At 36.5% G+C, this 72,089-nt stretch overlaps 3 pseudogenes; 2 read left to right on the forward strand and 1 right to left on the reverse strand.

Moving 5' to 3' along the window:
• Positions 1-21,426: 21,426 nt before the first annotated feature.
• LOC132425571 (syntenin-1-like) lies at positions 21,427-22,541 on the forward strand (annotated as a pseudogene).
• Positions 22,542-44,234: 21,693 nt separating this feature from the next.
• LOC132426319 (nucleolar protein 10 pseudogene) lies at positions 44,235-45,232 on the forward strand (annotated as a pseudogene).
• Positions 45,233-45,652: 420 nt separating this feature from the next.
• Positions 45,653-46,535, reverse strand: LOC132425572 (small ribosomal subunit protein uS2B-like; annotated as a pseudogene).
• Positions 46,536-72,089: the final 25,554 nt, after the last annotated feature.

Consider the following 72,089-nt stretch of genomic DNA (forward strand, 5'->3'; position numbering starts at 1 on the left):
CTGTAGTTTGTTTTTTTGAATCTTTTCCCTTTTTACTCCTCTCTTTTTTCTCTCTTAATCAGATTTGCCAGCAATCTATCTTATTAATCTTTTTAATAAACGTGATTTTGAATTTGTTAATATTCTCTATTTATTCTTTATTTGTTTCTGCCCTTGGCTTTATTTCCTACGTTCTTCTTTGAGTTCAGTTTCTTGTTCTATTTCTAGCTTCTTGGGCTGAATATTAGCTTATTAATCCTTCTTAACTCCTGATAAAAGCATTTAAAGCTATCAGTATTCCTCCAAGTATGGCTTTAGCAGTTTCCAACAAATGCTGATATATATACACACATATATATATATAAACTATTGTTATATAATATATATAATATATTAATACACAATATAAAATATATAACTATTACATATCTATACAAATATACAATTATCTATGTATTATTTTTTCATTACTAAATTGTAACTCTTTATATTTCCTTTATAATTTTCTAGTTTTGCCAAAGACTGTTTAGCAATGTTATTTAATTGAAAAACATATGGGTTTTTCTTAGCTGCTCTTTCTTATTTATTTCTAATTTCACTTCATTTTGGTAGAAGAAAAAAGTACTAATCCTTTGGAATTTATTCTCTTATGACCTAATACATAATCTATTTTTTAATGTTCTTTGTGTTACGGAAAAGATCTGTATTTAATGTCCGTTGAATAAAGCAGGAATGATAGACAGATAGATATATATACTAGCTCAAGATTTTTCATTGTATTCTTCAAATCTTCATTATCCATGTTTATTTTTGGTCTACTTGTTCTATCAGTTTCTAAGAAAATTATTCTAGAAACAAAAAACTAAGATTGTTGATTTATATTTGTCTTCCTGCTATTTAGTTGTAGCTTTTATATATTTGGAGTCCACTGAATTAGATGGGCATATGTTTATGACAGATATATCATCTTGTCCTGTTTTATTTTTACCGAAATAATACCCTTATCATATCTTTTTATATTAAAATCTGTTTTATCGGGTGTTGATATTGCTTCCCCAGGTGTGTGTTTTGGTTTTTTTTTAGTCTTATTTACCAGGTATATATCTCTCCATCCTTTTATTTTCACTCTGTTTGGTGTTTTTAAGTAGATCTCTTACAAGGAATACATTAGTTGGATTCTGTTTCTGAATACAATCTGAAAGTCTCAATTAACATATTTTATTTTGCTTAATATGAGGCAAATTTTCCAATCACAGTTTCATCTGTAAACCCTTAGGGAGAAATGAATTCCAGCTCTGCAGTGTGGAAAGGGAAGTAGGAAAGGAGCAAGAGCCTAGACAATCTACATGTTTCCATCACCTCAGCAGGGATTTTTCCCTCCCTGGTTATTAATTCATCAGAATCAATGTCAGCAGTCTGGGGTGTTGCTGCCAATTTCCAGTAACAAAGAGAAAGCAACAATTATCCAGAGTTAACAGGGGGAGAATCAAAAGCAAAATTTTATAAAGATTTTCCTTAATTTTTTTCTCACCACCACCCTCAGTGGCCTGTGCCAATTTGCAGCCATTTACTATTAACCATCTAAATGCATACTGATTTAGGAATTATGATTTGACTGTTGGATCTAAAAAGATTTTACCTAGCCCCAGGTCACAAATACTTTCCCATGTTCTCTTCTAGAAATTTTATAGAAAAAAATTTTTACATTTAGATCAATGATTAATCCTTTTTTTTTTTTTTTTTTTTGCGGTACAGGGGTCTCTCACTGCTGTGGCCTCTCCTGTTGTGGAGCACAGGCTCCGGATGCGCAGGCTCAGCAGCCATGGCTCACGGGCCCCGCCGCTCCGCGGCATGTGGGATCTTCCCGGACCTGGGCACGAACCCGTGTCCCCTGCATCGGCAGGTGGACTCTCAAGCACTGTGCCACCAGGGAAGCCCTCAATGATTAATCTTGAGTGAATTTTTTTGTGTTATAAGGTATGGATCAAAGTTCATATTTTTGCATATGGATAACCAATTGTCCTAGCACCATTCATTGAAAAGGTTATTCTTTCCTCTTGTCACCTCTGCCAAAAATAATTTGACAAAAAGAAAATCAATTGACCATATACGTATAGGTCTTTTCCTGAACTTCCTTTTCGGTTCTATTGACGTATTTATCGATCTCCCATGTCAATAGCACACTGTCTTAATTAATGTTACCTTATAATTAATTTTGAAATTAGGTTTTAAGTCTAAAAGCTTGTTATTTTTCAAAATAATTGTGAATTTTATAGATCAAATTCATTTGTATGAATTTTACAATCAGTATGTGATTTTCTACAAAAAGATGCTCAGATTTTTTTTGATAGTGGGTGGAGATTATAATTAATCTATAGATTCAGTGAAGGGGAAATTAATATCTTAATAATACTGAGCTTTCTATTCCTGAACACAGTACATCTCTCCATTTATTTGGGTTTTTTTAAACTCTGTCACAGTAAAGTTTTTGTGGTTTTCAGTTACAGGTCTTGCATATTTTTTGACAAGTTTATCCCCAAGAATTTCATAATTTGATGAAAATGGCATCTTAAATTTCAATTTCAGATTGCTTGATGTTAGTTTATGGAAAAACAATTGATTTCTTTATGTTGACCTTGTAATATACAACCTTGTTAAACTCACTATCGTTTTTATAAATTTCTTACTATTTTCTACATATACAATCAGATTGTAAGTATAGTTTTACTTGTTTATTTCTAATCTAAATACTTTTATATATATATTTTTTGTTGCCTATTACTTCTGAATAGAATCGTCAGCACAATGTTGAACAGAAATCATAAGAGTGGACATTTTTGCCTTGTTCCTTATGTTTGGGGTAAAGTATTCAGTCTTTCTTCGTTAAGGTCAAGGAAGTCCCTTCTATTTTTTATTTGCTGACAGGTTTGTCAAACGCTTTTTTCTGCATCTAATGAGGGGATTATGTATATATTACTCTGCGGACATGTGAATTATAGTGATTAATTCTTAAATATTAAACAAAACCTGTATTCCTGTAATAACTTCCATTTGATCATGTTTTATTTTTCTTATAAACCATTGGTATAGATTTGCTAAAAAGTTACGAAAATTTTCACCTCTTTTTGTGAGGTTGGTGAGTCCATGCTTTTCTATTCTTGCATTGTCTTAGAAATCAGAAAAATACTGAGTTCATGGAATGAGTTTTGTGTAGTATTCTCTCTTCCTAACTTTCCTGGAAGAATTTATGTATAATTGTTATTATTTCTTTCTTAAATATTTGGTCAAATTCATCAGTGAAACAATTCAGGCCCCGAGTTTCCTTTGTGGAAAAGTTTTTAACTACAAAGCCAACATCTTTAATAAATGTAGGGCTATTCTGTTTAACCATTCCTTCCTGGTGGGGTGGGTGGAGGGATAAATTAGGAGTTTGGGATTAACATATACACACTACTATATATAAATTAGATAATCAACAACAACCTACTGTATAGCACAGGGAAATCTACTCAGCATTCTGTAATAACCTATGTGGGAAAAGAATCTGAAAAAGAATAGATATATGTATATGTATAACTGAATCACTTTTCTATACACCTGAAACTAACACAACATTGTAAATCAACTATACTCCAATATTCAATATAAAATAAATTAAAAAAAATTAAAGAAACCATTTCTTCCTGATGAGCCTTGCTAGTTCATGCCTGTCAATGAATTTCACCTAGATTATCAAATTTATTGTCATTAAGTTGTTCATAATGTTTCTTTATTATCATTTAAACATCTATTAAGTCTGTAGTTACATCCTCTAATATTCCTGATGTTGGTCATTTGTGCCTTCTTTCCTTTTTCTCCCAATCAGTCTGGCTAGACATTGATCAATTTTGCTCATCTTCTCAAAGAATCAGCTTTTTGTTTCATTGATTTTTTTCTGTTTTCATGTGTGTGTTTTATGTTATTGATTTCTGTTCTTAACTTTTTACTTACTCTTCTGCTTACTTTGAATTTAATGTGCTCTTCTTTTTCTAATATTTAAAGGTAGAAGCTGAAGTCATTGATTTCAAATATTCCTTCTCTTCTAATACAGGCACTTAGTTCTATGAATTTCTCTCTAAGCAGTGCTTTATCTGAATCTCACAAGTTTGACTACTTTGGCAAAGATGTATTCTCATTTTCATTTAGATAAAAATATTTTCTAGTTCCTACTTCAATTTCTTCTATGACTAATGGCTTGGTTAGAAGTCTTTTAGTCTCCAAATATTTGGAGACTTTGTAAATATCCTTTTAATTGATTTCTAGTTTAACCATTGTTGTTGCTTTAAGCCACTGAGTTTGGGGGTTATGTGTTGTGCAGTAATTTGGTAATTGATAAAGAACGCATGAATATCTAGGTAAATGGGATACTGTATCCCATTGGTAAAGTTAGGATTTTGTAAAGAAAACAGGAAGAGATTTAATACAATAAATTACATGCATGCAAAAGCATTAGAAAAGCTAGAAAAACAAAGGTCAGGAAAGGCATCACTGACTTTCAGGAAATCTGGAAGTTGTAGACAATGGCAAAGAGAATGATCAGACCTATCAACTGCCTGTAGCACTGACACAGGTGATTCACAGAACACCTGAAGCCACTGAAAAAACGTCACATCTATCTTTTGCTCGCTGGCCTACTGCTGCCGGAGTGAAATGGCTCTGATTCTCTTTCACCTTACAGTTATTGTGTGGTGGCTCTCAACGGTGAAACCTAAACTAGTATCGGATCTTGGGAAAAGTAGGTTCCAGGCTTTGCAGATTCTGGAGAGACAAAATGATAAGATAATTCTTAATTATCTTTTGGCTAAATACTAAACTAGGGTAAAGATTCTCCATATCTTTCTTGTCTTGTTGGAAGGTTTCCTCCTGAGCCACTCAAGTAGTGACCATAACTGCTGGGAGTGGAACTAAAGTTGATGGACTAGGTACAAATTCCAGTGCTGTTTTTTCAAGTCCCTTGGGATGCATCAGAGAATCTGCCCTAATTGAGTTCCCTTAGTGGTGTGTGTATACATGCAAACTGCACACCATGCAGGGACACATGGTGTTCCATAATTCAAAAAACAATGATTTCAACACTTACAAAGTACTTTCATACATGTCATCTCATTTTATCCTTATAACACTTCTCAAATTTGACAAGAAAACAGAGATGCAACGAAATGAAGTTGAATTTAAAAAGTCATGTGATTATCAGAAGGACAGATTTATATCAGATCTGATGCTAATCCAGTGCTCATGTTATTTTCAGCTTTCTCATCTCCAATGGATGAGGGCAGGATTACATAACAAAAGGTCAACTCCTAATATTATATAATTGCATGATTTCTGGCAGTGAGGTGTCTGGGAGATACTGCTGAATGTGTAGTGATTGCAAATTGGAGTAAAATGTGTAGTTAGGTTACATGGAAGAAGTTTGGTAACCAGTGTTACCTAATTTCACATTAAAGGTTTTATTATGTACAATGGTATATCAGAAATATTCCACCACTCCTATAGTAGGTAATAATTTAGTCATTATATTGATTTCAATGAAGTCTCTTTTCTTTCTCCTCATCTTTACAGTATTAGTATTGAGTTATATGTCTCATATTGATGAAGTATATGATTCTACTGCTTTTGTCTTGAAAATTTTAAATGTTAGCAGATTATAGCTTTCACTGTATTTTTCTTTAGAGATGATTAGCACAGCTGACTACTCCTTTAAAGTGAATTTAAGCAATACTTTACATCTGATGAAGAAAAAAAAAATCAAGGGAAGCACCCTGAATTTAAGAAAGTTTAAAATAGTTCTGTTGTTTTGGGGGGACTAAATTCATTTCTGAAGCTATTATCTTTAAAAAGTCTTTAATTATCTTAAACTATTAAGAAAAGAATCGCACCATAAGTAACAACCTAAATGGGAAAACAATTTGAAAAAGAATAGATACTTGTATATGTATAACTTGCTGTACACCTGAAACTAACAACACAACATTGTTAATCAACTATACTCCAATATAAAATAAAAATTGAAAAAAATAAAAAGAATTCTTTCCAAAAAAAGAAAAAGATTGAGTTAGGCTGAAAATGTCTTTTGAGGGTTCTTTTTTTAAATTAAATACTATACATCTACTGTATTGTCGATGAAAATGAAATTTGATTCATGCAATAAATAAATTGATACCTGTAAATGAGTCTGAGCTTAAATAATGAAAGACATAAGCAGAATGACAATCTCTATAATAGATTTTTAACATATACATACACTTTTTTTATTGAAGTACAGTTGATTTACAATATTGTGTTAGTTTCAGGTGTACAGCACAGTAATTCATATATATATATTCATATATATATTCTTTTTCAGATTCTTTTCCCTTATAGGTTATTACAAAATGTTGAGTGTACTTCCCTGTGCTATACAGTAGGTCCTTGTTGGTTATCTATTTTATATGTAGTAATGTGTATATGTTAATCCCAACCTCCTAATTTATCCCTCCTACCCTTTCCCCTTTGGTAACCAAAAGTTTGTTTTCTATGTCTGTGAGTCTCTCTTCTGTAAATAAGTTCTATTTGTACCTTATGTGGCACATATATGTATGTATATATGTATAATAGAATATTACTCAGTCATAAAAAAGAATGAAATAATGTCATTTGCAGCAAATGGATGAACCTGGAGATAATCATACTAAGTTAAGTAAGCCAGACAGAGAAAGACAAATATCATATGATATTGCTTATATGTGGAATCTATACATACATATTTTAAAGCTTTTGCTATTCAAAAATTTTTAAGATTTAAAGAATATAAAAGGATAGCTTTTATAAGACAAAACTCTGTTTTCAATAGATTCTTATTACAAATCTAAGATGAGAATAATGGTGAACAGTTGTTGAAGACTTTTTATCCTTTCCTGCACAGTTAGGTTTGTGGCGCAAGCTACTTTCGGCAAAGTTTTTGGCCTTGAACCTTGGATCTGTGCCCTCAAATATGTAATGGCAGATAATGATCAAATTAGTGTGCATAAATCTAGACTTTAGAGATGATGCCAACTTCTGTCATATTCTGGTAGAGATTTTTAGTTGCATTTAGCTTCAAGCTGCAGTGAGGTGATCTTCCAGGAGCCACATATCCTTTGTAAAGGATGCCAGCCCAAGTCCTGAGGACTGTTTAATCACAAAGATCTGCATTTAATTCACAACATAAAAAGAAGCGTCCTCTAAGTATTTTCCAGAATTCTTAATCTCAAAGTCAGTGCTATATAATATCTGTATTAGGATGAGAAAAAGGAGACTTCATAGGAGAACTTCTCAAAGAATATGCATCCAATGCTATGGAACAAACAATTATTATGGAATTTTTGCTGGTTTGTTTTGTTTTATTTCATTTTAATTTTCTGATGAAAGCATTTGGAACACCCAAGGATATTACACGTGTGCATTCACATAAAAAATATTGCACATAATTTCAGGGGTTCATAGACCTGCTTTGAAACCTAAGGTTGGTCCAGGGATTTTAGGTAAGGATTCTTCCTACTTGAGGCATTTTCAAATATACCTATCAGAACTGCACATGAACAGTTTTGGCTCCCCATAATTTCCATTTGGTGTAAGGTCATTAACCTATATTGAGAGATTCTGTTTATTTCTGTAAGAATGCAGAAAATTGTGGAAAATTTCATGAAAAGGAGCCATTCCCTATGCCCATCTCCCATTTGAGTGGGTGGCATGCTTTTCCTTTTGAAAACCAATGTGGGCGGCCCAAAGAGATACCTGTAAAATGAGGAACCTACATTGTGTTTTCTGGTGTGATATCTATTTAGCCATCAGACTTCCTGTTCTTTGTGTTACCAAAGCATGGGTAAAAAAAACATGAGAGGTGAAGGTTTGCTGGGAAGCCTGAGAGAAGTAAGAGAGAAAAACAGTGTCATATCAATGTCTCTGTTCTGAGAACTCACAAGTGTCTCTGTTCTGAGAACTCACCAGGAGACTAGGTAACCCATGGAACCACGGTTGAACATTAGACTATAGGAGTGTGGGTCAAAGGCATGTACTTTTCAGAGGAATGAAGTATGAGGCTGCCAGGAGGATGAAAATATGTGGCTTAATTTTAGAAGGGGCCACCAATGCCCAGGTGAGCTGTACGGGAGTGAGCCATTCACCTATAGGGCGAACATGTCAACATCAAACCCACAGCCAATGAGCAAGTTGAGGAGTTTGCACTAATTAAAGGGAGGACTGTAGTTTTGTCATGGGTGGTTATCCAAGGAAACTGCCTCCCTTCCCCTTCCCTCCACTTAGCTCTAACATTTCTAGAAAGGTACACATTAGGGGGAGTGTAGGGTTGAGATTTGGGAACCGGAATATCCTCCCCACACATACACACACTTCTAAACCTCCAAACCACTAAAGTGGAACCTCCTAGGCATGGGGTGAGTAGGAAAACAATAGTGATTGTTTAATAATAGAAAGTTATTGAAGATAAATTGTACAAATGGATTGAGCTGAGGTCATGAGAGAGGACTACAAGGTGAATGTGTTCCCTGGAGATGTTCAGTGATCAACCTGTCAACTGTGGATGGACTGACTACTCCACACAGCACACTCAGTGCTGGTGGTTAAAAAAATAAAGCCATTTTGTATTTATGTATTAGCCTTGATGCTATTCAAATGCTTAGTTTGTTGCCTGGGACATAAAAGGTACACAATAAACAATATTTTCTTCTTTCCCAAACTTGTTCCATTTTTCTAGGAGATTTAACAAATCAAAGTTTCAGGTGCAATTTTACAAATGCCATATGTTCATTAAAATAATAGATATCAGGGCTTCCCTGGTGGCAGAGTGGTTAAGAATCCACCTGGTAGTGCAGGGGACACGGGTTCAAGCTCTGGTCCGGGAAGATCCCACATGCCGAGGAGCAACTAAGCCCCTGCGCCACAACTACTGAGCCTGCGCTCTGGAGCCCGCGAGCCACAACAACTGAAGCCTGCGCTCCTAGAGCCCGTGCCCTGCAACAAGAGAAGCCATGGCAACTAGAAGCCCGCGCACCACAATGAAGAGTAGATGCCACTCACTGCAGCTAGAGAAAGCCTAAGTGTAACAAAGACCCGATGCAGCCAAAAAAAAAAAAAAAAGATCAAATTTTTTGAGGAACCCATGCTTTTTCCATAATGACTACACTAATTTATATTCCTAGCAACAGTGCACAAGGGTTCCCTTTTCTCAATAACCTCACCAAGATTTACAATGGAATATTATTCAGTTATAAAAAAGAATGAAACTTTGCCATTTGTGACCACATGGATGGACCTGGAGGGCATAATGCTAAGTGAAATAAGTCAGACAGAGTATACTGTGTATTTTCACTTACATGTGGGATCTAAAAAATAAAACAAATGAACAATTATAACAAAACAGAAACAGACTCATAGATACGGAGAACCAACTAGTGGTTACCAGAAGGAAGGATGAGAGAGGCAAAACAGTGAAGGGAATTGAGAGGTACAAACTACTATGTATAAAATAAATAAGTTACAAGAAACTAATGTATAGCATAGGGAATATCTTCAATATTTTATAATAACTTTGTATGGGGTATAATCTATAAAAATATCAAATTACTGTGTTGTACACCTGAAACTAATATAATCTTGTAGGTCAACTATACTTAAGTAAAAAAATAGGTATCAAAAGTCTTCAGCATTTTTATGTGTATGTGTGGAGTCAATAAATTCTTTTCAACAAATAGATATTGCCAGTCAAGTATGTACACATGGCTCCATTTGATAATCTTTAGGAAACTGGATTATAATCAGAAGTAGCCTTAAACTCTAGGGGAGCTGCTTATAGTTCAGAAAATTTTAAGATTGTGAAAAAAAATTCTTGCTGTCTGCCACTATTATAATGCATTTGGGCTAAGTTCAGTAAGTTTAGATTTAAGAACTATTTATGTGTCCAAATACCAACCATTAACAATAGAAGAGTACTAATTTTTTGACACCCTACTAAATGCCAACATCTTTATAAAAATTATAATTCTTACAACAACACAAAAGGTAGGTTTTCAGTTGGAAAAACAATAAAAAGAAGCAAAAACCCTGAGACATAGGGAAGTTATTTTTAAAAAATCTCTGTGATTGGGCAAGTTATTGGAAGTGTAGCTGTTCTAGTAGTGATAGTAGTCTTATGGTGGTGATAATATGTGGCTTGTCCAAGATAAGGAAGGTGCTAAGCTACTAAATGTTCAAGGTTAGACACTCCCTTGTCTGTCTTCAGAGCTCTCGATTTTTCACATCACACTGCTTCTCACAGAAATTGAAACGTTCAGTTGGTTCTCTTTCCTTCACATCATTCTCAAGCTTCTGCAACTACGTCTGAGCTTCACAAGTGGCCACAAACACAATCTTATTTAATTCCAAGTTCTACCTGTGTCTCAAAACACCATTTTAAAAATAAAAAACAAGTTGTTTTTCACCTACAAAATGTGAAAAGTAATGGCTTTGACCTGTAGCTCAAGGTCCTGACTTGTTTAAAATTCATCCCAAAGGGCTTGCTGATGTGAATCAAATGTCCCAACTCCCAGGTATACATTCTCTAGCAGCCTCAGACTACTTACAAAGGCAAAGAAGGTTTAGTAAAATATTTTTCTCCAGCCTAGACTGATCTCAGAAGAACATTTTTAAAAAATAGTCATTAATCCTTTGGTGAACTGAGGCATAGCTGAGCCAGGGGAATAAAAGTTGTCAGCATTTGATGATCTGAGGGAAGCTTAAGTGTAGAAAACTATTTCTAGTTTGCAATATTAGAAAGCACTCGGTCATTTAAAAAGTATTCCAATCTCTTCTTCAAGCAACTTTAGACTCTGAAGTGCATCATAGATATATTCGTTTCTAGCTTACATAAATACCAGTAAGAACGTAGTACAGTGTAAAATATTGCCAGATATTGACAAATCCTTTGTAGAGGGACCAAAAAAAAAAATCTCATTTGTAAATGAATAATTATAGACCCAGTTAGACTCTTCTGGGAAAAAAAAAAAATTATACCTAAAGAAGGGTGCCTATTCTTGAACATGTCAAATTCCAATGTTATTTCATAATCACATAGGTAATAAATGTAGTAAATGAAATAGTCCTCTGTGTTTGGGAATTAAAGCTCTCCTAGTGTGTTTGAAATTCTTACAACAAAAAGTAGATATTATATATTTGCTTACCAAGTAAGGAAAGTCTTACTCCAGGCAGTGGAATATTTTGCTCGTGATGGCATATTCTCTCATGTATGCATTTTTTAATAAAGAAATTTTATAGAAACCTAAAGTTTATAGAAGCCTAAAAATTATTATAGTTAATATAAATTCATTCCTAGGTAAGATATTTAAACAAAATGTTGAAAGTGGAGTTTTGAGGCAAAATACAAAGAGACAATTAAATAGGCCTATTAGTTGCTTTATTGTAAATAACTGACATGGCTATTGCTAACAGATTTTTAGGCTTGTTATTTCACCTTTAGTATTATTATGGTGGACCCCTCTTTCAAGCATAGATTTTTTTAGGTTGAGTGGACACCGGGCACTTGTGAGTACAGTGTTAAGTACAGAAACCACTTTACCTAATTTGGACAACCTGGGAAATGAAAAACAGAAAAAATACTCTTCTTTTGTGAGTCTTCATGTAAATCTCTGAATTTTGGATTATTATCGTAAGATGAAATATTTGAGTGGTCAAACTGCCAAGGGATTAAAAAGGATTAAGTGTGAGGTGACTAGAAACTAGAACATACTCCCAGCAGAAGCCAAGAAAAAAATAAAAACAGTAATAAAACAGTGCTTTTACTATTAAAAATGAACCAGAGTGTTCTTTCATGGGTTCATTATATTATGCGGCCTGACATTGTCATCAGGTTGATCAATAATCAAATGTTCAACATATTTCTTAACTATAATCCTACCACCTGGATATTAATGAGAAATGAACAAAGTAAATTATTGAGGTGGAGGACTAATGAAAGCATAAGGAATGACATGCTGGTAGGTGACACAGCTCCCCAGAAATATTTCAGAGTCTGTTCTGAACCAATAAAATTACAGTGACAATAATTCTGATCATTACCTGTATTATGTATCCATTTTCTTTATCTTTTAATCTTCCAATTTTCACTTCTCTAGAGACAAAGTACAAGAATCTCAAGTAATAATCTGACAAGCAAAGATTGCAACACAGGAGGTGAACCGTAAATATTAGTAGAGGGTGATGATGATAGGGAACGTAAAGAAAATTTTTAGTGCAATAATGATCAGCACAGGTTTTTTTTGTTTTAGTAGTTAAAGTAAGACCTATTTAGCCAAGAGTTTGATGATTCCACATGTACCCAAGTTTCACATAAATATTCTGTGAAAATGGGGTTATTCTAAAGACAGACTAGGCTGTGGTCAATACTTTTTTTTTTTTTTTTTTTTTTTTGCGGTTCGCGGGCCTCTCACTGTTGTGACCTCTCCCGTTGTGGAGCACAGGCTCCGGACGCGCAGGTGCAGCGGCCATGGCTCACGGGCCCAGCCGCTCCGCGGCATGTGGGATCTTCCCGGACCGGGGTATGAACCCGTGTGCCCTGCATCGGCAGGCGGACTCTCAACCACTGCGCCACCAGGGAAGCCCAGTCAATACTTTTTACATGACCATTTCAACCCAGAACATGTGTTGTAATGCCCAGGTGGTGTTTACTGAGCAGAGCACTGTGCAGTTCATTCATACACCCTTTCAATTAATGTTTGTCGAGAGCCTAGGTGCCAGGTACTGGCATACAAAGTAAACAAAATCCCTTTTTCATGGAGTTTATAATATAATGGAGGTAGACAAACAAAACAAATTGTAATCAACAGTTCAGATGGTAATAAGTGCAATCCAAAGAAAAATAAAGCAAGATAAGGGGTTAGAGATTGGTGATGGTGGTAAGGGAGAGCTATTTTATATAGGGTGGTCATGGTAGATTTCTCTGGCAAGATGACATTTGATAAGAAACCAAAGGAAGTGACAAAGTGAGCCAGTGGATATTTAGGGTGGAACATTACAGACAGAGAGAAGAGGAAATGCAAAGATCCTGAGATAAAGCATACTTGGCCTGTTGGAGAAGCAGTGAGGAGTTCAGCGTGGCAGGAGTGGAGTTGGTGAGGGTCAGAATAGGAATGGAAGGCGAGTTCCCAGCGGTGGGGCGGGTGGGCAGATCCAGGAGGAACATGCAGGCCTTTGCAGGGACCTTGGCTTTTACTGTACGTGAAATGATAAACATTGGATGGTTTTGCACAGGACAGTGACGAGATCTACTATTTCTTAAAAGGATTACTATAGTTGCTGTGTTGAGAAGAAACTATAGTTATACAAAGATGAAAGTAAAAAGACCACTGAGGAGACTTGCAAGAGTCTAGGTAAGGGAAAATGGTGATTTGTTCCTGGTGGGTAGTTGTAGCAGTGGAGATGGTGAGAAGTGGTAAAATTTTGAATAAATTTTGAAGGGTGAGTTGATAGGGATATACTGATAGATGAAATGTGGGATATGAGAGACAGAGGAAGTTAAGGATGAGTCTGAGTCTGAGATTTTTTGCCTAAAACCTGGAAGGAAGAAGTAGTCTTTCACCGAAATAGAAAAGGAGGATGGGGCTTGAGGGGTAGAACTGGGGATCAAAGAGTTCAGATTTGAGATTATCAGATTTAAGATGCTTATTAAGTATCCAAGAAGAAATGTTGAGTAGACAGTGAGATACAGAGCAGGAATTAAATAGCAATAATGTAGATGACATTGTCAGATGTTTGCTATTTGGGAAGTCAAAAGAAAAAGTACACAGTAAATAACTCAGAAATATTACAATTAAAATATATAATAAAATTAAATATATATGTATTAAAATAATTCCCCTAATTCATGATATCTTCAAAATATTAAAATAAATATTAACTTTTAAGATTTCTCTATGGAAAGAACTCTGTGACTTGTACGAGAAACCTGTATCAAAAATGTTAAAATCAACCTCCAAAAATTATGGAGGTTAAGAATCTCTACTTAAGAAAATAAAAATGAAAAATTTTTGATCCTGAAACTATCAGCTCACTAGCATTTCTAACTCCTTATTTAAAAGAAAAAAAAACACCTTACATAAATGAATATGCTGCTTTGTAAGTTAGTAGTGCATAAACCAAATTAAACCTTCAAGTCAGAAATTGTTCCCCCTATTGGGAACATGTATAGTATTTTACCTGAAAATTTCCAGAAAGTCAGATAGTCAGCTCTACAAAATTCAACTGAGGGCAATTAAAGGTAAATATGTTTCTTTTAAACTTGAAAGAACCTGATGTTAGAACTACATTGAATGTCTCTCCAAAGTTCTACTGAGTAATATTTGTAGAAAAGGGATACCAATTCTTTCCTTAAAGGAAACATCGTAAAATAATTATGGAGATATCCCAGATTTCTTTGCTACTGAAAAGGAAGAGAAATTTAAGAAAGAAATATCAAGTTGCTGGCCCTCTGTACAAATAATCAAGTATGTCAGAAAGGGCCAAGAAGATGGAAACATGACCTTTTTTAAATGAAGGGTTCTTTTTGGAGATAGGGTTAGAAAATAGATTTAAATAGATTGAGGATGGAGGTTTAAAAAAACTTTAACATGTAGAATGAATTACCTGAATTGCCTGTTAACGTTATGAGCAAGCCCTTCTCCCATAGCAACCACTGAAATCAGTGCAGAGAGAAATGAGCCGTCTCTGGTTCCTGATATGAATCTTTTCCCTAAATAGTCCAATGCAATTGCTAATACTTGTTTAGCTGCAGACCAAACATAAGTAATTGTCTGTGTGTCTTTCATTCATGCTTGCATATATATGTTTATCTTAGAATTGCCTATAATGTATCTTCAGGAAAAGATTTCGAAAGCAAGTTAGCACTAACTAGGAACAAGACTATACTTATGGATAAAATATGTAACTCATCCTCTGCCCAAAGAAGCAAGCATCCCAACATGTTATACACAATGACTTATTTTAGGGCTCACTTTACACAGATATCACTGTGCTCCTGCAATGTAAACGTAGACATCTTTTGAATCAGATGGACATAAATTTAACATTATTTTGAGTAACCCAATGAAATTTCATTGTTTCCTAAAGATGACGAATATGCCATTATTTACCACACAGGAATAGACATATACTTGTATATCTAGTGAATGAATATATTTCACAAATTCTTTTGAGACCCACAGGACAATGCTCTTAGAAAAATCTTGGAAAGTTACAATTATGAAAGAAATGCCTATATCCTTTCCATCTCATCTTTATCAGGAGTTAATCTAAGCAGAGCTGTATAAGATTTCAACTGGAATCAAGAATGCTGTATGGTTTCCTCTAATTATATCATTACTTTGCCTAGATAGTTGAGAAATTTTTGCTAACTCATAGCACACTCTGAATTCACTTTCCTGATCTCCACTTTAAGCAGCATCAGGAGAGTCATTCTAGATGGAAGTGGTATTTTGCAGTTGCAAGAGGTTAGATAGAGAATCATTTTCATGTGTAAACACTGAGGAGCATCCCCGCACTGTCCTGCAATCTGCAGATTGGCATATGATAGAAGTATGTGTATAGAGCATAACTAGTTAGTAAATAATAATACTGTTGAATTTTTCAAAATGACTGTACTTGAAGAGTTGGCTTCAAATTAAGGAAAATGTTTATTTTTGCCAAATGACAATTTGATGGAAAAAAAAAACTGAAAGGAGGTAGGTGGAGAGCAGACGAGAAAACAGGTATTTACTACTCTATTTGATGCCACAATAAACCTTTTGTTGTAAGTGTAATGATGAACTCAGCAAAATTTCCAATACTCAGTCAGTCGCTGATCCAGCCATTTTAAGTGGTTCTGAACTATTTTAAGAAAGATGATGGAGTGTTAATCTGATTATGAGAAATTGTTCTTCTTGGGTTGACTTCATTAAAAATCGTTTTGGAAACAAACATCTCAGCTTCAATAACGTCACACAGGTAAAAAAGAAATCTTCTAGCACGTTCGAAAAAGCTTCTCCTTGCAACCACACATGACTAGTATAAGGATAAAGAAATCACGCTCAGTATATCATATTCTGTCATCCCATGCCAACCTCACACGTTTGTTTTCATTCTTTTCTATTGCTTACTTCACCTCAGGAGCCTTTAAACTCTTCTAATTTCGAAAATCAAAACAAAATAACCCATGGAATTATTTTGTTTTCCAATGAGTATCAGGCCATCAAGGACTCTCCTGATGACTAAAGTAGAGAGAGCGTGGAGAGGTGTGATGTTGGGTGGTTTCAGTAACCAGAGGAAGCTTGGAAGAGGGTGTAGAATTAACATCTGGCAAGGAGAGCTGGATGGCCCAGGACAATAGATATACAAGGATACTCAGATGTGAAGTAAACCCTTAGTCCCAAGAGTACAATCAGCGTTTTTAAAGTTAAAACCATGACTCCTGGCACTGTTTGAAAACCTGAACTTACCCTCTACCAGTTGTCATCTGGCTTTTTAAAATTACAGGACACGGTTGTCCCTGTATCTCATCTCTGTCCTTTTCACTTCTGTTTTCCCTCAGTTCTCATCCACATGCTGAACTAAAGCACAAATCCTTCCCTTTTCCTCCCCATTTTTTCTTTGAAATCTATTAACAGTGCAGATTTTAAGGTGTATATCATGTATTTCAGAGAGCGCAACAAAAGCAAAAGAAGCAACATCAATGGCTCCCCTATGAGCTATCACCTCATAACTAGTGTAATAACTTCTTTTAAAAAAATGGTAAAGCTGATTTTTCCAAAGTGCATTTAGCTATGTCATCTGCATGGAAGACATAATTGAGTTACCTTGGTCTTACAGAAACTTCTGTTTATTGAATAAGACATTTACTTCCACCAATTTTCTGAATGAAATTACGATTTTCATTGTGTTTGTATGGAGGATTCTTACTTTCCTAGAGCTGAATACAATAATTTATATATCAATTAGTAGAACATATGATCCAAGGTTAACCTTTTGTTCTCCCCTTATGATAAACAAAAGTGAAAATATTAAACCCACACTAAATATAAAGATTTACAGAGAACACTATTTATTGAACATTTCCCATATACCAGATATCGTGCCAAGTGCTTTAAATGGGCTGTGTCATTTATTCCTGACAATGGCCATGGGGGCGATTCAATTCACAGTTGGGAAGACTGACACCCAGTGGGGTAAAGAATTTATCAAAAGTCAACCACTAGAAAGTAGCAAAATTAAGATTTGAATAAAAGTCTGATTTCAAAAACTTTGCTTTAAACAACTACATTAAATTATTTTCAGTAAAGAAATTGAGGAGATTTTAAATGTGAAAGAATCCTACTGTATTATATAAAATAAAATATTAAGAAGGAAGAACGTTACCTGCCTGGCTTGAATCTCTACCTGCTACTTTAAAAAGGATGCTTTTCATTCATTTTGCTATTTCACTGAGTCTAAAACTATTCTCTAACTTTAACAATAATGATTTACTTGTAATCTTGTATTGAATTTATATTATCCTTGAATTGAGAAAAATTGTCAACTTTAGTCTACCATTCTGTTCCTGACTGTTCATCATCTCCATTCCATATTGGTCTATTAATTAATTTACCTTAATCTCAGAAGATAGGCCCTACTTATGTCATTCCTGTGCTATTTTAGAAATATATTTTATTTTTAAATGTGATATATTTAAAATATATTTTAAGTATATTTAAATCGCAAGAAACACATTTTTGTTATTGATATTTAAATTTTCTACAATTCAGTTACACAAGGAATCCCTAATTTACAAATTATTTTTCTTCTGAAAAGTTCATTTATGGGTCAGTGAAACGTGGAACATATTTTCCTTACAAACAAAGTTGCAAATGAGAATTTGGTCCTCAGGCCAGTCATCAAAGCCTTAAAAGTCCATAATGAAAGCTGAACCACATCCTTGTGATACATATTACTGAGTTCCCAGTCTTCAGAGCAGGTCATTAGTGATTCAGAAATTTAAGGTAGAGTAGAAAGACAGATTCAATTAAATGCAAATATTTAATAGAAGTTATGCATTTATAATAAGAAATAATACATAAAGAACAACCTATAATAATATGTTACTTCCTCTTGTTATAAAACTGTGCTCAGTAAGCGTGATATAATTGTTAAGTCACTAAAATGTAGACCTCTGTTTTTGATGTAACACCCCTGAAGGAGATGGATTAGAGAGAAGCACTTGGAATAACAAGAACTGAGGGATGAATTTAGTGAGAAGACTGCCCCTCACCCCACCCTTCACCCTGTACCAGTGTGGTATGCATGCTCAATTCCACAGCTCCCTTACACTTTATGTACCAAAGGTCCACACAGTGGAGTGTGCCATTCCCAGGAAGAGTACAAAGCAACTTTGTGAAAGAAAACATTCTTATATTTTATATACATATATATTTCGATGTAAGATAGAAAGGAGTTAAGCTCTCTTGACCTTTCATACCCAACAGAAAGGACTTAAGCTTTCTTGACCTTTCATACCCAACTGAACCTGGAATCCTCATTTAGTCCAAATGGTTTTCTGATATATATAGTATTTGGGGTATTGAGGGGACAGTGGATGATTACTGTGGTGGTGTTCTTCTTTTTTTAAGTAACTCTTTGTCAAAATATACTTAAAGTGCACAAATCATAAGTGTACTGCTATGATATGTGAATTTTTACAAAATGAATGCAGCCAGATCTATATAACAGAATACCACAGCAGCTCAAAAGCCTCCTCAGGTGCCTGCCCGCTTATCATCCACCTCCCCCAAAGGTAAAGACTCTCCTGACTTCCATCAACATAGCTTCGTTTTGCCTACTTTTGAACTTTATATAAATGGAATCACACAGTCCATGCTCATTTTTGTGTCAAAGTTTTTTTCTCAACATTATGTTTTGTGAGATTTCTTCCAAGTTGTTCTAAGTACTTTGTTCATTTTAGTGACTGCATATTATTCCATTGTGTAAATATGTCACAATTTATTCATTTATTATAATGCTTATGGAAATTTATGATGTTTTCAGTTTGGGGTTTTGGGAGTGATGCTGCTCTAAACACTTTCGTACATGTCTTTTGAGGAACATATGTACACACTTCTGGCGAGTATATATCTAGAAATGGGATAACTGTGTTATAGGATAAGTGCATATTGTTTTCCAAGGTGATTGTTCCAATTTACACTCCTGCCGGCAGGTCATGACTGTTCCAGTTGCTTCATATAACTCACCAATATTCATTATTATTTTCTTTAATTTTAACCATTCTGGATATGCAATAATATAACTGTGATTTTAATTTGCATTTCCTTGATTACCAGGGAGATGGATCATCTTTTCACATACTTACTAGTCATTGGGGAATCATCTTTTGTGAAGCAACTTTTAAGTCTTTTGCCCATTTTTAAATTGAATTATCTATTTTTGTTATTGATTTTTAATCTTTATGTATTTTTTATACGAGTCCTTTGTCAGTCCTTTTCCAGAAAAATGTATTATGAATACCTTCTCCCACTCCATGGCTTGTCTTTTCCATTTTCTTATTGGCATCTTTGATAAACAGAAGTTATCAATATTAGTCAAGTCCAATTTATCAATCTTTTCTTTTATGGTTAATACTTTTTTGTGTGTCTGCTTACAAAATTTTTGCCCACCCTCATGATGGTGAAGATAATCTCTCATGTTATCATCTAAAAGATTTATGGTTTCCTTTCACATTTATGTCTACTTGGAATTAATGTTTATGTATGGTTACACTCCATTTTTTCCCATGGGGCTATCTAGTAAACCCAGTACCATTTATTGAAAAGACTATTCATGTCCTCATGGAGTGTTCTTTTTGTGTATTTGCTTTTGTCCTTGTTGGACACATTACAGTTTACATGTGCCCAATTAAAAGGATTTATGAATTCATTTTCTTAAAGAGTAAAATAGTATAGTATTTCATAATAAGATGTAGCTTATCAGAACTTTTGGTATTTATAGATGTTCACTGATTATTTCATGGCAAAGAAGCTAAGGTGAGTTCCAAATTTATTTTACAGAAAAGATGAGTTCCAAATAGCTTTTCTTTTTCTGTGATGACCACTGGCTGGCAGGGGTATACTTCATGAAGTTATTTTCAATTAAAAAAAAATCAATCTTTCTTTTCAAAAGGAAGGTTAAGTTAAACAAAAAATCGAGTAAGCAAATGCTTTTCAAGTGAAAGTACCAAAAATAGCAAATGGATATGTATACTAGGAAATACTTCATGTCATATGATTTTGCTGCTGAAAATAGGTTACAGATTTCACAGTCTTAAAAGTGAAAAACTTGGCAAGAGAATTTTATAACCTGTTTTAAAATATTATAAGCAAATAATTTTAGTTAATTTTGAACACATTTATTACAAATATAAAAATATAATATCTTCTGATTAGTTTCCATAATAACTGATTAACAAGCCTTAGGACGTATAAACTTTGCTTCTTGAATTTCAGCAAGTCTTTGTACAATGGATGGCTAGGAATAAAACTCCAAGTATCATTATTTAGTAAGTTTAGCCAAGATTTATATATCTTTTGAGATTTCTTTATTAACTGTAGTGATTAGACCCAAGGCTCAAAATAAACTAAACTCAACAAGATTTTCTAATCTCTGTATGACAAATTGTTAAACCAAGATTTAAAAAACAAAGTGGCATTCAGTCACGTTACTCTAAAGATGTCATCAGTATAACTTTTAATGAAGGTCTATTGGTTTTCTATTGATACACAGCAAATTACAAATTCAGTGGCTTAAAACAACACTCATGTGTTAGTACTCAGTTCTGCAGGTCAGAAGTCCAGCACAACCTGGCTGAGTTCATGCTCAGGGTATCACAGAGTTGATAGCAAGATGTTGGCTGGACTAAGAGTTGCTCTCAGCTCTGGAGGCAGCCTGCATTCCTTGTCATGTGGCCTCATCCATTTAGAAGCCAGAAACAGTGCAATGAATCTTCTCATGCTTTGAGTCTCTGACTTTCTCTTTGATCCCTGCTTTTAAAGGGCTCATGTGATTAGGTCGGGCCCACCCAAAGAATCTCTCTAGGAGACGGAAGGCGTGAGGGGAAGGCACGGGCGGAAGGCTGGGACGCGCGGCGCGGGCGGTCCTCGGGCGCGCACCGTCCTCCTCTCTCTGGGTCTCAGAAGTCTGAGCCAGTGACCGGCGGTGGCTGCAGCGCGTGGGTCCCTGAGGCCTCGTGTGCCTCCAGCTTCCTCTGCTGACAGAGCTCAGCATCTTGCCACCTGGCAGAAGAGCAGATAATTAGAGGGCCCATCTCCATTTCCACAGAGCAGCCAATTACGGGTGGATTTTGATGGGGAGGAAAATCCTGCAAAAATGTCTCTGTACCCATCTCTTGAAGACCTGAAGGTAGACAAGGTGATTCAGTTTTTATGGAACTGAACTTTAAATTAACCATAGTAGACTTTGAGCAGAGGTTTTTTTTTATTTTGAAAGCAGCAGTTGATACTGGCAAATGTTGGATTGGAAGATAAAGAGGGCTACAATCTACATCAGGCTGACCTCTTTAAGGAGAAGCAAATTATATGGGTATTTCCATTAGAAGACTTTTTATGTCCTGAGCAGAAAGCTAGCTGCCTGGAGATGTAACAGCAAGCTCAAACTGCCTTTTCTGCAAACCCTGCCAATCCAGCAATTCTATCTGAAGCTTCTGCTCCCATCTCTCAAGATGGAAATCTCTATCCTAAACTGTATCCGGAGCTCTCTCAGTACATGGACCTTAGTTTAAATGAAGAAGAAATACGTGCAAATATGGCCATGGTCCCTGGAGCACCAAGTCAGGGGCAGTTGGTAGCAAGAGCTTCCAGTATGAACTGTATGGTGGCTCCTGTAACTGGTAATGATACTGGAATCCACAGAGCAGAAGTTAAGCAAGGGATTCGGGAAGTCATTTTGTGTAAGGATCAAGATGGAAAAATTGGGCTCAGGCTTAAATCCATAGATAATGGTATATTTGTTCAGCTAATCCAGGCAAATTCTCCATCCTCGCTGGTTGGTCTGCGATTCGGGGACCAGGTGCTCCAGATCAACGGGGAGAACTGTGGTGGCTGGATCTCCAACCGAGCACACAAGGTGCTCAAGCAGGCTTTTGTAGAGAAGATTACTATGACCATTCGTGACAGGCCCTTTGAACGGACAATTACCATGCATAAGGACAGTACTGGACATGTTGGCTTTGTCTTTAAAAATGGAAAAATCACATCCATAGTTCTGCAGCTGGAAACGGTCTTCTCACGGAACACAACATCTGTGAGGTCAACTGACAGAATGTCATTGGACTGAAGGGCTCTCAAATCGCAGACATACTGTCAACAGCTGGGAATGTAGTTACTATTACAATCATGCCTGTTTTTATATTTGAACATATTATTAAACGGATGGCACCAAGCATTATGAAAAGCTTGATGGATCACACCATTCCTGAGGTTTAGAAGTCACGGCACAGTAGAAACTTCACTGAAGTTCTCCCGTTTACATCTCTGGCAACGTACCTTTCTATTATGCACATGAAGCTTTCTAGGAGCCAGCAAGCATTTGCTGCATGAGGACCTTCCTGTCTTACAGCAGGGCTGGGGAATCTTACTGTTTGATCTGATATCTTGTTCAGACTTCAAGATAGTTGTATCCTTATCCTGATTTTACAGTTGAAAGACTTACTTTCATAGACTAGTGTCTTTACTGGAAACCAGATGCTTTTACAACCCGTGTCATTAGGATGACTGATACAGGCTCAGCTTTGTTGGAACCAGTCACCTTCGATCCTGGGTATCAGGTAGTGCTGTTCATATCACTTTAGTTCTATGGTATATGTGCATTTTTACTGTTACCATAGTACATTTAGAATGATTACTTTTTTCTTTCAGTTCTGTTTGTATAAAACACCAATTAAGTAACACTGGTTTCATTCCATGTAAGCATTATTATACAGTGTATGTAGGCTGCAAGAGACTATATTGACTATCATTACGTTTTAACTACCTTTACTTAATATGCTTGGACTGTCACCTTAACAAACAACGTTAAGCATCTAGAATAAAAGCCAAACTATTGCTGCCTTTCTAAAACCCCAAATGCAGTTCTCTGTTAAACTGAAACGGACACTAGCCCAGAGCAGTGTAACGGTACATATTGAGCAATAGCACAGCTGCTTAGTTGCATTTGAGATTTTCTAGTCCTTGTGTAATGGAAACTTTTCCTCTAAAAGTTACTGGTGTCACTTTCTGAGAAATGAATCACTATATATGTAATGGAAAAATTCTTGTACTAAATAGGATAAACTTTGACTTCTTTTTCATGTGTAGATTAAGTGGGATAATACCTGGTTTTGGCACTTACATGTAACCTAGCTGCTCTGGGATGTCTTAGAATGCTATCCTGCTCATTTGTTCCATTTCCTGACCCCTCCCTGCAAACAGAATGACAGTGACACTTCATCCTGATTTGTTTTTCCTTCTCTTTGGTTTATGCCTATTCTATTTTAATTGAAAATGTATAAATAAAGTTAGATTTTAGTCTGAAAAAAAAAGAATCTATTTTAAGGTAAACTGATTCTAGATCTTAATTACATTTGCAAAATACCTTCACAGCAAAGCTAGATTAGCCCTTGGTTGAATGCAATAAATGGGAGTCCCGGGTACACTAGGGGCTAGGATACGTTGTAGGGCCAACCTTAGAATTCTGCCTACCACAGGGCCAAAAAGTTATGTGCATATCTTGATTATTACAGAATAATGATGGGGTTTTTTTGCAGCTGGAAAAGAGGAACTGTTTTTAATTTATTTTTTATTGAAGTATAGTTGATGTACAATGTTGTGTTACTTTCTGGTATACAGCAAAGTGATTCAATTATATATATAATAGAGTATATGTATTCTATTACCTGTTCTTTTCCATTATGGTTTATCATAGGATATTGAATATAGTTCCCTTTGCTGTATAGTAGGACCTTGTTGTTTATCCATTTTATAATTATTTGCATCTGCTAATCCCAAACTCCCAATCCATCCCTCCCCCACCTCTCCTCTTCCTTAGCAACCATAAGTCTGTTCTCTATGTCTGTGAGTCTATTTCGTTAATAAGTTCATTTGTGTCATATTTTAGATTCCACATATAAGTGATATCATATGGTATTTGTCTTTCTCTTTCTGACTTCACTTAGTATGGTAAACTCTCGTTCTATCCATGTTGCTGCAAATGGCATTATTTCATTCTTTCTAATGGATGAATAGTATTCCATTGTGTGTGTGTGTATATATATATATATATATATATATATATATATATATATATATATATATACACACACACCACATCTTCTTTATCCCAGAATAGTGATTTTGATGTATGTAAGATAAGAAATAAATCTTATGAGCTAAATACAAAATCATTTATAAATTATCAATGTTCCATTTATTATTCAAACATTGTCGGCTCATCAGTAGAACATCAAAAGGTGGGCAAAAAAAGATTTAGTTGTCTTTGATTTTCTTGTGCCAACTTTCAATAATATAAAAACAATGATTTTATTTACATTAAAAAAATTTAATTGTGAAGATTTAATTGTCTACAGGGAACAATTTGATTTAACAATTTGTTATTCTAATTTATAACTTTTACATGTTTAAATATAGAGTATATGGACTGGCCTTATATATATGGTATATAAGGATGGGTTTGTTCTTTTCCCACTAAATAGGGCACTCTCTTTTTTTTTAAAGCTAAGTGATTAAGGTGCTTACTAATATTAGCACATGTTGGGCTGTTTTGTAAGACAATCTGTTTCCCTCTATTCCTTGATTCCCTGAGCTAACTTACAGGGTCTCTGGGCCTGCTAAATCACAGATATGGTATATGCTGAGCAATCCTACAGCAACTCCCGGTCACTGTCTCCTAAGTTATACCCCAGAACCTCCCTATTCTGAGCAATAGAATAAATAAAATGCTCTTGCTACAAATTAGTTTTCCAGCTAATTTCCCACCCATTGTTTAGATGATACGGGCAAGGTCTTTGTACAAGAACAATCTAGTTGAAGTAATTTTTACTAGCTTATTGTACTGGGCATTTTACCCTTCTCAGAAGATTTTCTGTGCTAAAAAAGAAAAGTTTCTTTGGGACCAGGTAAAGTTCTACTTGGTAGCATCATCATGAAGTGATGTCAATATGTTAGGCAGTCTGAGAGGTCATATGAGGCAGGGTCTCTGCCACAGATTCACCAGAGCTGGCTTCCCTAAGATATCCTTTTATTTCCTCCCAGATAATCTGTCAGCAGGAGCAGTAATTGTGATTTGTATGGATGGGTTCCTTTTAAGTTCTTGACCATATTTAAGTAACTCATCCAGACACACCATATTAACCATATGTCAAATCGTAACTGCATAGTATTCATAATATTCATAGTATTCAAGTATGCAACATGGCAGTATTCAATTACAGTCCTATGTTCTTTATTTGAGACATTAGAGTTGTATATTCGGGTCACCCAGACTTCTGAAACCAGTTAATGTAACATACTCTGACTAAAAAAAGCACATATGGTGGCAAAAGACTGGAGAAAGGGCACATAATCACCAGAAAGTTCAAAGCTTCCAAGACCTGCTGATAATTCAAGCTAGTGACTATCAGATGGCATTGTTTTCAAATCTTGACAGAAATCCTGACTGTTGAGTGCTCAAGGCACAACTAATCCACAGCTAAACCTCTGGTGTATTTCTTTTTTTAACAGCTCCCTAGAAACCTGCTAAGTCTTGGTGGTCTTTTGCTCACCCTGAGACTCCACAAAATCTCAACATCTCTGTGGCTATAATAGGCTGGTACTCAGATTAGAACCTGTCTGTCCACCATCCATTACATTACTGTGATGCCTCAGACCAGTTAGTAGATTTCTCATCTTCAAATACATAGAGCATTTCTTAATCGGTTATACCTATTTAACTAAATCCCATCTCTGCCTGAATGAAGGCAATTCCTAATCTTGATTACCTTTTCAAAATACAGTTACCTGGAAGAAGAGAAAGGAAATTATACCAACAGAGATCTTATGTTTGTCCTAATGGCCTTATGGTGAGAACCTGAGAGGTATTTAAATTTAATACCCGTTGGGAATTCACAGAAGAGACCTGAATTTAGTGCAAGGATCTTTAATTCATGGAACTATTTGATGGTCCATAAACAAGTATATGTCTCTCTGCTCTCCTGTTACCTGGAAGGGGAGGGGACTGCAGTTTTCTTTCATTTTATTTCCCAAATTGTATATTATCATACCCCAAGGCTGAATCCAATAAATAATATCCCAGTGTATGGGGAAAATCAGCAACTGGATTTCCTTTTTCAAGGGTATACTCAACCTAGCTAACCGTGAGGACTGAACAAATTCTGAAAGCATTTAAACCTTACTGTATCTTAAGTCCAGGAAAGAAAAGGTGGAAAAAAAGATGTGTTTGTATCATAAACTGTCTTCCATTTTAGCTAGCCAGCATATTGGGGTATGCCATTCTCAAATGTTGGCATAATGGCTTACATTTTAATGTGTACCTGGGTGATGTAGAAGGAAAAAAGGAAAATCATCCTATACACCAGCACTATTCAATAGAACTTCCTGAGATGATGGACATGTTCTACATCTGTATTCAATATGGTAGCCACTAGGCCAAACATGACTGTTGGGCACCTGAAACATGGTTAGTGTAACTGAGGGACACAATTTTTATTTATTTAACTGCAGTTAACTTAAACTTGTATTCAAATGTCCACATATGGTTAGTGGCTACCAATATTAGACAGCACAGCTATTGACACAAAACAGCAACACTCCATTCTGAAGTTTGGTTCAGAAAGATACATATTCAGAGATACCAAAAATTGGGGGCTGATTAATTACAATTTCTTACTCTATCTTCTAATTTCCAGTAGAGACCTAATCCTTGTGTTGCAATTTCAGTATGGCTCTTCAATTCATCCTAGTTAATGATTAATAGCACCTTCTCTAATAGAGTGTGAAAGCTCCCAAAGAAAAATATGATCTTAAAATATACCTCTAATGTACTGTAATCCACCTCAGACATTTAAGTATTTCTTACAACAACTTGCTTGAGAAGAACATGATGTATGCCTTTAACAGATCAGGATAATTTAGAGCAGCAAAATATCTAAATGTGCATATTATAAAAATAGGAAAATGATTTACAGCGCAGACTGCGTACTCTTTCTTTCTTTCTGGAGTCCATGTTTGTGTGTGTGTGTGTGTGTATGTGTATGTGTGTGTGTGTATGTGTGTGGTTATTAACTGTGTGGATCCAGGGCAGCACACACTCACTTTCCAGAGCACCCCCAGATTTTTATCTTCTACTTAGCTTTGGCAAACGTACGTGACGATACTGGTGCTTAAAGTGACCACTAAACTTATAAGCGCTTTACAGCAACCTCAGACTTCTGAAGTGATCTTGAACAAATCAGGAAAGCACTGTAAGTGAAATTAATGAAATAAACAGTAGTTATAAAGTCTATTTATTATCATTCAAATTGTAACTTGTGACCTCTCCTATTTAAGGGTCATCTTTCTGTGGTACAGTAAGAAGTAAAAAAAGCGTATTTCACTCATGCCTTTCAAACCAAGTGGCAGTTGCTTCTCCACACTGCCTTCTTCTCCCTGCCACTCTCAGGGCTGTCTGGGTGCTTCACTGTGATTAACCTCTCAAAACACCAGTGCCACTATCCTCCCATTATTACTGTGACTGTCGTATAGGGAAAGTCCCACTTCTCTTTACTGCCCTCTGCCATGATTTCTCATAACTGAACCAAGAACAAAGGTTACAGACTCAGTGAAAGTTTCATGCTCATCAGAGGGAATTTTAATCTGAAATACTGATATGGGAGATGGACAGGAAACCCAAGACTGGATGCTGATGTGCAAGGAAACGTGTTATAACCTCTAAAAGATCCTGCATGGGCTGACTGACTTGCTAGACTTGCTTTCATCTGGAATACAATCCTTATCTTTTCAAAGAGAGTGGCTCCTTAAAAAATTCACTCCTAAATTTAGGGTTGGTCTCAGGCTCTAAAGTCTGTTTTCTTTCTTCAACAGGGCAATTCTCAGGTCTCAATAACCTACAAGGTCACATTTATTTCCCCGTGTCCAAGATACTCGGAATAGTACTGGATGGCTTTTTGTATGTCAGATCAGGGTCCCTTTGTGATTCTACTTCCAGCATGACTGACCTTCCTTGTTTTACTGGGACAGATCCCGGTCTTTTACTGGGTTTTTGTCCCCATACTATTTTCTCAAGTGAAAATGAAAAGAACAAATTTCTGTGTTTGACAGCATTTTTCTGATAGTTTTATGGTTTGGTTTTCTGAGATCTCCTGATAATCCTCAAATCCATCCTAATTTACAACTGGAGAATAGAAATGAGCCATGGGATAACAAAGAAACAAAAAAAAGTCTGACAGCAATAACAAGTGACAGGTCAAAGAGGAAAAGACATAGGAGCAATGAGGACAACATAGATGTCTGCCAGAATTTTTGGCAAAAAGCAAGATACGGCTTACACGTAGTACCAAGTCAAGGATGGGAGAGGGGAAGGAATGTTTCCATACTGTAGTACAGAACTGTAATTATAAAATAATTACCCTGAGTCATCAAGTAAATTCTTAACTACATTTAATCTACTGTCTTTATTAAGGCAGGGAAGGATATAATAAATTTAATGAAGCTGTCTATATATATTTTATATTCTTACCTCTCATCTTCTGAATAATTTGGTTGTTTCTGAGTTAATTTATGTGATTACATCACAGTATTAGCTGGGTAACTTCTGAACTAGTTAAGGTGTTGTCTTTTTCTTACTCTGACTCATGCTGACCTTCAAATGATCCTTTTAAGAAGTAAGATTCACTTATCCTTCTTGAAATATATTTGTCTACCAAATTACTATTTAGTAATATTAAATGCATAATTCAGTTACTAAATTGCTATTAGTAATTTGTAAATTTAGAACGTGTAAATATTTGCTAGTTTAATATCTTTCTATGAAGTTGGTTTTAGTTTAATTCTGTAGTCTTGTCCTCCAGTTCTGGACTTCAATAGTATAACAAACATCATGTCATTTATCACGCTCTCGGCATGCTCCGGACTGCACATGTAATTGAAATGGAAAGCAGGTATTGGCTGTAAAGTCTTCTGGTGTGTTAAAAAGCAGACTACTAGCTATATCTTAAACCTGTCACTAATTATATGACATGGAAATTATTTAGTTTCCCTGTGTCTCAGTTTGCTCAACTGGAAAGACAGGAAAATTTTCTCTCCATCTCGATGTTGGTATAAAAATGTATGTGAAAGAGCTGTATTTGAAATGGACAGAAAATAAATGGTCGTTTTTATTAGTTTCATAGTGGCAGGAATATAGTTTTACCTAGTGAGAAAAAAGTTTCCCCATCATTTTCCTACCCCAGTTCTTTTCTTATTATAGGAATGGGCTAAAATATGGCTTTGGAAACCTGATTGATGACTTTGAACTTACACTTTTAGAGAACTGCAGTAACTGCTAATGGCATCGTCAGGATTATCTAATCCATATGAACTCATGGAAAAGAATTCTGTATCTACAGTAAAGAGAGAATTTTCCCTGAGTCTATCTTTTTTGGTATATGTTTGAAGTGGGGCAAGGTAACAATATTGAAGGGCAGAGAATTACTATTTGATGATATTTCTGCCATTTATGTAATAACAAATGCAACAATTTTTTTGAGAGCCAGATATTGCTAAATGCTGTGAGGGACACTATTGTGAATACAGAAAGACATATTGATGTAAAACTATCAATAGGAAAATACTAAATGGTAAAATGGAATAAGTTATTTTTCTACTCAAGTGTATTGAGGAAGACTTTGAATTTGAGGAAATATGAGACCTGAGTCTTAAAGACTGAATTGTATTTTAAAACAACAGTGAAGAGTTGGTTTCTAGTTATATATTATAGAATTATATAGAACTACATAGAATATATATTACATATCCTATTTGATATATATATATGTAAAATAATGGAAAGAAATAGCATGTTTATGGAATCATGAGAGATTCAGTGGGTTTGGGAATTCAGCAGACTTATGAAGAAAAGTTGTGGGAGATAGATTGGAAAGGTGTACTGAGGGAGAAGATAAGATTGTGGAAGTATTCTAAATGCCCTATTTATTTTGGATTTTATTTTATGTGTAATGGAGAAATATTGGCACTTTTAAATTGTGGAAGCAAGATTTGTGTGTGACAAGCAGTTTGTATTTTAACAATTCAGTTGGTGCCTGAGTGGATGAGGATGGGGAAGACACAACCATCTGTGAGGAAACAGAGACTAAGATGATTGCTCTCGGTAAATAGGGAAAAGAGAAGATATGATTAAGGGTGTTACAGGGAAATGATCAGTAGAACTTGTTGGCATATTGGACATAATGTAAAAGAGAAAAGAGAATCAGAGATGACTCTGGGACATAATAGATCACATAGTTGAGGTAAACGGTGATGTCATTTATTGGGATGAAAAAATCCGGAAAGAAGAATATGCTGTCAGTATTTCTTGGGTTGTGTTCAAGTGTATCTATCTAGTATGAAGTCTGACTTTTTTTTGGTGGAACTGTTCTGGGTGCTGAAAAAAATAGCCATGATGCGGCTCAGTGATTGGGTTTCTGAAGAACAGTAAAGATATGGGTTTCAGAGTAAAGAAGTTCAGGGTGTCAGAAGGCTCATAAATATTGAATTCATCAATTTATTTATAAGGAATAGGAGGAGATAGGCTGGAGAGGGAGTACTTTTTCCTTGGCAACAGTTTTTGAAATTTTCCCCTCTGAGTCACATCCTCTAATTTCGTATTTCTCAAAGCATGGCTACCAGAGTAGCAGCAACAGCAACTTGGAACTTGTTCAAGGTACATCTTAGATCCCACCCATTACCTACTAAATCAGGAATTCGGGGCCTTTGAGGGCCAGAATCTGTGTTTTGAGAATATCACCAGGTGATTCTGATTCACTCTAAAGAGTCTCAATCTTCATTGCACATTGGAATCATCAGGGGATCATTAAAATATACTGATACCTGGACCATGTCCAGTGATTCTGCTATAGACAAGTGTGTGCCCTGGGCAACAGGACTAGGAATTTTGAAAGTTCCCCAGGTGATTCTAATGTGCAACTAGGGCTGAGAACTGTTGTTCCAAAGAGTAATTACAAAGAGATCCTAAGAGGAGTTTTCTTCAACCTTTAAAGTGCAAACCAGCCATCTAGGGTTACTCTTAAAAGTGCGAATTCTGATACAGTACGTCTGAGGTGGAGCCTGAGAGTCTTCATTTCTAGTCTGCTCCTCTGTGAGCCATGTGTGACCACAGACTACGCTTCAAAGAGCAAAACTCTAGAGCAGATTTGCCAAGCATATATGACACATCTTCTACAGTGTGAAGAAACAAGGGATTAGTTGGGGACGATTAGTTTGGCATAAGAACTGGTTGCTCAGCAAAAGAGATCAGAAGTGGGAGTAGAAGCCAATAAAATTTACAAACATATTCAATTTTCATAATGTTTTTAGATCGAATTGTCCAAAAATACAAGCACTTTTTAAGAAGACTAGTCTTTTAAATCTAGTATGGGATCAAGCTAGTCTGAAGGGGTCAAAATTAAAATTTTGCCAGTAGGCTCCAAGAGAATCGTTGGATTATCATATTTCTTCCATGTTCTCCTGGAGAGAACGTGGGTTTAATTTCCTAGTATAACATCGATAGTCCTACCAAATGTTATTCTGGAAGGATTAAGCCACACAGACTTGTATTACTCTACTCACAGGTCAATAGGAAAGTATTTGTGTATTTTCACTTAATAGTAAAAGCCAACCTATAATTTTGGAACTTTAGAACTATGGGGAAAAAGATCCCAAAAGAGGATTATATAGCCTTTTTGGCCATTTTTTAAGAAATGTGCCTTTGTAGTTTTTTTTTATATGCACACTTAAGTACATATAGTATTACAATTGGTAATTAATCAGTAAGCTGAACTTGGCATGAATTTTTTTTTTTGCTTGCTTTTGTTTTTTTGCTTTTTTTTTGTCTCTTTTTAAAATTTTTATTTTATTATTTTTTATACAGCAGTTTCTTATTAGTTATCTATTTTATACATATTAGTGTATATATGTCAATACCAACCTCCAAATTCATCCCACCATTAGCACTGCTGCCTGCCTCCACTTTCCCCCCTTGGTGTCCATACTTTCATACTCTACATCTGTGTCTCTATTTCTGCCTTGCAAACTGGTTCATTTGTACCATTTTTCTAGATTCCACATACATGCATTAATATATGATATTTCTTTTTCTCTTTCTGACTTACTTCACTCTGTGTGACAGTCTCTAGGTCCGTTCACGTCTCTACAAATGACCCACTTTCATTCCTTTTTATGGCTGAGTAATATTCCATTGTATATATGTACCACATCTTCTTTATCCATTCATCTGTCGATGGGCATTTAGGTTGCTTCCATGACCTGGCTATTGTAAATTGTACTGCAATGAACATTGGGGTGCATGTGCCTTTTTGAATTATGGTTTTCTCTGGGTATCTGCCCAGTACTGGGATTGCTGGGTCATATGGTAGTTCTATTTTTAGTTTTTTTAGGAACTTCCATACTGTTCTCCATAATGGCTGTATCAATTTACATTTCCACAAACAGTGCAAGAGGGTTCCCTTTTCTCCACACCCGCTTCAGCATTTGTTGTTTGTAGATTTTCTGATGATGCCCATTCTAACTGGTGTGAGGTGATACCTCATTGTAGTTTTGATTTCCATTTCTCTACTAATTAGTGATGTTGAGCAGCTTTACATGTGCCTCTTGGCCATCTGTATGTCTTCTTAGGAGAAAGGTCCATTTAGATCTTCTGCCCATGTTTTGATTGGGTCGTTAGTTTTTTTTAATATTGAACTGCATGATCTGTTTATATATTTTGGAGATTAATACTTTGTCAGTTGCTTCACTTGCAAATATTTTCTCCCAATCTGAAGGTTGTCTTTTTGTCTTGCTTATAGTTACCATTGCTGTGCAAAAGCTTTGAAGTTTTATTAGGTCCCATTTGTTTATTTTTGTTTTTATTTCCATTTCTCTAGGAGATGGGTCAAAAAGGATCTTGCTGTGATTTATGTCGTAGAGTGTTCTACCTATGTTTTCCTCTAAGAGTTTGATAGTGTCTGACCTTACATTTAGGACCTTAATCCATTTTGAGTTTGTTTTTGTGTATGGTGTTAGGGAGTGTTCTCATTTCATACTTTTACATGTAGCTGCCCAGTTTTCCCAGCACCACTTATTGAAGAGGCTGTCTTTTCTCCACTATATATTCTTGCCTCCTTTATCAAAGATAAGGTGTTCATATGTGCGTGGGTTTATCTCTGGGCTTTTTATCCTGTTCCATTGATCTATATTTCTGTTTCTGTGCCAGTACCATACTGTGTTCATTACTGTAGCTTTGTAGTATAGTCTGAAGTCAGGGAGCCTGATTCCTCCAGCTCCATTTTTCGTTCTCAAGATTGCTTTGGCTATTCAGGGTCTTTGTGTTCCATAGAAATTGTGAAATTTTTTGTTCTAGTTCAGTGAACAATGACAGTGGTAGTTTGATAGGGATTGCATTGAATCTGTAGATTGCTTTGGGTAGTAGAGTCATTTTCACAATGTTGATTCTTCCAATCCAAGAACATGGTATATCTCTCCATCTGTTTGTATCATCTTTAATTTCTTTCATCAGTGTCTTATAGTTTTCTGAATACAGGTCTTTTGTCTCCTTAGGTAGGTTTATTCCTAGGTATTTTATTCTTTTTGTTGCAGTGGTAAATGGGAGTGTTTCCTTAATTTCTCTTTCAGATTTTTCATCATTAGTGTGTAGGAATGCCAGAGATTTCTGTGCATTAATTTTGTATCCTTCTACTTTACCAAATTCATTGATTAGCTCTAGCAGTTTTCTGGTAGTATCTTTAGGATTCTCTATGTATAGTGTCATGTCATCTGCAAACAATGACAGCTTTATTTATTCTTTCCCGATTTGGTTTCCTTTTATTTCTTTTTCTTCTCTGAGTGCTGTGGCTAAAACTTCCAAAATTATATTGAATAATAATACTGGTGAGAGTGGGCAACCTTTTCTTGTTCCTGATCTTAGAGGAAATGGTTTTAGTTTTTCACCATTGAGAATGATGTTGGCTGTGGGTTTGTCATATATGGCCTTTATTATGTTGAGTTAAGTTCCCTCTTTGCCTACTTTCTGCAGGGTTTTTATCATAAATGGGTGTTGAATTTTGTGAAAAGCTTTTTCTACACCTATTGAGATGATCTTTTGGTTTTTCTCCTTCAATTTGTTAATATGGTTTATCACATTTATTGATTTGTGTTATTGAAGAATCCTTGAATTCCTGGGATAAACCCCACTTGATCATGATGTATGATCCTTTTAATGTGCTGTTGGATTTTGTTTGCTAGTATGTTGTTGAGGATGTTTGCATCTATGTTCATCAGTGGTATTGACCTGTAGTTGTCTTTCTTTGTGACATCTTTGTCTGGTTTTGGTATCAGGGTGATGGTGGCCTCGTAGAATGAGTTTGCGAGTCTTCCTCCCTCTGCTATATTTTGGAAGAGTTTGAGATGGATAGGTGTTAGCTCTTCTCTAAATGTTTGATAGAATTCGCCTATGAAGCCATGTGGTCCTGGGCTTTTGTTTGTTGGAAGATTTTTAATCACAGTCTCAATTTCAGTGCTTGTGATTGGTCTGTGTATATTTTCTGTTTCTTCCTGGTTCAGTCTCAGAAGGTTGTGTATTTCTACGAATTTGTCCATTTCTTCCAGGTTGTCCATTTTATTGGCATAGAGTTGCTTATAGTAATCTCTCATGATCCTTTCTATTTCTGCAGTGTCAGTTGTTACTTCTCCTTTTTCATTTCTAATTCTATTGATTTGAGTCTTCTCCCTTTTTTTCTTGATGAGTCTGGCTAATGGTTTTTCAATTTTGTTTGTCTTCTCAAAGAACCAGCTTTTGGTTTTATTGATCTTTGCTATCGTTTTCTTTGTTTCTATTTCATTTAATTCTGCTCTGATCTTTATGATTTCTTTCCTTGTACTAACTTTGGGTTTTGTTTGTTCTTTTTCCCTAGTTCCTTTAGTTGTAAGGTTAGATTGTTTTTTGAGATTTTTCTTTTTATTGAGGTAGGATTGTATTGCTATAAACTTCCTTCTTAGAATACTTTCGCTGCATGCCATAGGTTTGGGGTCATTGTGTTTTCATTGTCATTTGTTTCTAGGTGTTTTTTTGATTTCCTATTTGATTTCTTCAGTGATCTCTTGGTTATTTAGTAGTGTATTATTTCGACTCCATTTGTTTGTATTTTTTAGAGATTTTTTCCTGTAATTGATATCTAATCTCAAAGCATTGTAGTCGGAAAAGATACTTGATACGATTTCAATTTTCTTAAATTTACCAAGGCTTGATTTGTGACACAAGATATGATCTATCCTGGAAAGTGTTCCATGAGCACTTGAGAAGAAAGTGTAATCTACTGTTTTTGAATGGAATGTCCTATGAATATGAATTAAGTCCATATTTTTTAATGTATCATTTAAAGCTTGTGTTTCCTTATTTATTTTCATTTTGGATGATCTGTCCATTCATGAAAATGGGGTGTTAAAGTCCCCTACCAATATTGTGTTACTGTCTATTTCCCCTTTTATGGCTGTTAGCATTTGTCTTATGTATTGAGATGCTCCTATGTTGGGTGCATAAACTTTTACAATTGTTATATCTTCTTCTTGGATTAATCCCTTAATCATTATGTAGTGTCCTTCTTTGTCTCTTGCAATAGTCTTTATTTTAAAGTCTATTTTGAATGATATGAGAACTGTACTCCAGCTTTCTTTTGATTTCCTTTTGCATGGAATATCTTTTTCCATTCCCTCGTTTTCAGTCTGTATGTGTCCCTAGGTCTGAAGTAGGTCTCTTTTAGACAGCATATATAAGGGTCTTGTTTTTGTATCCATTCAGCCAGCCTATGTCTTTTGGTTGGAGCATTTAATCCATTTATAATTAAGGTAGTTATTGATATGTATGTTCCTATTACCTTTTTCTTAATTGTTTTGGGTTTGCTATTGCAGATCTTTTCCTTCTCTTGTGTTTCCTGCCTAGAGGAGTTCCTTTAGCATTTGTTTTCAAGCTGGTTTCGTGGTGCTGAATTTCCTTTGCTTTTGCTCTCTGTAAAGTTTTTAATTTCTTGTCGATCTGAATGAGATCCCCGCTCTGTAGAGTAGTCTTGATTGTAGCTTTTTCCCTTTCATCACTTTAAATATGTCCTGCCACTCCCTTCTGGTTTGCAGAGTTTCTGCTGAAAGATCAGCTGTTAACCATATGGGGATTCCCTTGTATGTTATTTGTTGTTTTCCCCTTTCTGCTTTTAATATTTTTTCTCTGTATTTAATTTTTGATAGTTTAATTAATATGTGTTTTGGCATGTTTCTCCTTGGATTTATCCTGTATGGACCCTCTGTTCTTCCTGGACTTGATTGACTATTTCCTTTCCTGTATTAAGGAAGTTTTCAACTATAATCACTTCAAATATTTTCTGACTCCCTTTCTATTTCTCCTTTTCTTCAGAGACCCCTATTATTCAAACGTTGGTTTAGTTAATATTGTCCCAGAGGTTCTGAGGCTCGTCTCAATTCTTTTCATTCTTTTTTTCTTTCTTCTGCTCTGCGGTAGTTATTTCCACTATTTTATCTTCCAGGTCCCTTATCTGTTCTTCTGCCTCAGTTATTCAGCTATTGATTCCTTCTAGAGAATTTTTAATTTCATTTATTGTGTTGTTCATCATTGTTTGTTTGCTCTTCAGTTCTTCTAGGTCCTTGTTAATCATTTCTTCTATTTTCTCCACTCTATTTCCAAGATTTTAGATCACCTTTGCTATCATTACTCTGAATTCTTTTTTCCGGTCGACTGCCTATTTCTTCTTCATTTGTTTGGTCTGGTGAGTTTTTATCTTTCTCTTTCATCTGCTGTGTGTTTCTGTGTCTTCTCATTTTGCTTAACTCACTGTGTTTGGTTTCTCCTTTTCACAGGTGCATGTTTGTAGTTCCTGTTGTTTTTGGTGTCTGCCCTCCGTGGGTAAGGTTGGTTCAGTGGTTTGTGTAGGCTTCTGGTGGAGGGGACTGGTGCCTGTGTTCTGATGGATGAGGCCGGATCTTGTCTTTCTGGTGGGAGGGCCACATCTGGTGGTATGTTTTGGGTGTCTGTGACCTTATTATGATTTTAGGCCACCTCTCTGCTAATGGGTGGGGTTGTGTTCCTGTCTTGCTATTTGTTTGGCATGGGGTGTCCAGCACTGTAGCTTGCTGGTCATTGAGTGGAGCTGGGTCTCACCGTTGAGATGGAGATCTCTGAGAGAGCTTTCGCCATTTGATATTACATGGAGCCGGGAGGTCTCTGGTGGACCAATGTCCTGAACTCAGTTCTCCCACCTCAGAGGCACAGGCCTGACACCCTGCCAGAGCACCATGAACCTGTCAGCCACATGACTCAGAAGAAAAGGGAGAAGAAAAGAAAGAAAAATAAAATAAAGTTATAAAAATAAAAAAATTTATTAAAAATTAAAAAAATTAAAAAGTAATAGAAAAAGAAAAGAATGAAAGAGGAGGGCAACTAAGTCAAAAAACCAATGCACTAATGATAACAAGCGGTAGAAACGATACAAAAAAAAAACAAAAACACGGACAGACAGAACCCTAGGACTAATGGTAAAAGCAAGACTATACAGACAATATCATACAAAGAAGCATACACATGCACACTCACAAAAAGAGAAAATGGAACAAAATATATATGTAAACTGTAGGAGTTGTTGCACATGTACAGGTATTTCTGATGTATTTGTGGGGAGCAAGGTGATCTCCATGTCTCACTCCTCTGCCATCTTGAAGTTCTCTCCCGTTTTTTTCTTCAGTTTGTTTATATGGGGTATCACATTGATTTAGTTGCGTATATTGAAGAATCCTTGCAACCCTGGGGTAAAACACACTTGATCATGGTGTACAACCCTTTTGATGTGTTGTTGGAGTCTGTTTGCTAGTATTTTGTTGAGGATTTTTGCATCTATATTCATCAGTGATACTGGTCTGTAATTTTCTTCTTTTGTATTGTCTTTGTCTGGTTTTGGTAGCAGGGTGATGGTGGCCTCGTAGAATGAGTTTGGGAGTGTTCCTCTGCAATTTTTTGGAAGAATTTGGGAAGGATGATTGTTAGCTCTTCTCTAAATGTTTGATAGAATTCATCTGTGAAGCCATCTGGTCCTGGACTTTTGTTTGTTGGAAGATATTTAGTCACAGTTTCAATTTCATTACTTGTGATTCATCTGTTCATATTTTCTATTTCTTCATGGCTCAGGCTTGGAAGATTATACCTTTCTAAGAATTTGTCCATTTCATCCAGGTTGTCCATTTTATTGGCATAGAGTTGCTTGTAGTAATCTCTTATGATGCTTTGTATTTCTGTGGTGTCCATTGTAACTTCTCCTTTTTGATTTCTAATATTATTGAGTTGTGTCCTCTCCCCCTTTTTCTTGATGAGTCTGGCTAATGGTTTATCAATTTTGTTTATCTTCTCAAAGAACCAGCTTTTAGTTTTCTTGATCTTTGCTATTGTTTTCTTTGTTTCTATTTCATTTATTTCTGCTCTGATCTTTATGATTTCTTTCCTTGTACTAACTTTGGGTTTTGTTTGTTCTTTTTCTCTAGTTCCTTTAGGTGTAAGGTTAGACTGTTTATTTGAGATTTTTCTTTTTTCTTGAGGTAGGATTGTATTGCTATAAGCTTCCCTCTTAGAACTGCTTTTGCTGCATCTCATAGATTTTGATCGTCGTGTTTTCATTGTCATTTGTCTCTAGGTATTTTTTGATTTCCTCTTTGATTTCTTCAGTGAACTCTTGGTTATTTAGCATTGTATTGTTTAGCCTCCATGTCTTTGTGTTTTTTATGTTTTTTTCCCCTGTAATTTATTTCTAATCTCATAGAGTTGTGCTCAGAAAAGATGCTTGATGTCATTTCAATTTTCTTAAATTTACCAAGGCTTGATTTGTGACCCAAGATGTGATCTATCCTGTAGAATATTCTGTGTGCATTTGAGAAGAAAGGGTAATCTGCTGTTTTTGGATGGAATGTCTTATAAATATCAATTAAATCTATGTGGTTTATTGTGTCATTTAAAGCTTGTGTTTCCTTACTAATTTTCTGTGTGGATGATCAGTCCATTGGTGTAAGTGAGATGTTAAAGTTCCCCCTATTATTGTGTTATCATCGATTTCCTCTTTTATAGCTGTTAACATTTGCATTATGTATTGAGGTGGTCCTATGTTGGGTGTGTATATATTTATAATTGTTATATCTTCTTCTTGGATTGATCCCTTGATCATTATGTAGTGTCCTTCCTTGTCTCTTCTAACATTCTTTATTTTAAAGCCTATTTTATCTGATATGAGTATTGCTGCTCCAGCTTTCTTTTGATTTCCTTTTGCATGGAATATCTTTTTCCATCCCCTCACTTTCAGTCTGTATGTGTCCCTAGGTCTGAAGTGGGTCTCTTGTAGACAGCATATATATGGGTCTTGTTTTTGTATCCATTCAGCGGGTCTATGTCTTTTGATTGGAGCATTTAATCCATTTACATTTAAGGTAATTATTGGTATGTATGTTCCTATTACCATTTTCTTAATTGTTTTGGTATTGTTTTTGTAGGTCATTTTCTTCTCTTGTGTTTCCCACTTAGAGAAGTTCCTTTAGCATTTGTTGTAGAGCTGGTTTGGTGGTGCTGAATTCTCTTAGCTTTTGCTGTTTTGTAAGCTTTTGATTTCTCTGTTGAATCTGAAAGGAATCCTTGCTGGCTAGAGTAATGTTGGTTGTAGATTCTTCCCTTTCATCACTTTAAATATATCATGACACTCCCTTCTGGCTTGTAGAGTTTCTGCAGAGAAATCAGCTGTTAACCTTATGGGAGTTCCCTCATATGTTATTTGCCATTTTTCCCTTGTTGGTTTTAATAATTTTTCTTTGTCTTTAGTCTTTGTCAGTTTGATTACTATGTGTCTCAGCATGTTTCTCCTTGGGTTTATCCTGCCTAGGACTCTGCATTTCCTGGACTTGGGTGACTATTTTCTTTCCCATGTTAGGGAAGTTTTCAACTATAATCTCTTCAAATATTTTATTGGGTCCTTTATCTCTCTCTTCTTCTTCTGGGACCCCTATAATGTGAATGTTGGTGCATTTAATGTTGTCCCAGAAGTCTCTTAGGCTGTTTTCATTTCTTTTTTCTTATTCTGTTCTGCAGCAGTGAATTCCACCATTCTGTCTTCCAGGTCACTTATCTGTTCTTCTGCCTCAGTTATTCTGCTATTGATTCCTTCTAGTGTATTTTTCATTTCAGGTATTGTATTTTTCATCCTGTTTGTTTGTTCTTTAATTCTTCTACATGTTTGTGCTTTAACTCTTGTAGGTCTTTGTTAAACATTTCTTGCATCTTCTCACTCTTTTCCTCCATTCTTTATCTGAGGTCCTGGATCATCTTCACTCTCATTATTCTGAATCCTTTTTCTGGAAGGTTGCCTATCTCCATTTCATTTAGTTGTTTTTCTGCATTTTATCTTGTTCTGTCATCTGATACATAGACCTCTGGCTTTTCATTTTGTCTATCTTTCTGTGAATGTGGTTTTCATTCCACAGGCTGCAGGATTGTACTTCTTCTTGCTTCTGCTGTCTGCCCTCCTGTAGTTTTAATGAAAATTCAATTTAAATTGTGGTGGTTGAAGGAAACCAATTAAGCTGCCTCCCTTTACCAGTGACAGTAATTGAATCTTTATTTGTGTAATCGGGCCCAGCAATGTCTTAATTAACAAAGGGTTGATCTGAGTCCGAGATGACATCTTACCCTTTGGCTGTTGAATTCTGTCTTCTTCTTCGTCAAAAGAAAAATAATCAAACATGTTAGAATGATTAAATAGGAACTCTGCCTTTCAATCTAACCTTTAGGCTCCTGGAGTTAGGAAACATGGACATTTCCTCTTGTAAATTATGTTCTAGACTGATTAATTGATTATTAAATGGGTGAACTGATCTTGAGTGGAAAAGGGATGAGAGATTAAGTAATACTATTTAGTAAATATTAAAAGGAATTGGTCCAGAAAGTAGTTAGATACCATGCATTCCTACTATGAGTTAACTCAAATTATAAAGCCATCTCCCATTTTCCCAAGGAGAAGGTCCAAAATGAAGTTTGTGGCTTTTTTACTAACTATACCATGTTAATATTTAATTATAAATACATAATTGTAAATTAACTTTTAATATTTAATTTCTTAAACAAGTTATAAAATATTCAAATTTACTCATATAATTACCTTATTTATATAAAAATATGCTTTTCCACATTTCTTGAAAATATTTTATTCAAGCTTTTCATATATATCTTACAAAGTAGTATCATCACCCTCAGAGTTTCTTGTTGAATCCTCTTTGTTGAGAGAACATAATTTTGCCAGATTTTTTGAGATAGAACATGTGTTGGATCAGTATGTGTTATTCTCACTGGAAAATTTACCCTGAGAGTATACAATCAGAAAACATTAATACATCATTTTATATTGTCCTATGTACATGCATTTATGATCTCCAAAACATAACCACACTTTCTGCTTTGCTTTTTAAGTAAATTTTAGAAGCCTTGTTTACAATCAAACACTTAAAATTGTGAAGTCATCCCAGTGAGAGTAATGAAGAAATATGTATTAAAGTTTCTCTTGTTTTTTTCACCAATTTATTCAGTTAATCATTTAATACTAATATTGACATATGTGGCTTCAGACTGATGTGTCTTCTTTCCCAAACTGTATTTGATTAATCAAAATTTAGTAAATTGAGAGAAGGTCTGCCATAACTAGACTTTGTAAGACCTTGGATATAAGATAACTATATCCTCTTATCTGAGGATTAAAATTTTAGGAGGAAAAAGCTTTGGCTTATAATTGAGTATGCCCAGCAATAGTAATAAGTTTCAGTTCATAGAAATTTTATCATTGTTTTAAAGCAAATTCATACTATCATTATTTCTGAATTCTACATTCAATTTTATTTTGTATTTGTATCTGAAACTGATTATGATTAGTAAAAATTATAACAGGCGACTTAGGAAATTCTCTAAAGGTGTTCATATATTATATAAAAAGTGATATACACACTACCCACTCTCTTGTATTAGACCGAGTGTCCTGTGGAATATACTTCTCCTTTTGTGTAAGGTCTTTTTGCTGAGAGAAGTAAATTATTAGCAATGATATGTGGAAGCAATTTAATTCAACCTTAACCTTAGGGCTTTTCCCTTTAAATGTAGTAATGTCTAAATTTGACCCTATGTTAAAAAATTACGTTTACCTGTATATTATCAACTTTTACTACTGGCAGGAAACAAACCCAAAATTTGTTTTCCACAAGACACATTTTTTATTGATGTGGATGTAACTTGAAATCTGTTCTTTGCTGGGCTCCACTGAGCTCATCCCAGCTGCGTGAGTCCTCTCACACCTGTATCCATTCTAAAGGAGGAGCCACCATCTGAGACATGATGTTCTCATGGCAGAGGACAACTGCTTAGATAGGACAGAGCCAACCCAGGCAAAGCATTTAAAGCTTCTATTTGGACAGGTGTATGTCACACCTACTCACACTCCATTGACTAAAGCAAATCTCATGGCTAAGCCAATGTCAATGGAACAAGAGGGTGTATTCCCTACCAATGGGGAAGCATGGCATGGGTGGGGAGGAGACAAATAATTGTGAGCAAATAATAAATCTACTCTAGCTTGTTAACTGATAACTAAATCATTTTGCTGAGTGTCTTTTAATTTGTAAAATTTGCTTAAGCATCATTAGAATTAAAGCTAATGTAATTGAGTCTGAAGGACATACACTGCTTTTGAGTACCTACAATGGCCATGAAATTGGATGAAGATCAATCACATGAAAATCGTATAAAAGTTGAGAGAAGACACTGAATATATTTTCTAATGTACTTATAGTTTCTCATGATGCCATTAATAATAATTTCCTTTATGCTTTTTAAATTCTCAGGTAATTTTCATGTCTAAGTTTTATTTGGAAGTTTTTCTACCCTGTCAGTGCAGTATCCAAGTCTGGTTCTCTTCCAGCTCTCCTAGAGCTTCTAGGAGGTATTTAATTTCCTTTAGTATTTCTGCTAAAGTAGTTAGACTAAACTCTTTTCTATATATATCCTACAGAACGGATATGTAGCTTCAAGAAGTTAATGTATAAGAAGGTACATAGCATATGGAATGCATTCTAAAAGTCACATCCTTTTTTAGTCCTATGATTTCATTATGAAAATGTTGATATATTTGCTACTTTTAAGAAATACTTTATCGTTAACTTTTGCCATGATGTCCTCAAATTCTTATGAACAGCTTATCCTGATTTTTCTCATTGTCACTGAAAGCCTGGGAGTGATAATGAACATAAGAAGAAAAACAATTTTCCCACCACTCTCTGATGATGTCTCTAAGCCAATCATATGTCCTAGATTATCAGAGGCAATTCCCATTTAAAATATGCTGCTTCAGGGCTTCCCTGGTTGAGAGTCCGCCTGCCGATGCAGGGGACACGGGTTCGTGCCCTGGTCTGGGAAGATCCCACATGCCGTGGAGCGTCTGGGCCTGTGCACCATGGCCGCTGAGCCTGCGCGTCCGGAGCCTGTTCTCCACAATGGTAGAGGTCACAACAGTGAGAGGCCCGCGTACCGCAAAAAAAAAAAAAAAAAAAATGCTGCTTCACTTCCCCATAAGTATAATTTTATATATGACATCTATTTTTCATGTTTTGGTTCACAAAAATATGCTACCCTTGGAGCTTCCGGGTTGGTGAGCATGGAGATTCAGGGAAAGGGGTGCCCTAGGAGATGGCATGAAAGCTCCATGCCCTTTCCCATTACCTCAACCTATGCCTCTCTTCCATCTGGCTGTTCCAGAGTTATATCCCTTTATAATAAGCCAGTAATCTAGTTTTGGGTTCTGTTCCCAGGTTATGTGTTCCTTCTTAGACAAATTGACAGAAGAATTAGGAGAGGATACAGAAAGAACAGTTTATGATGATTAAAAATTTGCCACCAAGAAAGCCCCTGAAAATATAGGGCTCACACATATGATTGAACCATTGTTTCTCTGGGCATATATTCCTGGATTTTTCATGGCTATAAGACTCTGTCTATCATAAGACTCATGAAATGCATAAATCCATTTGCTTATGAAGCATATGGGAATAAAAGATCCAACAGAAGATAGAAGAAACTCGTGCATAGAGTCCAATTAAAGAATTTGCCAAAAGTTAACAAAGGGCTAGCACTTAACTGAGGAAGAGGAAGAGGAGCAAAAATCTACATAGAAGAAGAAAGTTAAGAGCCTTCCTAATATTCTTTCTTACCAGCGATGGTTTTAAAGTTACATTTGAGAAGGCTGACTTTCAAGGGGACCAAGAGAGTGAAGAATTTAGGCTTTTGAATTCACCTGTTTCAAAAATTAGTGAAAAAAGCAAGAAGCAACTAAGATTCTTAGATTCTTCATGAAAAAGGGGAAGAGAAAGAACTGGAAGGAAAACCAAGTAATGCAGAAAATTTTGAGTTCAGATGGTAAAAAAGATGGGGTTGAAGAGGTCAGGAAGTAGCACAGACTTCTCCACCAGGCGGAAGCAGTAGGAGAGACACAAGGAGAACCGGCAGATGGTCCTCAAGCCCCAGTTATATGTGATCAAAGCAGGAGAAGAACTCGGAAGCTTCAGAGACTGCCACCAACCAGAAGCAGATGAATAAAACCCTTGAAGATCGTTTGAAACTTGAATCAGAAAATGGGACATTGAGTGTATCAGACACTACAATTGGCAGTAAACAATTGACATTCACATTAAAGAGGTCTGAATAGCAGAAGCAACAGGAGACTGAGAAGCTGCACTGACAGGAAAGGAAAACACTTCCTGGTTCAGCAGGTCACCTGAAGTTAAGACACAGAAGAGGATGGCTGTTTCTTTGAATTTGGAAATGATCCTACTTGTGATTTGAAAGGAGGACCTCTCCCCCAAATTGATCATCATTAGAGTACATTAAACACAGAGAGGGGAATGTACATTTTTAATGTTTTGTATAAATTCCAGATGCAACTAAAAAGTTAAAGATTTGACAACTTGTCCCTATGCCTTATGGGTCACACTTTGAAACTGTACCCCTTCCCCCACCAAAGTGGTCAGTGTGTCGCCCCCAGGGTGCTTTTGGTAAGTTGCTGCTCCCCATAAACATGGTCATTTTCCCATGGTTTTAATCAAGTAGGCCAGGTTGTTATTTTTTAACAATGTAATATGCGTGCCATGAAATGGAAGGTTATCCTGTGCTAAACATGAAGCTTGATCATGCTCTGGGAACTTCTTTTCTTGCAATACCTGCTTCCATTCACTATCTAGTCAGTGGCCCAAGCAGTGGGAGCTACAGACCACTCTTCCAGCGGCAGACTGAGCTCTCCATTCTTCAGCAGGGAACTGCCAGATAGCACAGAGAGCACCTGCCAACCTTCAGACCAGCCTGGGACCTGGGATTGAGTAGCAGTAAATTTGGGAGCTGGAGCAGTTCATTCATCCTGAAATTCCTCCTTGGTTACAGCTTTTTAAGCAGCCTGATCTTCCTTTTCAGTCTGTTTCAGACCTCTGAAGGAGTAGAGATTAGGTGTGACCTCCCATGGGTGTTCACAGGAGAAGGTGCCACGTATGTGCAGAGCTTCCTTGGCCAGCATCTACCACATCAGACTCACTAAGTGAGCCCCTTTGTTGTTATAGGGGATGGTCTCTGTCCTTCCTGCTAGAGCCTTCACATAGTGCAGAGGCCAGTCTGTGTTATACTGAGCGACTGTAGGCGGGTTAACGTAAGATGCCTCTGTGAGAGGCTGGTGGTCAACCCTCGGATCAGTAACCACCAGAAATCATGACCCCCAGAAGGCTGCCTGGATTTGGTTGGTGAATATTCCAGGAGTTAAGCGGCCAGCAGTAGGAGTGGCTCCAGTGACAGCAGCAAACTTCAGCACAGCTCTATCACCAGTAATCTTGGAGGATATGATACCGATATCAGCTGAGTTTTCAATGGCACAAGCTGCCAGCAAAGACTTCTAAGCTTTTCCCAGTTTCTCTTCATATTTATGATGTAGATGCCACTGCTTTTTTTTTTTTTTTTTTGTAGATGTACTGTTCCATTTGGAAGTCAAGGTTTTTGCCACCTAAGTGGGTTCCTGCTGCAAGGAATTTGTGGACATCCTCCTCCCTCATTAGCAGAATATCAAGGGCTCTGGACATGGTGAAAATTTCCATTTACCTTATGATAGGAACCCAGAACAATGCTGTATGGACCCCTCTATGGGTAGTGCAGAAAGGTGAGTTGTATTTTGATTTGTATTTTTATTATTATCAACTTGCACATTTTTTTCATGTGTATTGTCGGTTTATATTTCTTCATTTGTGAATTATCACGATGTTCTCCCATTTTTCTTTGGAGACTTTGTCTTTTGCTAAGTTGGAAGCATCCCTTATATATAGTACCTAATTTCAACACTCATCCTCAAACGTGTTGCTAAAATACTTTCTCAGTTTGGGGCTTTCTTTTTAAAATTCTTTACAGGTATTTAACAAACAACTTTTATTTGTATTTTTAATAGTTTTTGACCAAAAATGAGGTACTGAAAATAGATTTTCAGGAAAACTAATTTAGCAGTGGTAGGCAGGGTTGATTAGATAGGGAAGGCTCAATTAAGATATCAGTTCATAATCAAAAAGTGAGACAAGTTTCTGCAGTCAGAAGCCGGAGATGGAAACAAAACATAATGAATAAGTATCAGATGCCTTTTAAGGGAGGAATGATAGGAATTGGTTCAATGTAGCATCTAAAGAGATATGAGTTACAGATGATTCCAAAATTTAAGACTAAGAAAAATATATCAGTGCTAGAAACATAAATGTTAGCATGCTGCCCCATTGTTTTTCTCAAAGTTTGTTTTCTTTGATTTTAAGTAAACTGAGTTTAAGGTGACAACAATCTACAAATATGAACACTGAAGAGTTGTTAGGAATTTTTTTCTACCACATCTTTGATAAGCATTCCAAAATAATGAAACTCAAATTCATGTTTGGTTTTATTTCATTTATAACCATTATTTGTGTTGTTAGCTAGTGGCCACCAGGTACAGAGGATTTTCTCAGTCTTCCCTCTAACTTACTGCTATGGTTGTGTTACTCCTCCTGTCCCATACTGGTCCCATATTGGTCCCAAGTCACAGGTGTGTGATCTGCTGTGACATGAGACTCCAGTCTCTACTCTGCTTCCATCCCTTCCCCTGTGTTCCGGAATACCACCCACTACATATCTAAGCCCAAGCTTACTACATATGTGGAATCATGGGCAATGGCAAGTGGCATGGCTGATCAGAAGCCTGGAAAGAGAAAGATTAAAAGATCAGGTTCAAGGAGGTCTGAGGTAGAGGCATGTGGATGGACACAGGAGAATGGGCACATGTGGAGAACAAAAAGTAGCACTGATACATTGCTGTCTCTTGGTACAGGACTGTGACATCTTGCCTATAAAAGGTTGTCATAAGAATCCCATAGAGAGGAGTCTCTGCTACTTTCTCTGTCCATCTGACAATCTCTTATCCACAATCCAAAATCCAAAGATTTCTGACATCCAACCGTTATTTTTTTGCAAATTCATTTGGCAGCAGAAATTTACTTGAACTGACATGACAACAGTATAGTTTTAATTATTATTAATAAAGCCAATAAATTGAAGAGCCCAGATGTCACGTGACTTTCCAATACAGTAAGGATAACAGTGGTGAGAAGAGCACCCACATTACTAAGAACGCAGGTGGTGGCTCTTTTCTGTGGGCTGGGGCAGGAGAACGTGCTATAAGACTAAGCTCACTGGTAACAGTAGAAATGAATAAAGTCCCCAAACAATAAAGGCCAGTGGTGTTGCTTAACCATCAAAAGCCTGGTGGGTGCAACTGATCATAATGACCCTCATGTCATCTATCACTGTCGCACCCAGTGCCTCTTCCTCAGCTCACATCTATGGCTGCAACGAAGATCCTTTACAAACAGCTTATGAAGGGGTTTGGGTTCATGAATGGGTAAGCTGGGGTTGTGGGCTCAAGACAGAAATAGGTGGCAACAGCACTATAGCCTCCTTCAGGGTAAGACAGAGACGATACGAAGTCATCTCAATGAGAAGAGGTCCAGACAGTACCCTGCTCATCCATTTTGTGTGGACAGAGAAGTGGCGCAAGCTTAGAATATGTATGGAATAATGCATGGTGGGAAATGGCTCGGCTGATCAGGGGACTGGAAAGAGAAGTGTTGAAAGACCAGTTCCAAAGAGTTCTGGGTAGAGACATGGGATTGGGCATCTGAGAATGGTCACTCATTGTGGAGATGTTCATATCACATGTTAATGCCCACCAGAGATCTCCACCATGAAAGCAGAACTAAACATCCTGGTAAATAAAACTGAATTGTCCAGTTTACACAAGCCAGCCTCTGGCATCAGCCACCCTGGTGCTGACACAGTGGACACAGAAAAGGAGTTTCCATGATGACAGAGTTGGAGGCTATGCAACCATATGGGCTCCTACTTGCCAAAGCCACAAAATGTCCAATGTGCCAGCAATAGAGACCATTGCTGATCTGTTCACATGTCACCAAGTGGTCACGGGAGGCCAGCTGAATACATTGGACTCCTTCTGTCTTGTAAGGTATAGTGATTCATTTTGATAAGAACAGACACATATTACAGTTATGGAATCGTTTTTCCTACCCATGATACCTAGGGTCTAGCACCATTGTCCTAGACCCTAGCACCATTGTCCTAGGGTCTATAAAACATGATTCATCACTACAAGACTCCATGTAATATTATGTCAGATCAAAGGAACCATTCTATAGAAAAGGGGGTTTGTAGATGGCCCATGACATGATTCACCAGACATATCACACACAGTGCCATCCAGAAGCTTCTGGCCAGATACAGAAATGGAATAGCCTGCTGAAGGCTAAGCTGAAGGTCAGAGAAGATACTTTACAATGACTCCATTCCTTCAGAACTTAGTGTCCACTTTAATTCAAAGGCCTTTATATGATGGTGTGTCTCCAGTAAGTAGAATGTATAAGTCCAGAAACCAAAATGCAGAAGTAGGATTAACCCCACTTATCATCACTCTCAGTGACTCACCTGGCAAATTTGTGCTTCCCATCCCTGCCACTCTGGGCGCTCTTCCATCAAAAAAAAACATTTCCACTAGGACACAGCAAGAGCCCTTACTGAACTATCAGCTAAGGGTTGCCTCCTAGACACGTCATGTTCCTCTTGCAAATGACCAGAATGTGAGTGGAGTTAGCACACTGGTAGGAGTAATTGACCGTTTTTCACCAGTAGAAGTGATACAAAGGGGGCAGGGAACAATATATCTGATATTCAGATGATCATTGGGGCACCTCTTGGTGTCCCCTTCCCAAGTTTTGGTGGTTAGTGGAAAAGTTTAGTAATATTTTTCTGAGAAAAGCGTGGTGACCTGGGGCTCAGAAACCTCAAGGATGGTGGTCTGGGTCACGCCAAGGAATGATAAATGTCCTTCCCTGAACCTCTGTCTCAAAGTCTGATTCCTGTAGAACCTAGCCTGAGACTGCATGTTTATTTAAGAGCGACACCTCAGACATGGCTGGAAATGTCATGTACTATATGGTATAAATACTGTATTCCTTTTTTAAAATATGAAAAGCTTTTAATTCTAAAGTGTTGTCAGCCCCAAAGTTTTCAGATAAAGGATTTCAAACCTGCATTTACCAAATAAAATAGAATAGGGAAAAGAGGCTATAAGGATTAGATTATGGTTCTTTTGTGCATCTTTTATGTTTGCTTATGACCAACACTTCCACACTTTGTCTTCTTTCTTCTTTGCAAAAATCAGTCTTCCTCTACCACTGCCTGACTCAGGAATCTTCCATAAGCCTGGCTTTCCAAGAAGGTTCACTTTTCCTTCTCATGTAATCTCCAAACAATGACATCTAGAAGACCTAATGTTCATCTTTAAATTTTTATTAGATTATATCTTTCCTAGTACAAATATTTAAGTATTTTCCAAGGAATACCCTCCTCAAATTTTCTAAATTAAAAATAAGCAAGTTATCTGCTACTAACAGCCCGGGATTATATAAAGTTTTCTCTTTGACACGTTACAAAAGTTGCTTGTCAAGGATGAAGAGTAATGATTAGAATGAACACTTACAACTAATGACTAGGATTATACATTCTACCTATATTTCTCAAAAAGATTGCTTCCTTGTGAACACTGCAGTGTTTGAAGTGTTATCTGGCATTATAGCTCCATCAAGTGGTAAAATTGACATGAAACTGTAGGATTATATGCTTAGTCTCCAAATGCATTCAGTTTAATTTCCATACTCGAATTCCTATCAAGGCTTTATTTATAATTAAATATCACCCCATTTCAAAACACAACCTGAGCTATTCTTAATTTGGAAATTCTGATGATTTATTTATGGACAAAGATGGAGTATTTAGTTTTTTGGCGGGGGGTAAGGAAACTGAAGAAATCACATTTTCCTACTATTTATTTTGATTCTTTACTATCTGTAAATTACACTTTGCTACTGGAAATGGCTATTGTCAGGCCTCAGGTCCTCGCTGACTTTTGGCCAGAGGCAATTCCTTACCACGTGGGCCTCTCCATATGGCTGCGCACAGTGTGCCATCTTGTTTCTCTCTCAGGGCAGAAGATCCAGGAGAGGAGGAGAAACAGTGAGAGAGCAAGAGCAAAACGCAAGTCACAGTCTTTTTGTGACCTAATCTCAGCAGAGACATCCCACCACTTTCACTGTTTTTTCTATTCATTAGAAATGGGTCCAGTGTGCACTCAAGGGGAGGGAATTACACTGCAACGTGAATACCAGCTGGCAGGTGTCACTGGGGGCCGTCTTAGAGGCTGCCTATCAAAGTGCTTTCCTGAAATAAATGCAAACCTGAAAAGCTCATGCTTTTTAAAAATTCAAATGTATTATCATTCATTCATAGACACTAATAATTTTATTATTAATAATAGGGTTTACTATGCTCCAGGTACTATTCTAAATGTTAACCACATATTTACTGATTGTCAACTCTCTAATCCTTCTAACAACCATATAAGGTAAGTATTATTATTATTCCCACATACAGTTGGGGAAATGAAGGCACAGAAAAATTAAGAAATTTGTCAGAGTTTGAAACTAGGCCATCTGGCTCCAAGGAGAATATAGTGTTTAATGTGCTTTCTACGTGCTGTACAACAGAAATCGTAAATTGAAGATGAGGAACACCATTGAAAATAAAAGTAAAAACAGAATTTCAGCAATGATTCTCAGCTTCCTATTATTCCAACTGATAATTTAAAAATATAAATACAGTGACCCCACTTCTGCCTCACCTTCAGTAGCCCTAGTTTAGGCTAATATCCTGGTATAATTGTTAATGATTCTTTCACCCTCAAAAGCCCACATTTAGATACTAAATTATATATATTTTTATATATATATATATATATGCTTTAAAAGTGTCCCAACACTTCTGAAGACTACCACACATTTCATCAACGGAGAAACTTCAGTCGCCCCCTCATACCTCCAGGTGATTCTGATGTGGCCCTAAGGGTCAATAGTCACATTTTAGATAGTGAAAGCTGTAAGAAAAGTAATGGTACAATAATATCACAGAGAGTTTGCCTTGATTAGGGAGCAGCACAAATCATTTAGCTATCTCCCACACAAATCTAGAGGCAGAAACTCAAATATATTGAAAAACTTAATTATAAAAATATCCTGTTGTTTTTAGAAGTTGTCTATGACTTTGTCTTTTAGGAATGCAATGTAAAGTGTGAGTCTGGTTAAGTTGATTAATTTTTTCAGTAAAGATATCCCAACTAGACAGATTATAGTCCAAGATTTTTAAGAAATTATTTTAGGTTGCCTATGTATATTAAATTGAGTTGCTAAGCAGGCAAATGCATACATTATTAACAAAACATTTATTTTTCAAGTTAGTAAGGACTAAACAGACTAAAAATTGTTGAAACAGATACTCAAAAGTAAATGTATAGAAAATAACTAAGAACACGCAAATTTTCAGATACTGCCATAGCAGAGAAAGGTTACACTTTGATCTTTAGCCAGAAGAGGGCATTACATGACTACCATTTGGTGGTGTGTTACTATATGTTTTTTTAAAATCTAGAAAGACTAGATCTATGAAAAAAAAAAGAATGATAGCATCCAAAACTATACACTGAAATTATTTAATAAAAATAATTTTCCAGGGACTTCCCTGGTGGCACAGTGGTTAAGAATCCGCCTTCCAGTGCAGGGGATGAGGGTTCAATCCCTGGTCAGGGAACTAGATCCCACATGCATGCCACAACTAAAGAGCACACGTGCCGCAACTAAGGAGCTGGTGAGCTGCAACTAAGGAGCCCGGGAGCCACAACTAAGGAGCCTGCCTGCCACAACTAAGACCTGGTACAACCAAAATAAATAAATGAAATAAATAAATCAGCTCATTTAAAAAATAATAATAATTTTCCAAATGATTCTGCTTAAAGTAGTCAGCTTTCTTTTTACCTGAGAATTTAATAAACTTATTATTTCATTATACCTATGGTCACTATGTTTTATTACAGCCAAGGATTTAAGATGGAGGAAGATCATTCATTGTTAAAACTTACAGGACCCTAAGACCCCCCAATTCGAATTTCTTCATTTTACAAATGATACAGCTGAAGTTCAGAGATGTTATGTGGCATGCCTGAGATCCCCAGGGCTGGCACTGTCATCTGAGACTGAGTCTCCTCTAACCATTCCCCTGAGATCCACCCTTCTATAGTCTCCAGTTCACCATCACATCAAAGCACCACCCCAAAGGCTGACATGGGGGGCTGAATGATTCATGTCAGAACTTCCAGCAGCACTGACAACACCAAAAGAAGAAGGAGCAACTCACTTGTAAATATGGAAGTTAATACAATTTAAATATAAACATTTTCCATTGTGACCATACCTAAGAACTGTTTCTAGTAAAACAAAATTCTCCTCTTTTCAAAATGATATCAAAATGCTTCTCCTTGAAAGGGACACAAGAGAAGATAGCAAGCCCTACATTACTTTTCCTGCTGGCCCAAATAATGTTGGCAATAGTATTGTAGAACCAGATGTCAGCAATCAGATCGTCTCTCTTATTTATAAACATTTTATAATGAAGAATCTAAGGCCCTTGGAGGTTAAATTATTGGCTCAAGGACACAAACCTGGCAAACGCCAGAAGTGATGGCTCACTTAATGTCTGTGGAAGGCAGAATTCTATGATGTCCTTTTCCCCAGTGTTGTTTCCCTGATTAAATTACCTTATGAGGCAAAAGGAATTTTGCAGATGCAATTAATGTTACTAATCAGTTGACCTTAAAATAGAAAGATTATCCCAGCGGGCTTAATTTAATCACATAAGCCCTTTAAGGGAGGATAATTTTCTCCAGCTATGGGCAAGGAGGACCTCAGATGTTTCCAGAGTATGAGAGGAATTGGATGTGAAGAACTAACATTTTCCATCCTTGAGATGGAGGGCCCAGGTGGTGAGGGAAGCCAAGACTGAGAGCAGCCCCAGACGACAATGAAAGGAAGATCTATAACTGTGAGTAACTGAATTCTGCCAAGGATATGAAATAAATTTGGAAGCAGATTCTTCCCAGAGTATCCAGATAAGACCCCAGCCCCAGCACCTTGGTTTCAGCCCTGTGGGATCATAAGCAGGGAACCCAGTTGAGCCCACATGGAATTTTGACTAACTGTAAGATAATAAATGGATGTTCTTTTAGGCTGCTGAATTTGAGTGATTTGGCATATAGCAATAGAAAACTAATACTAGGACTAACTTGAAAGCAGAAAGTATTTGAGATTTTAAGAAAGAGGGACTTCAACCTAAGGATTTTCTTACACCAATGATAAGAGAGCAGAGAAGCTAAATGCAGCACAGTGAGGCAACTCTGATTAGCAGCTACAGAAAGCTACTGCCGCCCCAAGGTCAGAGGACAGTGGGAAGTAAGCTACTGGAGCCCATGGGTTGGATTCACACAGCAGCAGCTGGAACCAGAGAAGCCTGTCCAGGGGGTACTTGAGGCCATTGAAAGAGCTGTGGTAATTGCAGGACCCACAGCCTGAGGCATAGGGAGGGGGTGAGTCTTCCTTCTTCCGCCTTCCAATCTTCCCAGAGTGTCTCCCATTGACTAGACCCTACTGGATACTTGGTGATACAGGAGCCTGAGAAACAGCATGTAAAGGTCAGCATCCTGCCACACAGAGCAGAGCAGGGAAAGGACAAAAAACAGGTCTATGGCAAACAGACCCAAAACAGACACAGATAGTGTCAGAACCTTCAAGAAGACAAGGCAGTTAGAGTTCAGGAACTGTGCCAGGTTATTTATATGTGTTATCTCTCTTAGTTCATACTTGGTATGAATAACTTCTTTTTTGTATTCTTATCTTACTGGCTAGGAAATCAAGGTCTAGGGAAGTTAAAAATATTTGCCCCAAATTATATTGCCTTAAATAATAGACGTTGTTTTAAGTGCAGTTTTATGTAACAATCATGAGCCAACTTGAAGGAGTCACCAGGAAGCCCTGTAAATGCTACCGTTTGAAGCTGTAGGAAAATATGAATACGGTAGAAAAATTACACGCAATTTTATATTTTACTTCCCTAAATAACTTTCATTTTTACTGGAAAGAAAATACATTTCAGATCATTATTTTCAATAGTTGCACAGTTCAGTAGATTTTGTGTTCACCTATTGGGGTTAGGTTGATCATTCCTCCAGCTATAATAAAAGACATTTCCACTTATAATCACAGGATTAAATCTGCATGAAGGCTCACAAGATTAACTTGTACGTGCATTTCCAATGTTATTTTCTGAGATTTACATTCCAAAGATCTATGTTGCAGTAATGTTATTTCGTGTGGAAGAATTACCTGCTTCTTTTTAGTGTCAGTTTAATATATTAATAATAAAGTATGCCATGACAGAAGGGCAGGAAGAGGAATATTTATGCCTAGTAGAGCAATGGTCTCCAAGTCAAATATAAACAACATTGACTGGAGTGGGGAAACACGTTCTGTTTATATTTAATTTTACCTAAAATGAGAAACAATTAGTCTTTTATACTCTTTAATGTATGGATCACTGCTGACACCTTCAACAGCTCTGCAGGTCAGATTCTCATATGGTTCCACATTCCTAATACCTCCAGAGCACCCTGATGTGTTGAAGATGTCATTTTTACATTTTGGTCTTTTATAGCATTTTGCTAAGTATTGAAACATTTCTGTCCCCACTTAAATGTATCCATAGATAATATTATTTTATGTAAACTGTACTAACCCTTAAAAAATAGGTAAGTAGCATAAAAATATCCCTTCAATAAAATTGTATATAATCCTGATAAGGCAAGTATGAAGAAGGGAGCAATAAGAAAATGACAGAGCTGATACTTCTTTTCCTGATATTAGCACTTTTTCAGTCACTAGGGACTAATATCCATGAAGATTTAATTAAATATAACATTCAATCACATCATTCTCACAAAACTATATTCTTACTATTCATATTTGTACTGAGAGGAAAATATTTTTGTACCATTATAATCATTTAAAATAGGATATTGCCAAAGCAATCTTGAGAAAGAAAACTGGAGCTGGAGGAATCAGGCTGCCCGACTTCAGACTATACTACAAAGCTACAGTAATCAAGACAATATGGTACTGGCACAAAAACAGAAATATAGATCAATGGAACAGGATAGAAAGCCAGAGATAAACCCACGTGCATATGGTCACCTTATTCTTGATAAAGGAGGCAAGAATATACAATAGAGAAAAGACAGCCGCTTCAATAAATGGTGCTGGGAAAACTGGGCAGCTACGTGTAAAAGAATGAAATTAGAACACTCCCTAACACCATACACAAAAATAAACTCAAAATGGATTAAAGATCTAAATGTAAGGCCAGAAACTATCAAACTCTTAGAGGAAAACATAGGCAGAACACTCTATGACATAAATCACAGCAAGATCCTTTTTGACCCACCTCCTAGAGAAATGGAAATAAAAACAAAAATAAACAAATGGGACCTAATGAAACTTCAAAGCTTTTGCACAGCAAAGGAAACTATAAACAAGACCAAAAGACAACCCTCAGAATGGGAGAAAATATTTGCAAATGAAGCAACTGACAAAGGATTAATCTCCAAAACTTACAAGCAGCTTATGCAGCTCAATAACAAAAAAACAAACAACCCAATCCAAAAATGGGCAGAAGACCTAAATAGGCATTTCTCCAAAGAAGATCTACAGATTGCCAACAAACACATGAAAGGATGCTCAGCATCACTAATCATTAGAGAAATGCAAATCAAAAGTACAATAAGGGCTTCCCTGGTGGTGCAGTGGTTGGGAGTCCGCCTGCCGATGCAGGGGACACGGGTTCTTGCCCCCGTCCGGGAAGATCCCACATGCTGTGGAGCAGCTGGGCCCGTGGGCCATGGCCGCTGAGCCTGCGCGTCCACAGTCTGTGCTCCGCAACGGGAGAGGCCACAGCAGTGAGAGGCCCGCGTACCGCAAAAAAAAAAAAAAAAAAAAAAAAAAAAAAAAAAAGTACAATGAGGTATCACCTCACACCAGTCAGAATGGCCATCATCAAAAATTTACAAACAATAAATGCTGGAGAGAGTGTGGAGAAAAGGGAGCCCTCTTGCACTGTTGGTGGGAATGTAAATTGATACAGCCACTATGAGAACAGTATGGAGGTTCCTTAAAAACTAAAAATAGAACTACCGTATGACCCAGCAATCCCACTACTGGGCATATACCCTGAGAAAACCATAATTCAAAGAGAGTCATGTACCACAATGTTCACTGCAGCTCTATTTACAGTAGCCAGGACATGGAAGCAACCTAAGTGTCCATCAACAGATGAATGGATAAAGAAGATGTGGCACATATATACAATGGAATATTATTCAGCCATAAAAAGAAACGAAATTGAGTTATTTGTAGTGAGGTGGATGGACCTAGAGTCTGTCATACAGAGTGAAGTCAGAAAGAGAAAAACAAATACCATATGCTAACACATATATATGGGATCTAAAAAAAAAAAAATTGTTCTGAAAAACCTAGGGGCAGGACAGGAATAAAGATTCAGACGTAGAGAATGGACTTGAGGACACAGGGAGGGAGAAGGGTAAGCTGGGACAAAGTGAGAGAGTGGCATGGACATGTATACACTACCAAATCTAAAATAGATAGATAGTGGGAAGCAACCACATAGCACAGGGAGATCAGCTTGTTGCTTTGTGACCACCTAGAGGGATGAGATAGGAGGGTGGGAGGAAGACTCAAGGGGAGATATGGGGATATATGTATATGTATAGCTGATTTATTTTGTTATAAAGCAGAAACTAACACACCATTGTAAAGCAATTATACTCCAATAAAGATGTTAAGAATAAATAAATAAATAAAATTGTATATTTTGTATATTTTGTCTTTGTCACCTATTTTTATATTTCTAATTTTCTGCATGTTTTAAGATGTCGACAATATGCGAGTACAGTTGCAAATGGACACAATGTGAAACTAAATACAGGTACATATATTGGGGTTCATGCTCAAAATATGATGGGAATACCTGATCTTGAAAGTTTGGCGAATATTGTTTAGAGAATCTTAAGAATATAGCAACACGAAGGAATAATTAGTAGTTTGCATTTTCATTAACTAAAGGTTAGTTTGTTAGTGTGCTCTTGCCCAAGGTTACAAAACTATTAAACAGTGAATCCAGAATTTGAGCCCAAGCAGTCTTACTTCAGAACATATGTTATTTCCCTCCTTTCTATCAGAACTTTCACCATTTCTTATACTTAGAAAAGTGTTTCAAGGTAATATTCTGGCTGCATGTACAAGAGACAGAAGAGTTTTTATCTATACTTATTTCTATTGAATAGTGTAAAGCTTAGTTAGGAGCTAGTGATAAAATACTGCCAGATTGTATATCTTTTTATTTTCAGATGGGCCTTTTAAGTGTAGAGAACCTGTGAGTCTGTTAGAGGTAACTTCCTGTCTTCATACATATATGAAATGTTTTAAGTACCTAATGCACTCATTCATTTTCACACACTCAACAAGTATTTATTGAATAATGTCTAAGTGCCAAGCACTGCTGTAGGTGAAGGCAAGATAGCAGTAATCAAAATAAAGCCCCTGGTCTCAAGTAACTTACAAATATTATACACTGTCTTAGTCTTTTGGGGCTGCTATAAAAAACACCATAGACTGAGTGGCTTACACAACAAACAGGTCTTTCTCATAGTTCTGGAGGCTTAGGAGGTCCAAGATCAAGGCACTAGCAGATTTGGTGTCTTGTGAGCGCCTGCTTCCTGGTTCATAGACCACAGTCTTCTAGTGATATCCTCATATGACTGAGGAAGAAAGGAGAGAGCTCTCTGGGTGCCTCCTTTATAAGGACACTACTCCTGTTCATGAGGGATCCACCTTCATGACACTAATCCCCACCCAAAGGCTTCATCTCCTAATACAATCACATTGGGGAATGGGATTCCAACATAAGAATTTTGGAGGAATACAAATATTCAGTCCCCAATAGACACCAATAGTTACTATGTTAGGCATGAGAATAAGTAAGCTAAACATAAGTACAGATTTTTTCCCTTCTTTAATTCTTTCCTTGTATGCACTATGATTGACCTCACAAAAAGAAAGCATAAACAGGGTTGCAAAAGGAGCGCTATATTTCATTGATTCTGTTCACTCTCCCTTTGGCAAACTCTCTTCTGTCTCATTTGCCACAATCCCCATCCAACCCAGACCCTTGTGCCTCTGGTCTGAGGCACCCATCGTATTATTCCATTCTAGATCTTTCTCCCTGGCAGTGTCAAATAGTCCACGTGATTCTTGATTCCTTCCTGGTTGTAAAATATAACTGTCTGTCCTATATTCTTAAGACAATTTTAGATAGGTTTCTAACTTGACACACTCTTTTGATAAGAATGTCATTAATAAATATTTTCTAAGGAGCATAGAATAACCATTCTATTAAATTAATGTCTTCCATCATTTCAGCAGGCAATGGTCAATGTAGTATGAAAGACTACATCAAAACAAGGCTAAGGGGGCTTCCCTGGTGGCGCAGTGGTTGAGAGTCCGCCTGCCGTTGCAGGGGACACGGGTTCGTGCACCGGTCCGGGAAGATCCCACATGCAGCGGAGCGGCTGGGACCGTGAGCCATGGCCGCTGAGCCTGCGCGTCCGGAGCCTGTTCTCTGCAACGGGAGAGGCCACAACAGGGAGAGGCCCGCATACTGCAAAAAAAAAAAAAAAAAAAAAACAAGGCTAAGATACAGAGAATGGCTTTTATATTATAAATTATATTCCATATTATATTGCAACATAATATGGAAAAGTTATTTTAGTATAAATATATACTAGAAGTAATCTAGGATTATTCATGCAGGATTTAACCTTGCCAGTGCTTAATGCCTTTTTTACATAGACCCTAAGAATAAATCAAATCACCATAAGACTCTCTTTTATCTTCCCTGTTCCATCACAGGATGTAATTGTCCCTCCACCCCCACTGCCATCCCAACTTTGCCCTAACACACACACACACACACACACACACTCTCTGGATCCTATCCAATAACAGAACTGTACACAGAGTACTAATCAATAATCCAAAGCACTAACCAAGTATAAGACCTAATGGGAAGAAGCAGCTAAAAGGATGAGTTACAGGACAGATTCTATGACGAAAGCGACTACAAGCAGTCAGCGAGTGACCATAGAAAGTGCTCCAGCTATTTAAAACTAAAATCCTATACATTTTGGATAAAAGTTAATAGACGAGAAAACCACTTTCATATGTCTACCCCTCAGTGACAAACACGAAGTGAAGGTCTATCTGTATATGTCAGTTTCCCTGGCTGATTTGATCATATGATTATGGACTTTAATTCTCTTCTTTCTCTGATAGGGGCAAAAATGCTAGAATAACCTGTAACAGAGAAGCAGATGCTACTATCCAAGATTGTTCAACATGGTGTATATCTAAGTCTAAATCTATATCTATTTCTACATCAAAATATTCTTTATTTCTGTTGGAAGGAACATTCCATCATATCATTTAAATTGTTAATGGAATGTGCCAATGAAGAAAAATGGTCTTAGCACAAATTATAATTTAATTTAGAAAATACTTTCTGAAACTAACATAATAATGTATATCAGCTTTATTTCAACTGAAACAAAATATTCTTTCAAGTAAAGAACACAGTATGCTTAGTAATGATTTAACAACTAGAGTCATTTTGTGAGAACTATATTTGTGATAAATATTGATACTTTAACCAGAGAACCAGAATTATGCTATGCTGGAAGGTTACTTTGTTGGTTTCCTTCCAAAACTTCCTACAGGAGATGTCACCTGTGCAGTGTTTTGAAAGTCCAAGTTGTTTGGCAAGGATTCTTAAACATTTTTTTTAAAAAGATAAATTGCTTTCAGAATCAGTACCAGGCATATCCACTAGTGGTGTGGCAGAAAGGGAGATGGGCCAGATCACTTGAAATCACCAGCCTCAAATCAATCTGAAGCCCCTGTGTTCTTTGTTATCTCAGGTCCTAAAAGCTAGAGTGTTTTTGAGTTTTTGAAGAGAGGTAGATGTTTGGACCATGAAAAATTTTGAACCATGAAAAATGTATTAGGCAAATGTTTTAAGTGTGAAATTGAGAAACAACACATAGACTTGTGGGGGGCAGATAATTTTCCCTCTGTTCTTTTGAGTTTTTATCTGAGACCCCTGTAATAAAAGACTGTTAATAAGAGAAAAACAAACAGAAGTTTATTAACATGTGTACCTCATGTATACATGGGAGATACCCAGGGGAAAATGACTAACTGAAAGGGGTGGCTTAGAATTTAGGCTTAAATATCACATTAATAGGGAAAGGGGAGAGGATTTGTAGGCTTCTTAGGGGAGAATAAATAGTTCTTAAGAAACATGAAAGGGCCCTTAGAAGAATAGATGGGAGGAATGGTAGTTTGTGACAAAGATTCTTTGAGTGTGGTATCAAGATGTAATCTCCTCTCCAATGATGAGTCAGTCTTCCCTGGTTGATGAAAATCCCAGGGAGTGGATTTATGGCAGTTGAGTTCCTTTTGATGGATATCCCTTTAGGCAGATAAAGGCAGTACAGAGAAGCCCTCTCCGTTCACTTACTTTTCAAGTGCCTACAGCTCAAAATAATCAATATAGCAAGGTGGTGTATTTGGGGGTGGCATGTCCAGATCTCCTACAGTCATATTTGCGCTGGCATATTCTGCTACGCTTCAAGTTCTAGAGAGTTTCCAGGACATTTTTCTGAAAGTACTGTATGAATTGAAAGTCAAGGATGTATCAAGATTGGTACATGATTTGTTACTGGTTTTAGAATAAGTCTTTGGAAGAGTGGGATGTAGTAAAGATACATATGTCAAGTTTTCATGACCCATTCTGGTAGAGTGCTTAAAGATTTTGAATTAAGTAATGGGATTTATAAAAATGTGCACACGGCAGAGGGGACCGAGGAACTTGACCAGAAAACCAGTGTAGTTCAAAGAAGTATTGTAAGGAAGCATTTATTGCCAAGATCTGTAAATCAAAATCAGGGACATAATTAACTTGAGTGCCTTTTTAAATTTCTCACATACTGCAATTAACTTAGGTGGAAAAGAAGCTGAGAACACAGCACATTTTTAACTCAAAATAGGTTTACAAGAGTGGTGACTCAGCACCAAGCTTGTGGTGCAAAAGTTTTAGAGAGACAGTCAGTGGGAATTGAGAACCTCCACACTCAACCTTTGGGAAGGGAGATAAGGCATCAAAAGAAGGACTCTGTTTAAATTCCAGGCAAAATTTCCCAACTGCTGTTACTAATATGAGTATACTCATGTAATCCCCAAGTAACACACTACCATGTAATCACTCATTTGTGTTGGAAACAATGGTGAATGCTTAGAACAATCTCCCAGAGAGCCTAGGGTCCTAGCCTGGTGCAGCTGGGTTTTGCAGGTCACTGGGTCCAACTCATTTCACAGCTCTGTGACCCTGCCTCAGTTCTACCCTACCTCAAGTTTCCTTTCCCATGGATTGATAGAAGGTACAGATTCAGCTAAAGTGAGAACCTTGTCAATTTGTGTGGAACATACTAAGGCACTTTAAATTTTTCAGTAATTTTATAAGCCTATCTCACCAATCTCTACTGATAAAACTTGCTGTAGTTCTGCCTTTGTGGCTTGAATGCAAAGATAGAAGAACAAGAGTTGATTGTGGTCTGCATGGAGTTTCCAGAGAAAGTTTTGAGGTTGGCAGAATAAATGTTGAATACTTTTTTGTGGGTATAGCCTTGAAAAACTTAAGTAGATACATATTCAGTATTAATACCAGCTTCTTTCAAGTGTTTGCACACTACTATCACAAGCAGGTTATGGAAAGAATTTAGCCACACTCCTAAAATGCTCCAGAAATGTTAAGACATACTGTATCTAAATGTAGGAAAACGAAGAGAGTTTGTTTACAGCTCAACAGCGGATGGCTTGCAACCACTGCTTCCCACTTAGGAGCCCAAGGAAATGAGTTTGAACAACCTTAACTTTAATGGTTCCCTAGCTTCTGAGCAGCGCAAATTTTCTCTCCATAAGGGGACATGTGTTGTGCAAAAGGGGAGCATCATCAAATAGTACAAAACCTTTAATCCATGCAGGTATGTTCTAAGAGAAAACAGTAAGTAATTTGAGGGTTTTAAAAAAATTGAATATCCACAGTATCTGATTCTCCAAGTCTGTGTTTTTGTTCATTTTGATGATATAAGGAATCCAGAAATTCAGAGAAATAGGGATTGGTTTATTATATATATATTTAAACTAACTAATAAAAATCAATACAATGCAAATATAAAGGTTATTTGGAGCACCCTAAGCAAATAAAAATTAGTGGCCCATGTCTTACAGATGTTTCCCTAAAAGCAAAGCCTTGGGTGAGAATTCTTGTTCAAATGATTTATTAAGAAATTACTCTCAAGAGAAGAAGAGTTAGGAATGCAAATTTGAGTAAAATTTTAAAAAGGCAAACAAGAAAGAATGTGTTTTCAGGTGGAGACTAGTTTTAGTCAGAGCTCACAACAGAGCTCTGGAACAGCTCTTCAGATCATAATCTCACAATCCTATCTTGATAGGGGAGGGATAAGAAGAGCATATCCAAAAGGTCAAGGTGGCTCTTATTTAGCCAAGAGCAATTTTATGGAAAAGGGGAACCTGTTCATTGTTGTCAGCCAACCCTCACATCCCCTGGGAGGTGGGTGAACTGGATGGTAAAAAGGAGCTGGGCAGAACACTAGCTGTATCCACTGTAGTCCGTTTGTCAATGAGCTTCTCATGTTAAGTTCACAGTATCTAGGCACAGATTCTCCAGGACTATAATTCCTCATAATTCCTGGGGAAAGTTTTCAGAGGAGAGTTAGTAGGTTGAACTATAGTTCCTAATGCTTTAGTTGGTCCTGAGATTATACCTGATATTCAGCATCTCCCTCCTCCATGACACATTCTATATTCCTTTCCCCTTTGGCTAGTGCTAGGTGACTTGCTTGTTGGGTAAGTGCAGACCCTCATCACTCATCTTGAGGCCTATGTTACCATATCCTTAGATCAAGCTGCAGTGGTGGAACTTGCCTAGTTACACTTTCCACTGGCCGTAAGGTAACTAGAGACAGCCTAGTAAATCACTTTAGTGTCAAATATTGATATATTCCTGTTTCTCACTGTAATTTATCAGCAGCCCTACCACCTAACGATGACTAGGTCTAACATCATGCCAGTACGGTAACTATTTTCTCTGCTTACTTTCCTACTGGCATGAGATGTCCCAAGTGACCAGGAAGCAGCAAAAGCCTTAGGTTCAGGAAGGCTCTTACTATGTCTCCTGGTAGAAACAGCCCTGCTCTAGAAATTGGGACCTCTAGATGCACAAAGTCTAATGGCATGGGACGTGAAGCACAAATTCCTTCTTCCACAGTTTGCCTGGTATCTCTACTTCATTTACTGAGAGATGCTGCTTTCAAGAGCCATCTTGCAGCATGTTAGAATCATCCCGGAGCTCTGTCTAAACCTCCGTATTGACAAACTCTCCCCTATCCAGCTCCCTTCTTGACCTAACAGCCTAAATATCCACTCCTAGGAATTTTTTTTCTAGTTTATTCCAATACCTGGAGCCTGACCAATACCCTCATGCCATTTAATCATTGTTTGTGATCTATAGCTAGGATGAGCATAGCCCCCTAAGCTAGGGGGTTTCTATTTGGCTGAAGTTAATTGTTTCAAGAAGGAAGCAGCTGACATCACTCACAACACCTGTCTGATGAGTGCAACATCCAGGAAAATGGAACCTGGGCAAGGCACCAACAGCCTTCACTTTACCTGATACCCACTAGAGAAACTTACGGTGAGATGCATGGAGTAAAGACACACCGCAGTCTCCATTCTGCTGGTCTAATTGAGCAGCAACTTTTTTATTGCACTCTGAATGTTGCAAAATCATAACCAGAAACTGAAGTTTTGAATTGTTTGTGCATGCTGGATTTCATGCTTATACTTGCTATACAAACATTAAGGCTGTGTTGATACAAACTGCACCATACTCCCTTGCATATTAAGTGTCATATTGCAGGGATACCTTCCCTGTTGTTAAAAAAAATCTCAGAATTTCTTTCATTCATCTTACCTAATGCCAGGAAATTCCCACTTAAAGTATTCCCTTCCTGACATATAGAGTAGAAGCCATCTTACCCAATCTTTAATATATAATAGTTGATTGGTTGTTTGAAAATGTTATTTGAAATAACACAAAAGAAAGGATGTATAAATCTCTTCAACATTTTATTTTAGTTTAAAACATATAAATGTACATTTATTGGTCAATTTGGGGAGAAGATATTTCCTTTGAGTGTGGGGTCTGTGTCCATCTGTCACACACACACAAAATGCATCCAGTTTTATTTTCTCAAAAGTGGAATGAAAAGAGGTCTAATTCAGAAATTCCTATATTTTATAAATTTTCCAGACTTTTAGAGTTGCCTTGTCTACTTTAATTGAGCAGTGACTTTTTTTTTAGCAACTCACAACTACTGAAAATTTCAAAAGCATTAATAGAAAAGACACTATATACTCACTCATTCGTTTATTTAGCTTACATAATTATGATGACAATTACAGTGATGTGATAGGTCCTGGGAAAAGTGCAATTAATTCTCGGTAAGCATATGATTCAAAAGAAATAGAGCACAGCATAGCAGAGATTAGCCCCCTAGCCAAATGTGTTTAGCAAGTCAGTATATCTTATCTTGTCTGTTAATCTGTAGAGTAAGTTATTTGGACGTTGATCTACAGTACTCTTTCCCATCTTGAAAAACGAGGGGCATGTTCTTGCCTGACTTTTATATCAAGTCCCATGAACACTACAAGGGTAACTCCTCCTTAATGTAGAACTCCACCATGGTCTTGTTAATCACATTCTGCCTTATAGTTGTAATTTTCAAACTCATTATTTATTTGCTTATTTATCTAGTTTAGTGTTGAAACATCTTTTTTCATTCAAAATCTTATAAGCAATCATAATAGATTAAAAAGAAAATTCTGATTAAAGAAGTGTCCTCAAGTCTCATTTATTGTGATTCTAATTTGACAAAGAAAGTGGCCCCTGAGGTTGAGTTGTAAGGAATCTAGTTTGAATACCACTAGCTAAAGTGTAGTCTCATTTCATAATTCTTCAAGTTATATTTCTGCCTACAGAATATTATCTTTTTATAGATTCAAATCTCTTATATCAAAAGTGGGGTTTTTGTTTTTCCTTTAATAAACTGTGAAAGTTGTGAGTTTGGGGGTGGGGGGTGACAGGTTGTTAGAAATCTCCTTTGAGTAATTTCTCACTACTTTTACTTCTACCCTGAACGTAAAAATAATCAGAGAAGAACAACCAGTCTTTTTCTGTTTGAACTTTATACTGCTGTCAACAACAGCTTTCCTTCTAAATTAAGTGTTCTTCTATTAACTCTGGCCTTGAAAGTTCAGTCTAAATGTCATAAAAAATGGTTGCTTTAAGAGTTAGGATCTGTGCACTCTTCAGTGTCCTTTCGGTATAAAGCTAAAAGTGTTTTCTAGCTTTACACTCAGCTGGCCACAACTCTGATTGTAGCAAAATTGGATTATTGCACCACATAATGAAGATAACAAGGAAGGAACATCTGTGAACTTCTGTTAAAGAATTTGTCGGAGGAGCCAGCATTTGAGAAAGGCTTCTGGCCTTAGAATCACAGAAATTTCAAGTGCTAAAGGGCTTTAGAAATCATTGATTCCCCAGAGGTAGTAAGTGACCTGCCCACACAGCTGGTAAATGGCACAAACTATGAATTGCGTTAGGTCTTTTTTTTTTTTTATGATTATTTTTAACTTCCCTTAGGTCTTATTTTAGTGTCCTTCCCTCAATGCAAATGGACCTTAACCTTTTGCTTTTTGTGGTTTTCTTTTTGTTGTTGTTGTTCTTGAACTCCTTTGTGAATATAAGGAAAATAAGGGACCAATTCCTGAAAAATATACATGTTCAAACATATACCAGAGATAGCATACATTATCTGATTGAGAATCTCAATTTACTTGTCCATGGATCTAGCTTAAGGAGGAGAGAAGACTTTGTTTTTCTTTGAATTTTGTTCGAATTTCTATGTGTTTCTAATAACTACATATTTTACCTTCAGTATATAATTTTATAAGAAGGTATTATGCTATACATATTTGGGGGGCTACTTTTTAGATAAGTATTATGTTGTCATCCATTTCGGTTTTTATTATTAATCATACATGTAATATACTGAGTTTTCAATTTACGTACAGTAAAATTCACATTTTCCCCCCACAAGTCTGTGAGATATGACAAATCAGTGAGTTGTATAACTATCACCATAGGATACAAAACAGATTCCTCCCTTCAAAATATTTCTTTACACTACTTAATTTTTATCAGATCCACTCTGTAAACTCTAATCTCTGGCAACAACCTATCTGTTCTCCATCTCTATAGTTTGTCTATTTCAGCATTTCATTTTAGTGGAATCACACAGTAAGTAATTTTTGACTCATTACTTTCACTTAGCATAATGCATTTGAGAGCTATCCAAGTCATTCTTCTCTCTTCTCTTTCTTTTTTTGCTAGTAATGTGTACTTTTATTTCGTTTCTTTATTTTTTATTGAGGTAACATTGGCTTATAACATTATACAAGGTTCATGTGTACAACAATATATTTTGATTCTGTATATACTGCACTGTGCTCACCACCAAAAGTTTTGTTTCCATTTGACACCATACAGTTGACTACATTTACCCATTCTGCCCTCCCGCTAGGCCCCTTTCCCTCTGGTAACCACTACTCTGCTCTCTGTATCTATGCGTTTATTTTTGTTAGGTTTGGTTTGTTCATTTATTTTGTTTGTTTCACATATGAGTGAAATCATACATTATTTGTCTTTCTCTGTCTGACAAATTATTTAACTTAGAATAATACCCTCAAGGTCCATCTGTGTTGTCATCAATGGCAAGATTTCTTTTTTTTCATTCTTTAGGGTTAATACATAGGAGTGGGATTGCTGACTTTAATGGTATGTGCATGCTTAACTTTTTAAGAAATTATGGGGACTTCCCCGGTGGCGCAGTCGTTAAGAATTCACCTGCCAATGCGGGGGACACAGGCTGGAGCCCTGGTCTGGTAAGATATCACATGCCACGGAGCAACTAAGCCCGTGCGCCACAATTACTGAGCCCTCGTGCCACAACTACTGAAGGCCACGCACCTCGAGCCCGTGCTTCACAGCAAGAGAAGCCACTGCAATGAGAAGCCCGTGCACCACAACAAAGAGTAGCCCCGCTTGTGCAGCTAGAGAAAGCCCGCACGCGGCAAAGAAGACCCAATGCAGCCAAAAAATAAATAAATAAATTTATTTTAAAAAAGAAAAGAAATAAATTATAGATCTATTTCCCAGAATAGCTCTACCATTTTGCATTCCCATCAACAATGTATGAGTGACCCCAGTCTTGAGGGGTTTTTTCTTAATATAATATTACAATCATTATAATGATTAGTCTTCTTGTATACTTACTCTACACCAGTCACTCTGCAGGTGGAAAGCGCATACTAGATAGAGAACTGAGCCATTCTAGTGAATAACGAATGAATCTGTTGTGCTGTTTCAACGACTGTCTGCTTTTGATTTTAACTTTGTTGTTAAAAGCCTGCCACGTTGTTCAACTCTAAATGGCACCAATCACGTCCTAGTCTATAGAGTTTTACCCTAATCTAATTATTTTTAGGTCTTTAGTGGATACACACATTGAGCAGAATCATCATGTGGCTGTGTTTGTAATTTTCATTAACCTTCTATCATAGTACACTATCAAAGCACGTAAAATAACCAAAAACAGTTCCTAAAACCAATTTTTGAGTCTTTAAAATGTATATATCAGTATGAATTTGTACAGCAGCATAAATTATTTCCCAAAATGTATTTACTAAAATGTTTGTGGTTTATGATATTCATATGTTTAATTTGAGGTATGTAGTATAAGGGAGAATATTTGCTAAGGGAGAAGATTGTAATAACATAATTAAATATTTTTCTCTATTTGTTTACTATTTAGAGATTTTAATACTTTATATTAAAGAGAGAGCTAGTCAATAGATCATTTTCCAAAATTATTTTATCATGGAACCCTTCTTAAAGAATTTCACAGAAAATTTTGAACCTGTAACATAAGGAAATTAGAGAGAACCATTAGAGGAAAACTCATAGTAGCACTTATTCAAGGTGATCAGTTATTATCAACTCAGTTTTATGTAGACCATCTGAGAACGGCATTACAAATTGAATGTAAAGTATGAAGTACCTGCAGGAATAAAGTGGATTGCTTAGAACATTTTTATAAAGCTAGGACAGTTGTAGATAGCACCAAGTAACAGGTCATAAGCAAATGTCACAAACAATATACAGAATAGTTAGCATCTTAGGAGCACTGGTTTTAGTTGACATTTCTATCAACACTTTCTATTTTCTGTAATGTTTCTGTAGGCTGACAGGAGATAGCTGTTACTTAGAAAGGCAAGGATTTCTGGCCCCTGGAGTGTCTGAGGTGTTAAACGTATTATGCTCAGTTCAGGTGGTAGATTTTAAAAAGAGAGACAGAGTGCAGCAGTGGGAGGCATTCACTCCACTCTAAGATAAAGCCAAAAGCTTCTGCTGTGGAAGACTGAAATGAAAGAAACATTTTTGATGTCTCCATGGATAACCTAATGCTTTTAACTGTGTATTCTTTCTTAGATGCTCTGGGAATGAAAGAGGGAAAAAAATGTTTTTATAGGGTTTTGTTTGTTTATTTGTTCCAACTAGAGATTCAATTATATTTGTGCCTGCAGAAATTTATCACTTTGTATCAGACATTAGACTTAAGGCTGCATGTCATTTAATAATTTCAGCATTCCAGAACCCTCAGCTTTATCTCTTTATCTATCTATCTAATCTATCTAATCTATCTATCTATCTATCTATCTATCTATCTATCTATCTATCTATCTATCCTCCCGTTGTATTTCTGGCCTTTTATGATGAACCACAATTTCTGAAATTAGAAGAGACAGAAAAACGGGGCCATGTATTGTCACACACAAATTTCTCTCTCTCTGTTTCTCATGCTCTCTCTCTCTCTCTCTCTCTCTCACACACACACACACACATACACACACAATTTTCATCTAATTAATACTGCTCTTGGGCAGTTAGAGCTATTTCCTAAGGCTTATGGTACATGATAAAAGACTTGATTATAAAACTGAGCAAAGTTAAATTAATTTGTTTTACAACTCCATTCACTGAAAGTAAGTGATAAAACATGTATTTGAAAATGGGGTTGAGGTTAAATTCATAAATTTTCTTTTTGAAGTTGAGGAAACATCCAGACACAAGCTCAGTTCTATATAATAGCTTTACAGGTCAAAACCAGTGTACATTACCTACCCATCTCTCCCCCACTGTTCCTACTGTAATATCAAACCCAAGGGCTTGCTTCTAATTCTTTCACCTTCTTCCTTTGATTATTTAACACTCTAGCTCCTATAAAAATCAATACCAATAATAAGAAGAAATTTAAAAATAAGGAGAAGGATTGGAAGGAGAAACAGCGAGTATAGAGTGCTAAAAACTTGTCTTTCATGGTAGCTAATAGTCTTATTTTTTATCTCTATGAATAACATTCATAATTAAAAATTATTTAATAATGTTCAAATTTTAATTAAAAATTTTAGCAAATATTAACCATTATGTATTAACACATACTAACAATATACTCATAATTAAAATTATGATTAATATGTTGGGAAATGGAGGCAGCAAATTTACCTTTAGCCCCTAGTATTTTTCTTATGTTGAAATACAAAGCATGAAGAATATATGTCTCTCTAGCACCAGTTCTTTGAAAAGACAATTAAAATAGGTGAACTGGGCTCCCCTGGTGGCGCAGTGGTTGAGAGTCCGCCTGCCGATGCAGGGGACACGGGTTCATGCCCCGGTCCGGGAGGATCCCACATGCCGCGGAGCGGCTGGGCCCGTGAGCCATGGCCGCTGAGCTTGCGCGTCTGGAGCCTGTGTTCCGCAACGGGAGAGGCCACAATAGTGAGAGGCCCGCATACAGCAAAAAAAAAAAAAAAAAAAAAAAGTAAACTGCTGGCAAAATCATTTAAGGAATAAAAGAGAGAGAAGGCACAAATAACCAAAATTAGGAATGAATGAAGTGCTCTGACTCTGACAGGATAAACATTTGAAAAATAATAGGATATTATTTTTGAACCACTTTATGCCACTAAATTTGAAAATTGAGATAAAATGGCAATTTTCAAAAAAATAATTTGTAGAAGTTAGCCAAAGAAGAAATATAAAACTGAATAAGCCTGATTTTTACAGAGGTCAGCAAAGTGCTCTGCTAAAACTCTTGCAGATAATCGTTGCCATGTAACCCTTTTCTGCTTAATGAGACATAAGCAGAAGTTTGGTGAGTTGTACATTCTATTGGTTTGGACAAATGTATGATATGTATGCACCTTACAGTATCATACAGAATAGATTCACTGCCCTAAAAATCCTCTGAACTCCAACTATTCATCTGTCCCTAACTTCCAGCAACCACTGATCTTTATTACTGTATCCAAAGTTTTGCCTTTTCCAGAATGTCATATAGTTGGAATAATATTGTAAAATATGTAGCCTTCTCAGATTGACTCCTTTCACTTAGTAATATGCATTAAGGTTCCTCCATGTATTTTTATGGCTTAACAACTAATTTCTTTTTAGTATTGAATAATATTCCATTGTCTGGATGAACCACAGTTTATTTATCCATTCACTAACTGAAGGATGTCTTGGTTGCTTCCAAGTTTTGTCAATTATAAATAAAGCTGCTAAAAAGATCCATGTGAATGTCTTTTTGTACACATAGTTTTCAACATTTTTGGATAAATAACAAAGAATGTGATTGCTAGATCATAGGAGTATGTTTGGTTTTCTAAGAAACAATCAAACTGTCTTCTAAAGTGGCTGTAGCATTTTGCATTTCCACCAGAAATGAA

This window comes from Delphinus delphis, chromosome 5 (genome assembly GCF_949987515.2).
Source record: "Delphinus delphis chromosome 5, mDelDel1.2, whole genome shotgun sequence".
NCBI lineage: Eukaryota > Metazoa > Chordata > Mammalia > Artiodactyla > Delphinidae > Delphinus > Delphinus delphis.